The 71078-nt window shown below is 42.0% G+C and overlaps 2 protein-coding genes and 1 long non-coding RNA gene across 3 annotated transcripts in view; all 3 read left to right on the top strand.

Annotated features, from left to right (window-relative positions):
* The window catches only part of CIP2A (cellular inhibitor of PP2A), a 24618-nt gene extending 20559 nt beyond the window's left edge, over window positions 1-4059 (top strand). The window contains exons 19-21 of the mRNA XM_014253307.2: window positions 1436-1518; window positions 2019-2158; window positions 3211-4059. Of these exons, the coding sequence (XP_014108782.2) occupies window positions 1436-1518; window positions 2019-2158; window positions 3211-3381 (394 nt within the window). The 3' untranslated portion in view covers window positions 3382-4059. The remainder of the gene's footprint in view (window positions 1-1435; window positions 1519-2018; window positions 2159-3210) is intronic.
* A 6355-nt stretch (window positions 4060-10414) lies between these two features.
* On the top strand, window positions 10415-17718 carry LOC148184933 (uncharacterized). The gene is made up of 4 exons (XR_015771943.1): window positions 10415-10545; window positions 16418-16606; window positions 17233-17309; window positions 17675-17718. It is a non-coding gene; the product is annotated as an uncharacterized LOC148184933 (long non-coding RNA).
* A 6080-nt stretch (window positions 17719-23798) lies between these two features.
* MYH15 (myosin heavy chain 15) lies at window positions 23799-69464 on the top strand. The gene is made up of 43 exons (XM_088051384.1): window positions 23799-23935; window positions 26767-26915; window positions 27967-28070; window positions 28593-28736; window positions 30216-30372; window positions 31757-31784; window positions 32693-32786; window positions 34078-34095; window positions 34691-34783; window positions 35836-35899; window positions 35992-36090; window positions 37965-38068; window positions 38480-38618; window positions 39207-39325; window positions 40412-40561; window positions 40862-41032; window positions 42100-42279; window positions 43574-43706; window positions 45498-45565; window positions 46996-47083; window positions 47318-47435; window positions 47693-47816; window positions 48493-48629; window positions 48987-49242; window positions 49737-49979; window positions 50594-50770; window positions 51271-51416; window positions 52007-52097; window positions 53074-53463; window positions 54424-54550; window positions 55672-55790; window positions 56277-56473; window positions 57476-57825; window positions 58378-58502; window positions 61263-61378; window positions 63280-63472; window positions 64128-64331; window positions 65329-65454; window positions 65842-66012; window positions 66500-66604; window positions 67862-67957; window positions 68478-68615; window positions 69334-69464. Exons 2-43 carry the CDS (start codon window positions 26822-26824, stop codon window positions 69349-69351), a joined length of 5814 nt encoding a protein of 1937 aa, XP_087907510.1. The 5' UTR covers window positions 23799-23935; window positions 26767-26821; the 3' UTR covers window positions 69352-69464.
* Window positions 69465-71078: the final 1614 nt, after the last annotated feature.

Raw genomic sequence — 71078 nt, 5'->3', positions numbered from 1 at the left:
GTTTTCTCTTAATGTTGTCAAATTGGGGAAAAAAAACTCAAAACAACCAACCCTACTAACACATTTGTAAGTTATATTAGAAGTCGTGATGGATGGTATTCTGCCTGTGGTATAAAACATCTTCTTTCAACTATAAAACTAGCATTATCTATGTCTTCCTGAGGAGTAATTGTAATTTTTCCTTTTTGCTGGCTTAAAACAGAGGCCTGAAATACCTTTCACCACTGTGAAAGGGAATATAGGGCCCTGCTTTGACAGATTTAATTTAATATGTAGCTTTCCTGAAGATGTCTTCAAAATATGTTCATAAGCAGGCCTTGTATTCCATTGAGAAATAAAATGCTATTCTTGGTTTTACTTGCAAAGTTCACTTCACCCTTCCAGGCTCTTGCCTTGTCAGTAATCAGAGCAGTCCAAATCATTGCCTTTAGTTCTAATTCAGATGGAAAATTTTCATACTGATACATTAGTTTGCTACTGAATAAATTTGGCTACTTACATCTAATGGTACTATATGCAGCTCAGGGTAATTGAGGAGATATTCTGATAAAAGCTGACCATTGTTAATGCCAGTCTAGAGGAGCAGTTTGTTATATAGATACTCTTGAACTGCCACAGAAATGGAGACTGTGGAAATATACATCCCTCCCTCTTGCTAGAGGCTGCAGCTTAGAAACTGTGAGATAGGAAGTGGATAAATAAGTAAACAAAAGTGACATCAGATACTATCTGGGCAAGGCAAGCGGCAAGTAGAGTATATGCCTTAGAAATTAGTCTGGCTGGTAATGGTAAAAGTAGATTAGCTTCAGAGTGTAAAGTGCTCATGTTAGAGCTGTTCTGCTGGTAGATGCCAGTACCTTTGTATTAAATGGGTGTGGAAATTGAGCATCACCCGAACTAGTGAGAACTGAGGCAGGCCTGTACACAAGCTGTGGCACTGTCTTATGGTGTGGTCGCTTTTAAGTATTGTGTGACAATCCAGGAGACATTCAGAATGGTGTTTTTTCCTTGCAGGGATAATACCTGAAACTGGTTTTACTGATTGCATTGTCTCTTCAGGGGCATAGTAAGAGCTAAAACTTCAGCAATCTTAATCACTAATTTTTACTTGTATTGAATGACAATTTTAGCTCTGCCACAGTATTTTAAATTATTTGTGTCTGTGATCAAAGGCACTGGTTTCTGGGCTTTGTGCTGCAGGTATCAGCCTTTTCAGTAGTTCCTACCATGATCAGAGAAGGGCAGTGACTGTGTCATGGTGGCAGGAAGGAAACAAGATCTATCTCTGCTCACACTATGCACATTCATAGGTTTGATGACTTGAAGCTCTTGACAGCAATTGGAAATAATACAAAAATCATTTTAGCTTCTTAGGACAGGGAAATGGTGGCATATCTCACTTTACGCATTAAAATTTATTTCTCTGCACTTTTAGCACTGCTGCACAGTTAATCAAAAGTGAAGATCACAGAAATGAATTACAGCAACAGCTACAGGAGAGAGATGGCACAATATCAAGTAAGTCACCTACCTAAAGGTCACTAAAGCTAGACAACTAACTGTATTAACTAGACCTTGTTATTATGGGCTCTAGATAAGGTGCTGTATCTTACCAAGCAACTTGTAAACCTTAAAAGTTACCACAGGTACAGAATTTAATAATTGAATGAAACAAATACAAATTTTAATTTTTTTAGAAAGAATGCATGAAGCTGATTTCCCAGACTTCATTGAACCTTTGCATAGTGTGTCCCTTCAGGGTCTTCTTGCAACATGTTCATTAGAACTATTTTCTGTAGGAACTGCAAATTAAAAGAGCTTAATTTAACTCTTTCTGCAAATGACTGGAAGCAACCACTAAAGTTTAGCAGTAGGTGGCACTACTCAGTAATTCAATTAGCAGCCCTGTTGAGTCTAAAAAAAAAAATTAATAAAAAAAGCCCCTTGTTTCCGAGGCCAATGCAGTGTCTGTTTTCTAAGTTTGGCATCCAATCTTTTAACGTGTTCTTTTTCATAAGCCTTGCAACAGAATATAGATGTTCTGGAAGAAAAAATAAAAACTCAACAGCAAGAAAAAACAGATATGGAACAAACCATCAATATTCTTAGGAAGGAATTAAATGAAACACAGGAAGCAAGGGAAGAACTGAGTGTCAAGGTAAGGAATTACTTGCACCTGCATTCCTGAGATTGGAGTTTTAGGTATCTGTTTAAGTGACAGAGTTGGTAAATCAGTATTCTGGTGTTTAAATACCTAAAGACCCTAGAGTAGCTGATGTAGTAGTGGACAAGAACAAATTCTCTCAACTTAATTGTGTACCTCTTGAGTTTTAAGTCAGGATCAAGTTCTAATGGATAATGCCTCTGTGAAGCATAGTGTGTAAGTACATAATGTTGGGAAGGGAAAAAAACCCACCAAACCTGTGGCATAGTGTTAAATAACAGAGTGTAACAAAATCCTCTCCAGTAGTTTTGACTAATGAAAATGTAGGTCAGCTTGCTTTCCCTCCCTTTCTCACATTGAATTAAGGTACATATGTATGCACCAAAATCATCCTGGGGTTCTTTTGATCATTGAAATTCTAACAAAAAACCATTTTTATCTCCAAGAAAAAATGTCTTTTTTCAAAAGAGAGACCACTTTGGCTATACCAAGTTAACAAGATAATGTTAACAAAACAAAAAAATAATCCCATCCCCCTACCCCCCTCAAGTTTCATTGCAACATACATGTCCTTGACTGCAAGTAAGGCTCCCTCTAAAATCACAAGGCAGAGATTCATTTCACATGCAACCTGATCAGCAAATGCAAAGTGTGCAGTCTGACAAACACTTTTACCATATTTCCATTTCCTGGGAGCAAAAGCTTAATCTCTTCAGGCAATATTATCCAGTATACAGCAAATATTTTTTTTATCTCAGTAAATATTTACTGGTGTGATGCTTGAAATGAAATGGATGGTAGCACCATGATAACAAAGAGGTTGGTGCTTTCCTATGGTATCCAGCATTTTGCAGTGTGGCAGTAGCTGTAATCATTCATGTATACCAACTGTATAGCTGAGAGAGATTTCTGAAACAAGCTTGTAACTTTAAGACTGCTTTTTAATTACTTGCCTAAGTCCACCACCAGGCCACTCAGCCTTTACTATACTCTGTGTTTTTCAGTTGGTAATGGAGAAAACAATAAGATTTTGTTTGTTTCTGCAGGCATCTTCTCTGGAAGTTCAAAAATCCCAGTTGGAAGAATGCTTGGCAGAAAAAGAAGCGCTCGTAAATCTGCAGAAGGAAGAATTGGACAAACACGCCCTCATGATTGCAGTAATTCACAAACTAAGTGCTGGCAAGCTAAGTGCAGAAACAGTGAACCTCAGTTTGTAGGGCTCTTTCCTGTGCTTTATGTATTCTGTTAACTGAGCTAAATTACAGGGATGACTGCCAGCTTTGTACACAACACGTGCAGTTCTGTTGCCTTTTTGCATAATGCAGGTATTGCCTAAAAAGGTCAGCAACAAAAACGTTATCAGAGCTGCTGATGAGCTGCTGAATTAAGGGGTTTTGTTGGAGTTTTGCAAACTCAGTTGGGAAAGAACCTGTCAGGGTAATGGGTTAAAAACTTTTAGTGTCAAAATAAGTTTGCAGACTTGGTTCTTTCCCTTTAAGTCTCTTGGTCATGGGGAAGAGGTAGGTAAATGTTGGGAGGGGTTTTGTTGTTTGGGTTGTTTTCCTCCTACCAGAAAGTGCTCAAGTAAACAAATTCTAGTAGGAAATGCCAAGCACGTTAATAACTAAATTGATAAATGCCAGTTTGACTTTGTCAAATGGTGGAATGGGGGGGGAATACATCAAGTTGCTTACCCAGAGTAAGGTGGCAATAAGGTACACGTCTGCAGAAAATGGTAAATAAATCTTTAGCATTTATATGACAGAATCCAGAGTATAAAAATATTGGTTTTCTTTTTTTTTCCACTGGAAAAATATACTGTTTCAATATGCTGTTCTAAGCCAAGTGTAGCTGAACTCTGGGTTGCATAGCAAATAAATGCATGGACACATCAAGACATTTTGACAGCATTTCTGTGTTCTTTTGTGGCAGTGTTTTTCCAAATGGTAATGAATAGTGGTTAATGGAACTAGCAAATAAATTGATGTCTGCTTAAAATCTTGTTTAAAACATACATCTTCCTCTTTTTACTGTAAAAAAAACCTGGAGATTTTTGTACTTAATTAATGCAAAAAAGTACCTATGTAAGGGGTTTTGCTTTTAGGAATCTTGATATTACCAGTTCTGTAATCAAAATAGTTTTGTAATAAAGTTCCCTGTGCTGTTTCCATATTCATGTTATGTGCCATATCCACTGGGCTATTGGACTTTCTTTCCCTTTCCCCACAGGCTCTCTCAGCGCAGGGAGTAGCTGGCACCAGCACAAAAAATATCTCTGCAATAGTCGATTTTTAATTATCTGTGTCATGTCAGGTTGTCAATTGCATGTTCTACAAGCAGAGACTTTTGTGCTGTCTTACTTCTGAGCACCCTCATGTCTCAATATCGGGCACTTCAGTACTTCTTATCTGAAAGTTTTTATTCTGTATAATCTGGAGAAAATTTTTCATTTAGCATGTGGTTCTATATGGCTTTGTATGTTATTTCAGTCATGCCTAAAAATACCCTTAAATGTGTATTTCTTTTTCAGTATTATGTGTTTTCTATGCTGTCTATTTCACTTTTGGTGTGCTTATTGGGAATAATGACACAAAAACAGGGTTTGGAGTGGATGGGCTTTAATTCATCACCTGTTGTGTGTTGTCTTCATTTTAGCGCTCCTCTTTAGTCTTGATTCTGCATCCTTTGAACTTTTTCTATTTCCCTGATAGTGGTTTATTTTAGGCTTTCACTTTCCCCTTCTCCATCTCTTCACCTCTCGTTCATCACTGATTCCAATTGACAGTGCCCACCATTTGCTTTTCCCTCGTGAAATCTCTGTCTTTTACTGAAATTAGGGAGCTTTCCTTCTGTGCTGTTTGGATCTATTAGTGGAGTCTTTCCCACCTCTGGGATAAAACAGGCTCTGGAATGGTACTCTCACTTTTGAATTAAGTGCAATTGATCATCCTCACCTACATGGAAGATGGAATGGGAAGTTTTACTTGAACCAATTCCCAGCTTTCATTGTCCCCCCTCACCCCACACTTACCTCTGTTACAAAGAAGGCAGAGCTTTTTATTAGTAGTGGTAGTAGTGTGGCCAAAATACCTGTCCTGTGGTATTTGTGCTAGCATATGCAACTTAATGTAGACAAAAAACCTTTTCCTCCCAACCTTGTGAAACTTCAGCTGGAATTTTCTTAACTTCAGGGTGAAGTTAATGTCCTCCACAAACAGTAGGAATTCGGAGCTTTACAAATTGAAAGCATGGCCTTGCTCTAGGAAGTAGAAAGGATCCTAAATGTTAAGGGCTGGTAAAGGAGGCCTGTTTAAAATAAGCAATCTAATGAACAGCTGTTGTGATCTTGGACAGATTTTTCATGAAGTACTTAGTGCTCATGGTGACCAGTAGAATTTATTTTAGTGATGGTTTAAACAAAATATAAAATTCTGAATAAAGAAATCTAGAAATCACTTATGCTATGGATTCCACAGTCCCAAAAGTGTTAGCTGCTATGTTCACAGTTTTCCTGATTCAGAGGGACATGTCTAGAATTATCTTGCAGTGCACTTCTCTGGATTAAGTGCAAGCCAAAAATGGGACAGACTCCACTGAAATTGTGACACCCAGCTTTATAGGTTTGGTTCAACATTCTTGTGAAGATGTAAGAAGAGGTTCTCTGCTCCTTTTTCTTGGAGTTTATTGTTAGCAGCCAAAGATGAAGTATTTTTAGGCAAGTACTTATTTCTCAAAAAATGCTTTCAACCTTGCAAAGTTGGTTTATATATAAATAAACTCCTCCATGTGTTCCCATCTGGTTACTTTTGAAATCTTCAGATTTGTTCACTGAAGCATGCTTCCTTTCCATCTCCCTCACCAATTTCCCTTCTGCAGAGCGCTGAAATTGGGAACAGTCTGCTAGCTTTATGTCCCCAGTGACACATCCTTTTCTCTCTACCCCAGTCCAATCTAAATTGGATCCTTTCCTGGGAGTACAGAGAAATGAGGGGTAAACAGGCTGAGTGATGCCACACTGGAAGCTGGATGGCTGTCGTAAATATCCTGGGAGTCCCAGAACATGCCTGACAGTGAGGGCCAGGCACTTGCCCATGTCCTGAATGGCACTCTGGATTGTTCTGCTCAACTGTATCCAAGAGGGCATCCATTTCAGAGCAGATGTAATAAGGTAGTGTGAGCCTCATTTTCATGCCCAGCTTCTGTTTGAATCTGCTGTGCCTGAGGTTCTGATGGTTGCAATATGTTAGTTAAACCTTTCCTAAGGAACAACCTTGTGTCCCTTCTGATATGGTGCTCTTTGACCTGAGATTGCCTGATGATCTTGGCTGAAGAGCTGCTGGTTAGCTGGAAGATTTTTTCTTGCTATGAATGACTCCTATGAAGGGCAGTTACTACAAAGAGCCAGCTAGGTTATGTGTGTGTTTCATGCTCAGCATTACATTTGAACCTCTCTGTGTTTCCTCTTATGCCTGCATGACTTTGCCCACATGACTTTTTAACTGAGCTTTCAGTGCAAGTTTGAGTGCAGAAGGTGGGGTTTGGTTTGGTTTGGTTTGGGGTTTTTTTATGGCCATTAGCTTTGTGTAAAAATGGGAGCTCAGGAGTTATGGGATCCCTTATGTGATATGTTGCTACCAGTATATAGTCTGTCTTCCTGACCCATTATTTTTGGGCTGTGTTGGGTGTTGAACAAACATTGCAACCACTTGGCACTTTGCTAACAACAGATTTAATTTGGTTACAAAGGATGGCATTGCAAATGGAAATATGCAAACTCCTGGTGCTTAACTATTAAAACTTTTGTGGTGTTTGCTCCACTGTCCCATCTTTCCAGGAGAAATGTGTAAGAGCATCACTGCATGCTGCATTCCTCTACCAGTATCTTCCCTTCTGAACAGAAGGTTTGTGGAGAAACCCCTAAAAAGGGAAAGGAATGCATCAAAACTATTGGGGCTCAGCTTTATCCTTTAGCCTTATGTACTTTCAATGCTGACTGGGGAAACAAAGAACCAAAACAGATGGTGTTGGGGGTAAGGCACCTGGCTGTGAGGAAAGGTCTGTGGGTTCACCTCCCACAGAACTTCAATGTGACAGTGCAGGCTCTGGTCTAGCTTGGAAAATGAACTGCAGGGACAAAAGGGACCACAGGCTAGGCAGGAAGTCTTAATGGCAGAAGGAAGTTTTCAACCTATCAACTGTGTATCATTGTAAAACTGAATACAAAGCTGCTGGGACAATGGCTGAGCCTTTATGCAACCTGGAGGAAAGCAGGTAGTGAAACACTTTATTTCATGTATGGAGGCAGGATGGAAGACAGTCCAGAGGATCCTGAGGTATATTTGGGAGTGACCTGAAGTATCTTTTCAGCCAGGACCCAGTCTCAGTCCTGAACACAGCACACTGTGCACATGTGTGATACAAAGCTCCAAGCTTTCTCCTTAAAGAAGGAAGTCACAAGCCAAGGACATGTTACTTGGGCGTGGGCATTGTACTCTTGTTGCTTAGATGGACTTTGAAAGCACTAGTTGCTTACAGGGCATTCAAACATCTTTTCCTCCTAAATCTGTGTCAGAAATGTCAGTGTTTGAGAAATGTGATGGAGGTAGCTTGCACATTCCTCATTGCAGCATGGCAAGCCTAGGGAGACAGCACAGTTTTGTTTGTTTTTCTGAGACATTTCCGGCATTGCTTGTGCTCTGGGATAAGGAAAGAAGAGAGTACATGGAAAGGGGAGATTGTGTCACCAGATCCTAAGATAGGAGTGAAAAACTCCCAGATTTCTTTGGCTAAGCTACTGTAGTATCATAGGTGATGGTAGTTTTCTTTGAAAGCAGTTGGTTCATGTTACAGAGACTCTAGTCCAGCCTGTGACTTGTCACTGAATAGGCACTGATTAAATTCCAAAGGATCTTGTACATGTTTGAAAAGGTTATCTCTGCATGCTGAACAAGCACCTCATACTGCTGGAATCCCTCTCAAAGCAGGGATGGCCAGCCCTTAATTTACCCTTATCGAGCTAAGCCTTTACATGAGAGAACAATTACTGTACTGGTTAAATGTTTCTTCAGAGTAACTGAGATAACAATCTGGTTTAGGATTTTTACACTGTATTAAGTTATTAGAAACTAGTTTTGTAAGCAAGCAGTTCTTGTTTTGACTCAGTTTTACTTCAGAATAATCTATCTGGGTCTATTATTTGCTTATATTGATATTCAAATATTGCATTTCAGCTATGTTTTACAGCACAGCCAGGATGTCCTGTAAGGAAATATAAGGCTATTGTAATTTAAAAAGACAGAAGCTACTGATAAGCCTGATATTAAAAGGAAGAAAAATCCAGTGATGATCAGTTACAATATATTTATTTACATACATACATATATACATAAATATATATATATAATTTTTGTTTGTTTGTTTTGTTATAGTTCTCTGGAATGTGGGGACCGTCTCTGCTTGCTCATGTGTTATGATGAGTGCCTTAATTTTTCCTCTTTTTATCCTTTAAGGCTAAAGTTGAGGATAATATCTTTGGTTTATTTTTGTCATGTATCTGGTAATTGGAAGTGAATCTAGTTTTGAAAGAAGCATTTAATTTTCATGCTTATATTCAGGTTGAGGTGAAACAATGTAAATTCTTTGTTGTGGCTTTCTAAGGCAGTGGGAAATCTCAGAGTTACTGTGTTCATTTCAGTGTCAGTAGAGTGGTTTGTTTCAACACCAAAAAACTCAAAATATGCTTTAAGGCATTGTGCTATTGCTTTAGTTGTGCTCTGTGAAGACCAAGTAAATGCCTTGATGCCATTCACTATCCAGGGCAGAAGCTGTTTTTGTTGGGAGGAGTGTGTATAACTATGCTGGGGAACAGCATCCTCTCTGGTTAGTGTCTGGCCAAAGCGCTCTGTATTTTTAGGCAAAGCATGCTTAGATTGCACAGTCTCTGGGCTGGCTGATGTGTGCTACCCTCCCAGGTGACTGTTCTCCCCCAGAGAGGTTGACAGGCTGCCCTGCTCTGGAGTGCCATGACAGAGGCTGCTCCTGCCTCTGCCTGCATGCGCAGAATGGGGCTGCAGCGCGTAACTGCTCCAAGGCTGCTGCTGCTGCTGCTGCTGCTGCTGCTGCTGCTGCTGCTGCTTAGACAGTGCTCAAACACTCCCGAAGGAATGGCATGAGGCTGTGTCAGAGGAGGTTTAGTCTGGATATTAGAAAAATGTTCTTCTCCCAGAGGGTGGCTGGGCACTGAACAGGCTCCCCAGGGCAGTGGTCGCAGCACCAGCCTGACAGAGCTCAAGAAGCGTTTGACAATACTGTCGGGCACTGATGTGACTCCTGGGGTGCCCTGTGCAGGGCAGGGAGCTGGACTCAGTGATCCTTGAGGGTCCCTTCCAACTGAGCATATTCTGTGGTTATGTTTGTGTGAAGATAGGCCTGCCTGTAGCTATTAAACCCTAAAATAGAATATCTAATGCCCTTCTCATCACTCATTTCTGCGGGGAACTTACTGTTACAATATCCACATACAATTGCCTTCACAGTGCATTGGGGTAAACTGCTCATTTGGGGCTCCTTATGTGAAAAGTTGATTTCTTTTTTTGTTAGTCCATAGCACTTCACACCTGCATGCACAAGTGTGCTTTCCATCACTCCAGAGTCCTGGTGGTTTTGGCTGCAGCCCTGGCATGCCATACTTTCATGTGTTTCCATTCGGCATTTCCATGTACATCAGGGGTTTCAATCTCTAGCTACATAGGAAGTACATACAATTATAGTAGCTGTCTGTCTAAAAGCTGGTGTAAATAGCTTGCTTGCCATCACCCAGGTACTTTGTAGTGAAGCCTTCTGGCATACTAATTCAGTAAACAATTGCTTGAATCTTAAAATCATCTTTCTTTTCCCAGTTCTGACTCATACAGAAGGCAGCTTCTGCAACAGAGTGGAAAGGGACAAGCAGACAGCAGAGTCTCCTTCGCCACCTGACTCTGCCTTCCTCCCCACGCAGACCTATCTCATATGCAGAATGAGACAGAGCCCCCAGGGGAAAAATAGCATCTAATCACAGCACTGGAAGCAGAGCGCTTATGCACACAGGTGCTGGAGAGAGGTCACACAGCCTCCAATTTGTGTTCTATTTCTGAAGCCTGGAGTACTCAAATGACATTTTTCCTTCCCTCTTTCCCTCCTGCTCCCAAACCTTGTTTATTATATATCTAACTACTCAAGGCCTGATCATTCTGTCATGTTTATTCATAAGTTGGTGAGAAGAAAGGATAGAAGCTAGACTTAAGCTACAGTCAGGATTTTATTGGCTTACCAACTCTGCTTATGAAGGAGGATTGCAAGTGACCATTGCTAGAGGGTGAAAAGCCTTTGGCCAAGCCCAAGTAAGTGCAAGTCCTGAGCTGCAGTTCTCCAGGTGATAACTTTGCTGTTTGTTGGAGGGTAATACTTGTTAAGTCCCCTCTATCTTTCCTTATTATCCTGTTGAGATAAAGCTGATGTTTTGTGTAAATAAGTCTAAGAGGGCAAGTGTTTCAAAGTAAAGAATTAGCATTTAAATCCACAAGAATTTTGCCACTGTGTGTGACGGGTGTAATTTAAAAAACTATTACACTACAGCCATGGGTAGAAGGGTGTAAGAGTGAGGGTTGCCCCACAGCCTAAGAAGCATGGGGCTTCTCTTACATAAACCAAAGTGTCCCCTACACCATCACCTTACCAGAGTTCTTCCATTTCTCAGAACTTAAGGTTGAAAGTAATTGAGGAGAGATAGAAGGAATGGTCCTAATCTTTGGAAACTATTTTCCATTTGTTGAAGTATGATAACAATTTTAGATCGGGTAGCTGAAGTCTGGTATTAGTCTCTGTCTGTTGTTCAGTGATAACATTTTCCTGGGTTTCTCCCAGACTCATTAAACATCATCAGTCTCAGGAAAATCTAACAAGGACGTGAGCTTGGATGAGAACTCTGCTGGATTGAAATATTAAACGATGACTATTCATAACACTGATAGAAACTGGTAATTTTTTGTCAGATAGTTACACCCATGCCTCACAGCTCAGGGATTCCATGGGCTACTGATGCCAGCTGGGTTCTGGTAAGTTCTGGACTTGGGCATTTAGGCCCAACTTGTTTTACTGCTATCTAGAATAGTTGCTTTCCAGTGTTCATGCATATGGCCAACTTTCCTTTCATTCAGTAAAGTACTGTGTAGCGATTAAAAATATCACAACAGCTTTAGGCTTTTTCTTGGTCACTACATATTATTGCTCTATGCAAAGGTCTCTGTAATGTCTTTAGGGATTTCTGGAGATTTTTTTTTTAATAGGTCTGTAGTCTAAGCTGCCATATGAATCTTTTATTTTATATATAAACACCACTATTTACCATAAAGAGCTCAACAACTAAAGTAGTACTTGCTGCATACCCTTGAGAGGTAATCTTCGCTGCTTGGCTCAGTTCTTCAGAGTACACGTGTTCTTCCTTCTTTGCAGTGTTTTTGTGTCCATAAAGGGCAAGAAAGGATGTGTTTATTTTTACCCATTTAGAAAGGGATAAAGCTTAGATCAGATCTGGGACTTGAGTTCAGCACTTGAGTAGCAACACTTACAAAGGCAGATCGAGACAAGTGAAATTGGATTTTGTTATCTTGTGTTAAAGGCTCTGGCATGCTCATATCTTTAAAGCATTAAAAGCTAAATGTCCTCAGATTCAATATCCTTTAGGCAGGAGAAATGCTAATGTGAATGTTAGCTACAAGCCTGTTTTCCAATGAAACTACATGAACTTGTTGAAAATGTTTTTCCAACACCTTATAACTATTAATACCTTGACTAAGAAATTTGTTTGGAGATATTACTGCACATTCATGTTGCATTTTTAATAACCCTGCCGAGGAAAGACAATATTGGCTGGTTTATACAGACTCAAGTGAGTCGATAAGTGGGTAACAGATGCATGTGACATGTTGGAAAACCACTTACAGAACAATAGCCAAAGGTCACTCCTTGTCATATCTGCAGCGTGTGGCAGAACTGCAGAGCCTAAACTCCCTCTCCTGCTCTTCCAGACAGGAGAAATGTGAACTCCTCTTCACAGGGCCATGCATAAATGGATTGCCTTCAGAAGAGGAAGACTTGGTGGCAGGAGCTGGTTACTATGGCTATATGCATTGCTCACTCTAAATGGAGGAATCAAGCCAGTAATCACTGTATATATTAGCTATATTTGTATATGAGGGAAGCTCATTGCCAGCAGCTGTGTGAAGGTGTCATGATGAAAATCCAACTTGGCTCATACCAGTCAAGGCTTGGTGTCTTTCAGGCCTTTAAATGAGTGCAGACTGAAAGCAGCAAAATCTACACACAGTAGGATCAGTGCTTTGAACTCCTGAAGCCTTTGTTTTGCTCTGCAGAAAGGTTTCTTCTTTTCTGTGCCCCTAGTGATCACAGAACAGCCCGGGTAGGAAGGGACCTAGAAAGACCATCTGGTCCACACTTTCATGGGAAAGGGAGCCTAGGTGGGATTGTATACCTCCTGCTCCAATCATATCCTACAACTTTCCAGCAATGGGCTTTCTCCTCTGTCCCTGGAGAGGTTGTTCCATTGGGGTGGAAATGGCATGTCATGATGCTGGCTTGGAAATTATGGAGGTGCTAGCAAGCCTGGGCTCTGGGGTACAGAATATGACAAAAACAACTCTTAACTGTGTTGGGTTCATAATCCAGCCTGCAGCCAGCTACTGACTTGTTGGGCTGTCATCGGAGCCACTTCCCCTTCGTCAAATGACATTGGAAATCATCAGTGAAGACAAAAGTAGCTGTGGGTGGTGAGACATCTATAGCACAACCACAGCCTTATTTTTGTTGCTTACAAATTTAAAGTCCTTTGCTTTTCCTTTTTGAAGCTATCCACTGAGGATAGAGTTCTGTGAGGTACCTAACAAATTTTGTTGCAGGGTGGCTGTTGGTGGCTGTCAGAGGGGGCCATTGGTTTCCCCCTTTTTCCAAGGCTGCAGGAACAGGCAAGTATTTGATAGGTGAGGGGTTAAGCCAAGGTTGTTACCACCAAAGGCTTGCTGAAGCTCTTGTTCCTGTCTCCGGTGCCCAGATTTTCATGCATGTGGTGGGAGCAGTGTACTTGGGTATGCTCAGGAGGTGGCTCGTAAGGTACAGCCCAAGCTGATGGAGCACTTCTACTACCTGCTGTCACTTGAAATTCCACTGTTAAGGCTGAAGAGGGTTTTACACTTCAAATAGGGGCTGGATCTTTAATCCCAATGGAAAATAGAGCATATTTGCTGCAGATGTAAAAGCTCGCCTTTTAAAAATGAATTAGGTTTTTGCAGTCTACAAATATTTTAATTAGCTGGAGTTCAAATTAATTAAAAACTGTCATTTAAAGGATTAAGCACTTGCAGGTTTTACAGAGTTTTGAATGATCTTAATGGAATATAAAAACACTTGGAACTTTCCATATAATTAAAAATAATTGAAATCTTCTGCCTGCATGTATATGAATAAATCAGCTAATAATTAAGCTAAGTTATTAGCAGTGGCTGTATTTAATGTTACATCTAGAGTAGAGCCTAAAAACTTTTAACTAGTTCCACTATGGAAATAATGCAACTTACCATCAGTCTTCTGCAATGACTGGAGTGTTACTCTTATGGGGGAGACAAAGAACACACAGACTTTCACTGGTGGATTAGCTGTGTCACTTAGCTTTAGTCTTTAAAGGTTAAATGGCTTAATGGTTGAATGGCTTGCATGTTTCTGCTTGAAATGTCCCCCATACCACTGAGACCTTGCCTGCTGCTGGGAACAAGGGAGAACCACAGAGAACATCTGGTGCTGGCAGGATCCCTCCAGCATTTCTTTGTATGTGTTCTCCCTCTAGAGAAAAAAATGCCCTAACCCATAGTAGAAGCCAAACCCGTGTGGAATGGGCTGCTTTGTGAGAGGCTTTGGTCAGGCAAACCAGGTGCCAGCCTGTTTAGGGGTTGGTGACTGCTGGTTGTCTTATGCTTCTCCAGTGGCTCTGCCCTTAAAATAGCTATCTGATCCTTCAGAAGGACAGAAATCTTGTACAGGAGCCCCAGCTGGTGCCTTTCGTTCAGTCTCCACACAGACATTTTGAAACAGGAACTTCCTGAAGGGAAGAAAAAGCATGATAAAATGAATGGATGCTAGTGATTACTCATTCAGTGAATCCAGAAAGGTGGATCCAGCTCTAAAAAAACTCGTAGGAATACAAATAGATGCCTTAGTCAAAATCTGTCCTCACTATGCCACAACACGAAGACTCTTTGAAGACTGTAGCTGCATGTTTCTTACTTCAATTCAGTTGGGTTTCTCTTTATCTCATCTCTAAATTTCCTGCATTAGTGATGCTTGGTTGGAGGCTATTGGCAACATCATTGTCATATTCCTAACTGTTATTCTGTCCTTAATATTTTACTTCAAGCTGAGTACATAAATGCTGTACTGGATTTACTTAGACTGGCTGATCAAAAATACCATTGGTGTGGGAGGATGGTATATATCCTCTCTGAATTTGCATTTTTAATATTAATGATCTGCTCTTATCATCAGTTCACACAGAATTTTCAGCTTTTCTTTTATTTAGGGTCTCTAATCTTTTATGACTAGGAAGACATTCTCTTAGCAAGTGCTGGATTAGGTTTTTTTTATATTTGAGGTCTCCAAAGAAACTCTGATAAACACGGCAAGCATTGAATCTTGTGAATTATGTCTGTGGTTAATATCTCTTGTCAGGTTGCAGTAGCAACCAAGGCGAAGCGTCCACCCTGGTGTTTCAGTGAGGGGTTTATCCTTTTTTTCAGAAAAGGATATCTTTGAAGATACTGATGAATAAAAGAGGAATAAGATTGAAACAAATCTGCTAGCTATTATTTTTTGCCCATATCTGGTTGTCTTGGTTTGTAAAAGTGGAGCCACAAGCAATGAGGTCTGTTGGTGTTCTCCTTCTGCCATGTGCTTTCCCCAAGTCCAAGAAGAGGGAGGAGTGAAGGGAGATCACAGGTCACCTCCTAGACCATCTTGTCCTTGGGTGAGGGCAGGGAAAGAAAGGAAGTGACACTAAGGAAAACCAAATGCTCTGAATCTGCTCAGGTATGGCTGAATGACTGATCTGAATTCTCTTTGAATGCACCCATTCTGAGCAGCCGGCGAGGCCAGGCCCCTTGCCCCACACACGTGCTCCCTGTGCTCGGTTTGTTGCTGCTGGACTGGACACAGGGACACAGACAGGAGCCCCATCCAGTGAGGGAGCACAGTGCAAAAATACCTTTCTATTGCTAATACCTCTTCACTTCTGGTTCTGATAATGGTAGTAGGAGACATGCAAAGGAGATAACAGGATGATGGCAGGTGTTGCTGAGCCCCAGAGCTTGGCGGTTGTGAGGGCACTCAGGCTGCCCTTTTTTCCATGTCATGACTTTATCAGTGATTCAGGGTCAGGGGTGTGGAATTCATCTCAGCAAAGCCCCATGTGATGTGTCACACTTTGCTGCTGGTAACAAACAGGCAGTGGTATAGAGAGTAGGGAGAGTGTGGAAGGTTCTGTTTTATTTGTCCTTTCGGAACTTCCTTCCATAAGCTTCATACTTTTTTTGAATTCTCATTAAAACACATATTGAATCAGTAGTCTGAAAGACTGTGTCTTTTCTCGTTAAGGAAGTATTTGGGTTTGAACTTTGAACTTCATGCATATGCTATGAAAAAATGAGTAAGACCTGTCTGCATTGCATGAGTATGTGACAGAATGGTGCCTACTGTTGGACTTGGTCTAAAATATCATTTGGTTTATTATTTCTGGGGAATGGATCTATACATCTGCTTTCTGATTAGTTCTCTCACTGAAATAAATTCTGCTAGTTGGTGTCTCACTTTAATGGGCATGCTTTTTACCTGACAGGGTACAGACATCCTGTGTGGCACTAGAAAACTGTAAGTAGTTCAGGTGTATTCAGAATAGTTTTCCAATTGTTGCAAATAGCTAAAACCCACGTCTGTGTGTCCAGTGAAAATTGAGCCAAATCTTCCTTCAACATAACTGGAAGTATAATGGGCATTTTGATTGCCTTTGAATGTATCTACCTATTCTGCTGTGAACAACAGTGCCAATTAGTGCATTGCTCATTATGTGTGCAGCATCTGAAATCTGCTCCTCTCATTCTTGATTCACAATAAACTGCTCGAGTAAGAAACAACTCGCTGTTCATTTTTACACAGGTAAAATTCCAACTTTTAAATCCAAGTGAGTGTGACAAAGATGACCCATGTGGTGAGAAGCCTGTCTCCCCATGGAGAAGGGTGGGACTTGCTCCGAGGGCACCATCAAATTCTTACAGCCCTATTGCCTGGCATTTCTCCTGGTCCAACAGCATGAGCATGAACACACTGCCTGGTCCTTCTTTGAAGGTAATCAGCTTGTAACTCCACACAGAGAATGCAGTGGGAATTAAATGTCTCATTAATGATATGGATATAGCCCCGACCTTTGCCTCAGTTTCCCTTTCCTAGAAAGGTGTCAATAATTCTGGCAATTAAATAAACTCTGTTTATTTAATTTTATTTTCCTTCTGATCATGGATGCCTTGCATACCTTGAAGTATGAAGGTGTGTCAGTAATGGATAAAGGCAGGCATCCAGGCAGTGCTGGCTATCCAATGGAAATCACCTGGACTTCAGATCTGCAGTTCCTTCTCTGGGCTCCTGGTGTACATTTCGGTGATGACAAAAGGGGAGATTTTGCTGCTCTGGAAAATCCCTGTTCATCAACTGCAGTACAAGAAGAACCAGAGATTTTACCAGGACCGTATTGCTTGACAGGCAGAGGCAGAATGATCCAACTAAAAAAATACAGCTTCCCTTTTTTTCACACCCAAAAATAGCCTATATTTTTCTCAAAGTTCTGTGTTAAAATTTTTGGTTAGCCTCCTGCTGTAAATTCAGATCCTCAGAAAAACATCAGGTTGATTTTTAAAACATGATATACATTTTTTCTAAAGCTATATAAACAAAAATGTTATTTTGTTGCCTTGCAGGAGTTATTATTAAGATCTCACTCTCCTCTCTAGAAGCGAGGCACAGCCACTAGACCTGCAGAAAGGCGTCTGGAAAGGTGAGATGAAAAACAGCGTACACCCACAGAGTGGTAGACAGACTTTCAACCAAGACTGTTCCCAAATGCCCTGTTGGTGAAGAGATTTGAATAGATGAACCTGCTGGTGGGAAGTTACTGTGGGACAGGCTGCATAGATCCAAATCCAAGGTTTTCTGTTGAGTTTTGATGAAAATGAGTCACTCAGCTGGGCTGGTGGTCTTGTCAAATGAGTTCTTTAGAGTTTTCATGCTGCTGAGTGACTGGTATTTAAAGTGAACTTCAGAGGGGCCCACTGAGGCAAGTGTTCCATTCCTGTTCAGCATTTGTACAGCAATCTAGCTTTGCTGCATATGTTAATGTTTTCTATCCCTTTTCTTTCCTAGACCATCGGGTGAGACCAAAGTGCCTAAAACTACATACATAGCAGATACTTTGGCTTTATGCAAGAAGCCTCAAGTATATGATCTGATATTTTTTTGGTTCTGTCTCCATTATTTTTTTTATTTCCTGTAAAGACAAAATGTATATTTCAGTTACAAAAATAAATAAATAAACAAACAAATATTTTAAATCAACTCAATTCTGTTGCAACAGAATTGGCTGCTGCTGGGGATCTGGTATGACTCTGAAGAGAGTTGTGCCTGTAGCATCACAGGAAATCTCAGCTGCTGCTCACTGGTGTGATAAAATTGTCCTCCTCAAAGGCAATGCCTGGCTGCTCTCAGGGATGGTGTCTCCATGTGTTTTGGTCTAGGTAGGTGATGCAGCCTTTCTCCATTGGGATCCATAGGTTCCTCTGTGTGGTGCAGCACAGCCTTTTCTCACCAGCCCTCTCTCCTGTAACTCTTGTCATCTCATCACCCCTGGCTCTGCCCTCCCCAAACAGCTCACTGCTTTCCCATTTCACCCCATTACCTCTCCAGAAATTACCCTGGGGTTAGACATGAAGACTCGTCACACAAAATAGGAGAGCCCTGTGCAGAAGAGAGGCTGAGCCCAAGGCACTTCAGGGGGGTTTGCTCGGGGGCAGGATTTCAGCTCCAGCATCACGGGAGCACAGCAGGAGGGTACAGCAGCACTGGCAGGGTCAGTTCTGCAGGTCTCCAAAAGAACAGGCTGTTTTTTTCTAGTACTGAGCTGCAAGTGTGGAGCATCCCAGCTGGGAGGGGAGAGGTTAGAAAATAAATTTGTTTTCACATTTAAAAGTCTATATATATATATGTATAGATATGTTTAGACATACACACAGATGTATAAATACATATGTGTGTCTCTCCTATATATACACTTACGTGCACACACCAGCCAGTCACTCCAGAATATTGCTGTTGGAGAGAAGGATGTCATGCCCATTTTGGGAGGTGTTTAAATTCAACTGACAAAAAGTGTCAAATCATTAGGCCATGTGAGAAGCACAGACTTGTGCTTTTTCAGGCAGAACGTAATACTCCTCAAAATAGATTTTCTTTAAAAATTTGCCTTAATATTTCAAGAAGCTTTGCTGACTGAATTTTCAGCAGAGGTGACCAGCCCAGTGTATCTGTATTTGGAATGAAATAATGTTTTGTTGTTGTTTACAGAACATGAATGCTGAAAAACTTGAGCAGCCTCCTTCCTGCAGTGTTTTCCTGCTATTCAGCATCATCCCAATCACATTGGGTTTATTCCGTCAGCACTTGCAAAGTTAATAAAGTATCCCCATGACAATTGTTTCACCAATTAAACTGTCTCTGCATGTTTTAGTGTAGTTTGCAGTTGGCATAAGGTAAACAAAAGATAGCAAACAATCCTTGGCTGAAAGTCAAGTTATGACTCATAGAGTTACAGCAGCGAAAAATTGAAAAATCACAAAACCTCCTGTGTCTAAAAGGGCATGAATATTTTAGTTCTTTCCCTCTCAGCTCCTCTGAAAAATAAGCTTCCACAGCAGCAAAGCCAGGCAATCGGCAAGGGCTGTACCCACCCCTGCCCATACCTGAAGGGCAGGCTCTGAATCCTTGGAGCTGAAATATAAAAAAGGCAAAAAAAGGCAAAAAAAAGGCAAGATGTCTTGCAGGAGCTTGGCACCAGGAGCTAGAATATGTTGTGTCTGAAGACCTAGGAGTATTTTAGGGCAGTGCTGCCTATTGAAATGGAAATGTGGTTTTCAGGCTGCTTGAGCCGACAGAGTGCATCATAGTCAGCGGCTGAAGTAGGCTAATGAAGTACCCTGTCTTTGAAGTCAGATTGCGTAATACAAACCCTAGAGAGACGCTTGGAAGATTTCTTTTTTCCTTGCATTGATCAAGACTAAAATACTTCTGCTATTAGCTTCAGAGGGTTTAATGGAATTTGTGGAGGGACTACGGTAATTCCAATGACGTGCTAAGCAAACAAATGAATGTTAATGAATACTCAAAAGATTAACCTGAACTGCCTACATGCATTATTAGTGCTTTTAACCCCCTGCCTTCCCCCAGTGGTTATGGATAATGCAGAGTAGTTTAAGGGTGGGGGACCCAAAATTCACTAATGGCAATTAGGCTACGTGATAGTTGGGAAAAGGATGCACAGCACTTCTGAAAACATGCCATTAATCTCTGACCTGATGGGCAGGGCAGGATGCTCAGGGTCATTGGAGATGGAAAACTCCCCACAGAGGGCATTGCTGGAGTGGGAGATGCGGTCAAACTTGGAGAAAGAAGAGTGACGAGGAGCACGACAAAAGCCTTCTTTCCCTCCCCCGGTACATCTCCAGAGCCGAAGAACCGAGACCATTTATTTAACTAGGCTCACTTTTCATCTTATTTTTCTTATGGCTGTGAGTCAGTCTGAGATTGATTTATCAGTGCTGTTAATCTGCTCTCAAAAGGCTGTCAGTCTCACTCCCAGAAGCCAAGCTCTCCCATTAAAAACCTGACCTATTTAAACGTTCTTAAGATACCGTAATGATTGAATGTCAGCAGGGGAGAGGCAGCAGTGACAGCTCTGAAATGTTTATTGTCCCAGGCCGGGCTGGGAGGGGAGCGTGTGACTGCAGCCCGGAGCTCTGCGATGATGATGAGCCAGTGGATGAGAGGCTCAGGGATGGGCTCTGGGGAGATGGGCTACACTCCTGTGCTTTACAGGGTTAATGCTCTGCACTCCCTGCTGACCCCTCGCTGTTCAAAACGGGAATAGGTGCCACGGGTTTGCACGTTGATAGCAATAGATCACGGATTACGGATTAAAAGGCACTTAAAACATTTTTGGTGGGTTAGGAATTATTTCACCAGGCATATTTGTATGAAAGCAGATGCTTCCCATAAAGAGAGCTAAATTTCTGTTCTACTGTCGCACCACACAGTAGCTGTCAGCAAAGAATTAGTTGTAGGAAAGTATTTAAAATTATGATGCTGAGAGGAAGTTAAAGAGATGCTCCCGATACCTCTTCAGGTGTGTCCATGGCTGAGCACAGGCGCTGCAGCAGGGGGACCACAAAGGCTGGCAGAGACCTGAAAATCTCCCGTCTAATAATGGGACTCCAGCTGTCATAAACACATTTTCAATGTACTGTTCAGTACCAATTTTCTCATCCTTAAGAGATGTAGCAGAGTGCAACTATTTTTAAAACTAAGTTTCTCTCCCCCTCCAATTTCTCTTTGGGCCATCAACAGCTTGAGGAATTAAACCATGATTCTTCACAAAACAAAATACATAACTTGTACAGAATGGGTCTGGTTTTGCTCCAGGATGCAATGTTACCACCTTTCTTCTCCTGAAATTATTCCCAGGTGGATGAACTTTCTCATCCAGTTAAGTAGTTTTTGTTCTCTCCCATTTGTTTTTTAAATAGAGACTGCAACAGCAGCAGGGACCAGTGACCAAAAAAAGCCCTGAGGTAAACAATAAGTTCTCAGTCTCTTTAGACGCAGCTTGTGGAGCGATAGTGTATCTGCTTTTTTATAGAACAACCCAGAGGATCCTGACTCCAAAGATGTTTTCTCCAAGCATCTGTATCTTGAACTGGTGTCCTTCTCTCTCATTGATCTTGCTTTTCCTGAGTGCCAGGTTATTACAGTAAACATTTTATTAAGAGTAGTCTAAAGGCCAGCTTTTGTCAAAACTCAGCCAGCCGGTTGATCTTTTTGTCTAAGAAAATAAGGAGGGTTCATAACTGAGCTTTTACAAGATGTCAACTTTTCTATATTAGACCACAATATTGACACTATCTTCTGTCTAGAGCTGATAAATGTTATTGCATTCCTTTCCAATATGTAATGTTATTAAAAATAGTTTAGTCACAAGAGCTCCTTATCAAAGACCCTTGTTTCCCTAGAAACAGTGACCAGCATTAACCTTTCTAAAAGTAGCCCCTGCAAAAGACAAATGTCTTTGGTTGTCCCTGTTACAAATTTAATCTAGGGAAAATGTGCTGCAATTTCTTTTCATATTAAGAGAAAGCAAATAAACTCCAGAGAGGCAGGATTAATGTGCAGTTTCCATTTATATCAGGCTAGCAAAGAAAATAAATTGGTTGTGTTTGAACCAGTTAGCTGTGTCCCTTTCTAAGCAACACAAGCACTGAAATTGTTTTAGAATTAGCTATGGAAACAGTCGTTTGCAACCCCAAGAAAGAAAAGGGAGGCGTGGGAGCAAGATTGTAGTGTTCATGCAGGACTGATGAAAGCTGAATATTTACAGAACAGAAAAGATGTAAGTGATAACACTGTATTTATAAAAAGATGGCTTCTTCTAAGCAATGTAAGTGGTAAATGGGAATATTGCATTTAGAAGTGAAGCTCCTGGCTATGTGAGAGAGGAGCAACAGGGAGAGAGTATCAGCATTTAATATCCTCATGGGGTGAAATAATCATATTTTCAGTCTTCACAGCAGATTAACAATGTCCATAAATCTTGGTGATGCTTGTGGTTTACCTTGTTTCAAATTATGTGATCAGGAGCATCTGCTTGAGTTTACACAATCACTCACTGTTCACCTCAGCAGCCAAAATCACCACCTCTCTTTTCTTTTTTGCCAGATATAAAGCAAAAATGTGGTGATTTAGGTCCGACACTGACACTGTCCATCTGTGCTGCAGGGCACCAAACACCTCTAAAGCAGCAGGCTAGGCAGCAATTCTGGTGTGAGTGTGACTGCCAGTCACACTCTAGAACGTGACACAAGATGCTCGTGTTCAGCCTGAGTGCAGGTTACTTTCACAGATGAATCCAGACCAGGATGGAAAGCTTCATCCCTAGCTCTTATCCCTACCTCTGCTCCCAAGCAGAGCACTCTCTTCTCCAGCCTGTCTGGAGGTGAGCATGTCTCTAGCACAGCACTAGTGATTCTCTGTCTCTTGGTTGCATTCCCCAAATGCTAAAAATACCAAATTACTAAAGTGCTCAAATCCTCAGAGCTGCCACATCAGTCTCCTGTCTTTGAGCCTATCACTTCCAGAAATTCCTGTTTCTTACAAACCAGCTTTGTCTGTACAACCTGTCCATGTCCAGTCATCAGCGTAACAGCTTTAAAAATAGCAGACTCACTATGCAGACATTTTCCTTCTTGCCTGGTCATAAACCAAGCCACTTGTTCCTGTGGGTATCTAGGAATTCAATGAAGTTGTGGATAAGCTCCCTCCTTGCTTCCTTGGAGATGAGTTGTTTAGAGCACAAATATATTGTCTTCCCTTGTGGCCAACAAGCGTTATCCACAGTATTTATTTTCCTTTCTGCTTTTATATTCAGCTTATGCTAGAACCAAAGGAAACCTATATATCTACCTGTGCTGGTAAAAGCAAATCAATCTGGCAGTGTCAGTTGTTTTGTTATTTATGGGTTGCAATGAAATGAGACCTGAGTTACTCATGGTGCTTTTTTCACAGGAAAAATGAGTTTACAATAAAAAGGCCAGACATTGCCTAAATTGGGACTCATAAATTAGTTTCCTGCAGCAAAGGACTCACTAAAATTGATGCTTTCCTTGTCCTTTACCTGTAATTCACTTTCTGGGCAGAATCAATACATTCTTAGGTTTCTTGCCTGTCTTGCCTTCTTCATAAACTGGGGAACACCTGTGTGTTCCAGACCTGAGCCTATAGTCTTGGCTCTAAAACTCCTGGGGCCCAAAAAGGGATTCAAAGCCCTTGGCTGGGATGTGAGAACCCACATCCTAGCCTTGTTTTATGAAGGTAATTTGGCTCACTTAACCAAATTCCCTTAATAATCCTGGTGCAAAAAGGCTTTGATTTTTTCATGTTCCAGAGGAGTTATGTCTGAATAGTCTTAATTTACACACACACTCGCACACACTCACACACACTCACACACAAGCCCACGGTAATTAAGTTCTGAAGCACTTGGAAAGGCAACACTTGCCCCAGTGAAAACACAGAAACAGGAAAGGCTTCTTCCATGAAGTCATGGAGCAAGAATGGTGTGGTGAGGGGTGGCTGGGATGGAGAGTGCCACTCCCCACTGACATTCCTGCCCCCCTTCGTCAGGGCACAGCCACACGTGTCCCCTCCTTGGGCATTGTCTCCCCAGCTGGGATCCAGTGGACAAATATAGGCATGGGGGAAAACTGCTGATGCCTTTAACCAGTTATCAGCAGTGACCTTGAGACAGGGCCATATAAAGTCTGGACCAGGCAGAGTCGTGACACTTTCTGTGTGCTCTCCAGGGTGAGTACCAACCTCTCTCACTTTTAAGTGTGGGTGCTGTGCTCTAACACTGTACCGTGGGCTGGATATGATTAAGGTTTTCATGTGGCTTAAGGTTTTAGCAGTAGTATCAGTAAACATCTAGCCTGTGGTAGTCGCTGTAGGATGCTGCTCAAATGGTAGGATAACAAATACATGTTTCTTCTCTAACATCAGTGCACTCATTTAACCAGCTGGAATAACCACTTAGGGAAGTGTCAGGTCCCTTGTAATTATGCATCTGAGTGAAATGATTAGCTAGTGCCTGCGAGTCATCTTTTTGCCTTCTCTGTCATCTGCAAGAGATGATGGCTTATGCAATTTGGAGTTTTAAGCAGCTTGTTGGTCCGAGGCAGCCTGAGTTGTAACCCTTGGAGCATTACTGGGCTCCCTTTCCAGGCCAGGCTGCAGTTGCTGTTGCATTATCCCTGCCTGCCCTTAGTGCTCCAGTCACTTCCAACAGCCCCAGTAACGACAGGCAAGATCCCTTTTTTCCAAGTCTGGATCCATCAAACTGTTAGCCCTGGGCACGCCGCTTCCCTTTGTGTAACAATATCAGCTTTCCACAGGGAGCAGGCGTTTTCAAGGACCTCCCACAGCTGATATGCAAGGGCTGGCTCTTTTTGTTGTTAGCTACAACAGGTTGAAAGGGAACACCTTCAGCTTTAGCTTTGTCTTTCCTGATTATTCTGCATTTTAAAAATAATCTTGCACCCATAACAAAATTTCCCACTTCTTGTATCTGCTGATGGGTTTGCCTTACAGAGTTCTCTGCACCCCAAGGTGTGTGCTGCCTGGGCTCCAGGCTCTGCTGTAACTCTGAAGGCTGCTGAAGGAAAAGGGATTCTGTCCCAGCTGCCAGAACACTTTACACCATAACATACTCGCTGTAGTGGTCCACCCTGAACAAGAGGGGGAAAAGGAAGAGACGAGAGGTGATAGCTGAGGAGCTGTCCCTAGAAGGTCTGCAAATGGAGCTGGGTTGCACAGAATTTTTCAGAGCACTTTAGTGTATTCTATGACTTGTGGGAACCTGCCCTGGGTCCTAGAGATGAACTCTGGAGTGTCCCCTCTGGCATTTGCACGTTTAATGTGAAATGACACTTATGTGCTCTAACGCTGCTCTGTTTAAATGTCTGAACTGACGTAATTTCACTGCTCCACTAGAGCTGAGACACACTTAGGGGGAGAGAGAGGCTCTGCCATCAAGTTGTGTCTCCAACTGGGAATTTTGGTCAGTTCAGATGATGTTAAAATAATTGGCGATACTTGTGCTTGTGTAGGTGCTAAACCTTTAAAAAGACTAAGGTTTAAAGAAAAATCACTTAAAAATCTAGAAAAAATTAAGGCTAGTTCTGAGAAAGAGAATTTTTGCTCTACAGCAACAAGACAGAAGGTATCAAGCTTTTACTGCAGCAGTGGGAGAGGGCTGGATGTAACGCTTTGGCAACTCTGCTGTCTTAGGGCTTTGCATTCCCTAGGAGGAACATGTTGAAAAAAAAGCTGCCTTGGTTGACGAGGAGTTTTTATCTCTACCAGGATTTTGTTAGAAATAAATGGAATTAAATTTTGAAAGACTACAGTGTCTCTCTTGATAGGAGTCTTGAAAATTTACCCAGCTGTCCTGGATATTCCACAGTAAATACAATAAGGGAAGAGATTAACCCGAGGGTCACTTATACAGCTTTAAATAGCAGCCAAATGGTGTCCTGACTTAAAAAAAATACAAACCTGAAATTCTAAAATTGTGTGTGTACACCTTGTAGCAGTGGAACTGCTTTCAGGCGTTCTCTGGACAACATGCTGAGTAGTTTATGTGTGTGTAAGTATTTATGTCTGTGTCTGTAAAAAAATCCCAAAACTAAACAAAACAAAAAACACCAACATATCTGTTTGATCATTTTAGAGAGTACAAAACAAGTTAATTACTTGGCAGTACAAACGCAGCAAATTAGTCTCACTGAGACCCATATCCCCTGCCCTCTCATGAAAAAAGACTCCAAAACACTGTGCCCTTGTCATTTGAGAAGACAAGTGTAGGTATTAAGCTGGACAGATAAAGCAATATGAAAAAAATGAAGCCCTTGCTCCAATTGTGAGGAAGAATTGCAAGAATACACTTGCCCTCAGCCATGCCCTGCTGCAGGGGGATGCCCAGGCTGGTGAATTCAGAGGGAGCAGCAACCTGGGAAGCTGCAGCAGCACAGGATCTCCCAGAGCACTGCTAATCCTGTTTTTATTGGCATGCCAATTCCTGAATCAGAGAAGTCAGGGAGCAGAGCTGTTTCCAGCTCCCGTGCTGACTTTCTGCAGTGACAGCATGGGCATACATCCCTGCAGCTTTGCTCCTTGTTTCCCAGAAAACCCTGCCTGAGATGGTGCTTGAATAGGCTGAGTGGTAGAGCCCCAGGGTGACCTGTGGGAGAGCATACCTTTGCTCCAGGCGATTTTGAAAGGGGCCAGAAGAGGCCCCTGCTAAGTGGTTTTTAAAATCACAGCTTCAAGTGGTCCCTCCTGCTCTTAAGCACCATTTGCGCCACAAAAAAAAGAGACAAAATCCTCCTGTGGAGATAACTGTGACCAGTGCTGAGATTTAGAACCCTTCAAGACCTGTCTGACTTTTAATAAGCTGAGCCAAGGAAGGGTTTAACAAAAAATGCAGTTTAATCCCAAATCTGTGTTAGGCATTTGTGTTTAACATTAATCATCCCTTTGATCAGCCACCTGCCGTGTTACACTGAGCATTTTATACTGCCTGATATTGTTCACAAAATAGACAATTGTTTTGGTTTTTTCCCCCCTTTCTTTGGTAGACTGGGTGCCTTTCTTTTTCCTCTGTGAGCTGTGCCACCCTGAACCCTTGCCAAGATGATGGTCGATATGTCAGAGTTTGGGGAGGCTGCTCCCTACCTCCGAAAGAGCGAGAAGGAGCTGATGAAGGCTCAGACCGTCGCCTTCGATGGTGAGTTGCAGACTCACAGCCCTTTGTGCAGCCAGGGGCTGGTTCAGAGGGGTAAGGGTTACACACAAATGTAGTCAAAGAAATGCAGAGCAAAGCAGGATGCAAAGCCTCCATTGTCACTGCTGCTGCTGCTGGAGGTAGCTGGTTCAACCAAGCTTGTGTTCCCTTATTCTGCAAAGCTATTAAAAACTCCCAGATAGTTAAAAAATTAAAAATAATCTATGGCAAGTAAGAGTTTGTCTAGATTTAGAAGCAAGGTGTATCTGCTAACAGGGGAATCATCCCTCTGTCAGTTTTAGAAAAAAACGACAGACGTTTCTGTGGCCTCTCTAGATGTCTTATTTGCTTTGCAGCCTGTATAATAATGTGATGTTAGCTTTTAGTTTCCCATAATTTATTTTTCATTAAAAAATGGGTTTCATGGGTTTCTGTGAGCCCTGAGGTTTAGTAGTATGTGTGGATACATCAATAACTGTGGCCTCTCACTATTCACAACAGTTGCTGTAATTAAAGACCTAAAGTCTTGTGCAGCTGCTCCAATCTCTAAAAAGGCACATACTCAATGTGAGTTATTAATATTGCTGTTTTTCAATACAAATCTCAGAAGAATGTGAAGGAATAAGGTTAAATCTGATAGCTGGCAGTTAAATAATGTGGGCTGGATTCCTTGAACAGTTTGAAATTCTCCGTGTGACTTTTTAGCAAATGCCTTAGTTTGGGTTTAGATCTCAGTTCCTCCATCTGCACACTGGTGATAATGATTACAGATTTCCCAAGGAAGCTGAGGCTTAGCCAGCATTTGTGAAATATTTTGACACCTTGTGCTAGAAGGATCTAGAGGAAGCCGAGAAGTAGTTTCAAAGGAAGACAACATTTGGGAGCCCTATGCCTTCTGCTTCATCACTCAGCTTCCCAGCACTGCCAATCTGCTGCAATCCCAGAGGTTTTGTGTCGGTTCTGCAGAAAAAATAATCCAGCAATCTCACTTAGCTAGTCATGGTGCTGCTGTTTGATGCCAGGCTGTGAGCCCTCAGTCTCCTTAATTTCACAGGGAAGAAGAAATGTTGGGTTCCTGATGAAAAGAAAGCTTATGTTGAAGCTGAAATTACAGAAACCAGCGAAGGCAAAGTGACCGTGCAGACAACGGATGGAAGGGTAAAGTCTGGTTTTGTCTGACCTGTGACTAACAAGGCCAGAGCTGCAAGCTGCAGCATTGTCCTGGTCTCAGCTCAGTTGTCTGTTTCATGAAATGGGCTGTGAATGGGAAGCCTCAGTAACTGATGCCAGCTCAGGATAGGATAACATACGAAAAACCACCGAGGGAAAGCCAGCAATGCAGTGATGGGTGGGTGAGCATCAGCCAAGGCACAGCCGGGGGCGGGCTGTGACTGGAGGTTTGCAGACAGCCAGTCCTGGTTTGGTCCCCAGAGCTAAAAACCCAGGCTCCAGCCAAATTTCATGGCTTCTTTTGCAGCCATAGCATCATGCTTCTTACTTTGATCATCTCAGCCTTCCCCCATTCTTCTAATACCCGTGGAAACACAGCATTGTGCACATAGGCAGGGACTGACCTGGAGAATTCTGCATGGGGAAAGATTTGTTTTCTTCCATAAAGTGTATGAAGCAACAGAGAATCCCAGTGTCTTCCAGTGTTGCTGTATTTTTTTGTCTTTGCAGACCATGACTATAAAAGAAGATGATGTGCAGACAATGAACCCTCCCAAATTCGACATGATTGAGGACATGTCTATGCTGACCCACCTGAACGAGGCGTCGGTGTTGTACAACCTGAGGAAGCGCTACAGCAACTGGATGATCTATGTAAGGGTCCCTGCAGGGGTGGATTCAGCATTTCAAGTCCTGACCTAGAGTGTGAACATGGTGTGTTCTTCATGTTCGTTTTACAACTCTGATAAGTCATAAAAGTGACTGAGGGTTTGCTCTTCACCTCAAGAAAGATGCTGCTTGGAGCTGGATGAATACAGACACAAAACTGAAGGAGTAAAATGATGCCTGATTCCTTAGTTTTGCTTGCCTGCCCAGGAAAAGGGCAGGGGGGGAGGAAGCATTTTTCTTAAGTCAAAGTGTTAGGGAGAACCAGTTTATTTTCCGTCTTCTAATATTAATCCATGTCTATGCCAGCCATGGGGATTTTTTTGCTTTCAGTTAGCTGCATTCAATTGTGTTTTAAATCAGTCAAAAGAATCCACTGATCTTCCAGCCAATCCTTGCTCTGTTTTTTGGTATTCATCAGAAGAGCAAATCCAACATTACCCATTTAAATTCTGATCATCAGACATTTTCTGTGTTTCTCTAATAACCCCTGTATGGACATGTAGGGCCTAAAGCATAGCTTTGTTTGCAGATAAGTATAGGTAGAAAATTAAACTGGCATCTTGCCTTAATCCGTTCACTGATAGGGGTGTATTCTTTAGTTTCTAGAAAACAGGACTGAGGATTCATGCCAAGGCCATTCAGGAGCATGTCCTAGTGCTATTTTTAGGAGAAGGGACCTGGATTTCACCTCAAACTTTTAGAACTTAACTGAGCTCATTAATCCATGTGCAAAGAGCGATTGTGCTCATATGATAACTGGGTTTCTTTGAAGATATTGCCCCAAGCTGGGCTAAGTACTTGTAAAGCTACCAGCTGCCACTGATTGCCTGGGGTCACAACTCAAAACTCATTCTTCCTCAGAGTGACCAGGCCCCAGAGAACTGATGTATATAGTCCAGAGAGCAACTATAAAGAGATTTTTACCAAACTGGCGTCTCCAAAAGCTGAAAAAGGTTCCACGGCTTTGGGGTACAACACTATGAAGTGGTTTTCTCTTTGAACACCCACCAGAAATTTTCTTGAGGTTCCTGCATAAAATTAATAATGGGAGGTTGTTTCTCCTCCTGAAAATGCAGTTCAAACAGGGAAGCTGTAACTTTCCATTGCAATGTCTGTTTTCAAGAGAAAACAACACCCATGGAGCAGCAAGGCACAAAATCAGACACAAGTCTATTTGCTGCTCCTATGTTTTACTGGAGGGGATGTTTCCATTTCTGGTTGACACCTTCCAAATCACTTTTCCGTTTTTGAAACTTGTTCAGTACCTGTAGTTTCTGTATGAATTGCAATTAGGAAGTCACTTAGCAAACCAGTAGCTTCTAAAATTCAGAAAGTCTGAAATTCAAGTCAGAATTCAAACCTAAATCAACAGCTGGAGATGCCACATCCTGCTTGGTTAACCGAGACGTTTTTGCCTTACCACCTGAGTGAGTTTTTTCACTCTGGCTTTGTGTTACTCTCTAGACATATTCTGGTTTATTCTGTGTGACCATAAACCCCTACAAGTGGTTGCCAGTCTACAAATCGGAGGTTGTTGCAGCGTACAAAGGCAAGCGGCGCTCGGAGGCTCCTCCCCACATCTTCTCCATCGCTGACAACGCGTACCACGACATGCTGCGGAGTAAGTGTCACCGCCTGCCCTCCCACCAGCCTTCCCCTGACCAGGGGATGTGGCTGTGCTGGAGGGAAGTGTATGAGAGCTTTTGCAGCATGTAACAAACATCAAAATAGTCCACAAGCAACAGGGGCTTGGCAGTCCGTGATGATTTTATAGCTGCGTGCGTACCCGCGTACTGGTTTTGTTTCTGAACTGTCCTGTGGCACGTCTGGTGACCGTCTGTCTGGGGCACAAATTTACCTGTCTGCTCTGAGCCAACCATCAGTTCACAGCAGAAATGGGGCCTGGTCCCAAAGGCCTGTAAGTGCTTTCCCAAACTCAAAAATGGATCTCCAGTCAGTTTAGGCCCCACATCGTGGTGCTGATAAGACACGCGCATGTTCCAAGGCTGGCGAAGGCGAGGCCCGTGCGGGGCTGGGAGCAAACTGCTGCCACAAACCTCACCCGTGGAGGGTCACAGTGGCTGCTGATCCAGGCACCCACCCTGTGGCAGAGACCTCCAGATTTCCCTGGGAAATTTCCTCGCCCTGACCCTCCTGTTACTGGGAAAAAAAAAGGAGTTTATCAGCAGAGGGCAGCAGCGATGTGCTCCCACCAGGTCCTGCGAGGCAGCAGGATAAATCCAAAAGAGACTTGACCAGAACACATCGTGCTGAGATTTGGTTTTAACAAAATGAAAAAGTGCCTTAGCTAGGAGGGGATGCGTTTGTGGCTGCAAAGAGATGCTCTTTTATCTGATAAGGCTGCTCGATATGTAGGCTGGCATGATGACTGGAATTATAAAAAGAAAAGAGGAATTTAGGCTCAATGACTTGGGAAGCAGCCATGATTTAGCATTTGTTGAACTTGATTAATAATATATTAGGGTTGCAGTGTGTTCTAATAAATGCTTGTTTCTGATCAGGCAATTAGGCTTGGACAATAGGCTGCTTAGTTCCAGCAGCATGGCCAGCTGAAGAGGAATACACATGCATTTTACAGAACAGACTGTGAAAAAAGAACAAAATTACTTGGGTTGGTCTAGTAGTGAAGGAGCAGAAAGGTCATGACATGAGCAAAGACACACTCAGGAATAAGGGAAGAAATGTTTTCAGAACAGGAAATTACTTTCTTTATTATAGTTTCCCAGACACAGATGAATGTGTACAACCGACAGGTATTTAATATCAATTTGAGCAAAACACAAGAGAAGGATTCAGGGCAGGGCTGGAACTTGTACTTCTGGAAATCATTGTAAATTATACCAGTTTTTATCTTTCTGTCTTTGCTTCATGTGATTCTCTCCTATCCTCGCATGACTGATTCTGGTACTCATTTGCAATTATAATAAGTGATTTGTACACCCTCCTAAGTTTCTCTCTCTTTTTCCTTTTTTTCCCCTCCACAGATCGGGAGAATCAGTCTATGCTGATCACGTAAGTTCTTCTTTTTTGACTGATTTGAGACTTGGTTGCTGTGAAAAACTTTGAAGAAAAAAACCCTGATAAAATACAAGTTAACTCTTAAAATCTCAGCTAAATTGCCTGGAACTGAGTAACTGTCAATTTGGCCATCTGATGGTTAACTTGACCTCCATGAGAAAGGAGCAGGTAAAGGTTTGATGGAGCCTGGCCCATTTCTGATCCCCATATGGTGAACATTCCATGTAGGCATGAAAACAACTTGGCAGGCAATTAAAACTGCTCCTTGCAGGATGAGCCTGTCTGTGGCTGTCCTCTTTGGACACAGAGGACCCCTTCTGTTCAGTGTGGGGTGGTTACTTCAAGAGTGCTTACTCTTGCTGAAAGTTATGTTTCAGAGTGTTGTGCAGATGAATCAAGGGAAGGGGAGATGACCAAGGTAGAAAAGAGGAGGTGTGGCATTTACTGGCAAGCATAAAAGGATGGAGACTTGGGTGTCTCTACAAAGTTACATGTGCTCTTGGGTAATGCTGGCAAATTACTGCAGCTTTTCTCTACTCTTTCTAGCTCATTAAATATATATATATATATATATATATATATATATATATATATATATACCCCAGAGAGTAAGTCAGGGTGTTTGTAATTAAACTTCATGCCCCTAAAAGAAGGTCAGTGTCGTGTGGGTTTGTACAGGATTTCTCAGCTGTATGGAGAGCAGTTACTGCTGTCATAGGACTGCACCTCTTGGCTCAGTCAGCTTGATGTATTTCCACAGAAATGTCTGAGCAACAGGCTGCAGATACCAGAGTCAGTGAGTCTGAGAACAACCTTGAGGGAAGGTGTTGGCTAGACAGGGTTTAAGAGGATGAGTTGCAGGTGTTGGAGCAATGTTTTTGCTTTCTTCCCCCTTCCTCTAGCGGAGAATCCGGCGCTGGCAAGACTGTCAACACAAAACGAGTCATCCAGTACTTTGCCACAGTGGCTGCCCTGGGTGAAACTGGTAAAAAAAATGTAAGTCTGCTGGTTGTTGATTCATTTCAGACTCCTAAGGTTCCTCTCTTGTGCACAAGTAACCTCACGAGCCTGCACTACTGAGAGCATGCTGTTCTGAAGGGAGAAAGGCACACCTGAACCTACCACGCTCCAGATGGAGCAGAAACACCACCTCTGGTTCTGGACAGATGCTTGTTGCTGCCACCTCTCTTTCTTTTTTCCCCAGGAGTTTCAGTTTTGTGTGTGTATGCTAAATATCCTTCTGATTGTGTTAAAACTGGTCAAAAGTTGGGGAGACTGTAAAGAATGAGAAATTTTATTTTTTTCAAATTGAAAATAGTCTTCAAAAGACTAGGATTATAACTTCTCATCAAAATGTCTGTTTCACTGAAAGCCCTTTTGTCCACAAAAAAAATAGGATTGTTCTGACAAAAGATATTTTTTCAATCAGCTTTTCTGAATTTCTGTTTGGATAAGTGCTTATAAGTGCTGTCTAAGGTTACAGTTAATACTGTGTTCATGATGATTTTTATCTTGTGTTGCTATGAGCTTATTTGTTATGAGCTTCATTGCACTTGAAGGGTTCAGTGCTCTTTTGTGGTGAATTAACTGATTCCTATGAACTGTATTTATAAGACCAAAATTTCAGCCATGCTTCAAGTCTGTGTGCAGAATTCACGTCATCAAACTCTCATATACGTTCTCCTGAGGCCTGCAAGGCTTTCTTAACAAATGGTTGAGCTGCCCAGAGCCAGCTTCCTGCATGCAATGAGGCTGGTGCTCATCGTGGTGTCTAAAACCTGCTGTGCTCATGCAACAGTGGTGCTCCTACCCTGAGCTTGTTGTTTGAACTTCTGCTGCAAAAATCTACCTGGCTTTGCTCTGGAGATGTCCTATGATGGACCAAAACACCAACTAAATGAAAAGAGACTGCTGCTAGGTGGCAAGAATAAAAGAGCAGAAATGCAAACAGACAAGTTCTAGACAATAAGATGATGCAGCATTTCAAATTTTGGATAATTTTGCGGGGAAAAAATGGTGATGATAATGAAAAGGAAATGCAGCCTGGCCTGATAAACTACATGAAACATCTTCCAGCTGCAATATCTCTTTTTGCACTATTGTGATGTATGGTGAATGCAAATTAACAGCCACACATGCTTTTTGAAGGCTTCAAGAAGCACTGCTGGTGTGTTGGTGCCCACAAGACAGCTAACCTTGCTAATTGTTATATTTTCTATTGTTCTCTGTGTTAGTATTCACATCCTCTCTCTTTTTTCTCTCCATTGTGTTCCTATTTTGTCAACAGCCAGCTACCAAAACTGGGGTAAGTCATCAGCTTTGCTGTTTTATTTTTGCCTCGCAGAATTGGCGTTGGGCTCTGTCGGATGTGCCACGAGCCTCAGCATTTCACTTTGTGTGGTTCCCGGGTGAATGATGAATGATCCCAGGAGCCCCGGCAGGAAAAGTCATTCGCTTCCCAAACTGAATGGTTAAAGCTTTTCTCATCTCCAAAAATCCCAGATGTTGCAAGCTCCCGAGTGCTTTTAAATCAAATGCATTCTAGTGCTTGTCACTGTCTTCAGTAGCTCCTCTCCTACACACGTTGCTCATTCCTCGGATGTCCCCACATGCTCCCAAGTACACTGGGTGACTTCTTTCTCATGCAGATGGCACAAGACATAAATCTACAGAGCCAGACAGTAGGGAGCAGCAGAATGTTCGAGGCCTTTTAAGCGCTCATAATTGACTGATGGTCTCGCTGTTCTGCTGTTCACACTGTGCCGCCCCTGGGGTGAAGCTAAATAAATCACTTTGCTACCGAGGCTCCACTCCGTAAGCGAATGCATGGCTGAGCTAGAGCTGACAGCTGAGTCTGTGGCCTGTAGGTTTCTCATCAGTATTTCAACCTTGGTTTCCAGGGAACCTTGGAGGATCAAATCATTCAAGCAAACCCAGCCCTAGAAGCTTTCGGAAATGCCAAAACCCTGAGAAATGACAATTCCTCACGTTTTGTAAGTCTGCAGCATAATCTAGTGATTGTTTTATTCAACAATGGCCAGTTAATAACACCTTTGTCATAATCCCTTCATAGATAGCATTTTGCCCAATAAAATTACTGGATTTCCACAGAGTGGAAAGATAACATAGTAGGATGCAACAAAAACCTGAAGAGACAAAGAAAGATCAAGCTTGAATAATTGTTTGAACATTTTAAATTGTTTAAAATGAACAGAAGACAAGCAAAGCCCAGTAAGCTGTCCCTGCTTATCCCTCCATGCTGCCATCACCTTGGGGCTCTCCTCCTCCCTGTTAGGTTTGCAGGAGAGCAATCCTCCTGGGAGCTCTGCCTCTGCTGCACTTGGCTGACATCTTCTGAGAGATCCAAAAGGAATGGCATGAGGATGACAAGCCTGAGCTTGGAGCCCATGCTTCCCTAACAAATCCTGCTAAAAATTAAATTGGAAGGGGTGAAGACCAGAGGTTGTAAGCATCTGTAAATCTACACAGTTGTATAAGGAGCTTGTCAGCTGGAATGGAAATTATTTTTAAAAATTTGTGTGTTTGAATATGAGAAACTAAATGAAAACTACAAATTTTTTATGAATTCAGAGAGATGGATATGTAAATTTAATGGGTAAAGCTGTGTAAAATCACAGCACTCTTCTGACATAAGTAGGTGCATGGAAGTTAGGACTGCAAATGAGGAGAAGCCAAAAAAGGAGCCTGTGTATCTTAAGCCCAGGCTTAATGCTCTGAGTCCTGCATTACAGTAAACCTGCATCAAGCAACTGGAAGCCATGTGCTTTGCCATATCTTAGCCCAGCAGATAAGTACACTGTTATCCTTTCTCCACAAGCAGATTACATAGCTCTATGTACAGATTTGGGCTTGGAAGACAGTAATATCATTGTTTGATATTCTTCATTGAAAATATGCCTGTGCAAAGCCAAGGAGTTTGCATAAATTGATTCTTTGGGCCAAATGATTGCCTTCAAGCTGCATTCTTTGTTTCCCTCTGTGTATACTATATGCACTAATTAGAATATTCTTCTGTGTGAATTAGGGTAAATTTATCCGAATCCATTTTGGAACTACAGGCAAGCTGTCATCTGCTGATATTGAGATTTGTAAGCAGCAAACTCCCTCCTTTTAAAAAATACAATTGTTCATCTGAAAGCTGTGAGACCCTTTCTCACTGAATTTTCCTTTGTGTGACTAGATTTATTAGAGAAATCCCGAGTGATTTTCCAGCAACCTGGTGAAAGAGACTATCACATCTTCTACCAAATCCTGTCAGGAAAGAAACCAGAGTTACTAGGTAAGCATTATGTGGATCCACAGCTTTTAAGAACCTAAAACTCAATAGACAGTGGATAAGGGTTTAAGAGGCAAACCCACGTGCAGAATGGCCCTTATGCTTCCCCTTGATGAAACTGAACTTCCACTGTCAAATACAATCTTTTGTACAAATACAATGCTGTTCCAGTGGCAGCAGCAGAGACCATTTTTTTCTCATATGACAGATTAGTCTAATGGGAGTAAGACTCAGGCAGGACTTTAAAAACATAGCACTGTAAAGGCAAAAAGTGTCACGCTGAATTTGTGTAATCCAAGGTCTCAAAACATCTGGAAAATGCTATGCCTTCAAAGCATTTGTGGCAATAAAACTTTAATTATCCAGATTTTCACATATGAGAAGAATTGCTTATGGGTCCACAAAGAAAAGCTAGTTTCCTCTTTCTGCCCCAAGTGACTAAACTGACATCCCAGCATGTTGTGTAGCAGGAGAGAATATTCAAAGCTGCCAGCTGCTGATTGTGTGGAGATTACCCCTTTCAAGCTTCCCCTGGCTCAGTGTGGTCCCACAGAATCGCTGGAGAAGGGCAGAGAGGGGCTGGGATGCTTTGAATAAAACCTTCACTAGTTATTTAAGCAATGTGGTTTGCTGACTTCAATTTGTGCTCTGAAATAAGATATGTTGGAGAGTCACTCTATTGCTCTGCTAAACTCCCACTAAGCCATAGCAATCATAATCTCTTTTGAAGTCTTATTATCCTGACAGTGCGTGGTCAAGTCCTTAACACTCTAAGCTTTACGTGGCCTAATTAATGACAATTAGGGGAAAGATTTAAAGGAAGCTTTGCACTGAGATTCCTGTGAGAATCCCTGTGCTGGGAGAATGCTCTGTTTCTCATAACCTCTGTGTGTTCCACAACAGCACACACCTTTCTGGCCAGCAGGAACATGTCTGCAAACTCTTGAAGAGGCTGAAACTGACAGGGATTTGTGTTTTGTAGACAAGAAATGTGTGTGCTTGTATATAAACACATCCATATCTAAATATGGATAAGTATAAATATCAATAAGTATGGATGAATGTATCTATAGATAAAGTAATATATGCCAGAGTGACTACATAGCAAAGACAGGCTTATAGAGAATAAGATTTCATATAAATACATGTAAATATATGTTTCATATAAACATATATTGATAGCCATATATATATCCATATAATATTCATACATATTTAGATATGTAGGGATATGTGCCTGCATACAAAAGATTGAAATCTAGTCCAAAGCTTGGTCTGGTGAATGTGGGTGAAACTTAGGGAAGCAGGACTCTGCCTGTACTTTTAGAGCCAGCTAGCTTTGTAGAAAATAACTCTGCATTTTTGGGTTTTGATATGAAGGAATGAAAATGGAGCAAGCCATATTCTGACTTCTGTTTATCAAAAGCCAAGTGTCTTCTGCAAAGGGTATTGGAAGTCACTATTCTCTGAGTCTGTTATAAAAAAGAGGAGCCATGCCTGTACTCCCTGTCTTGGGTCATACTCAAAACTTTTTCTCATCTCTATTTAGATGGGATTTTTACCCCTAAAAGCATGTGAGGCAGAAAGTAGGACTATACAGGAAATTATTAACTGCAATACATGCTCAATAGATGTGTATCCACAGTAAATGTTAACATGCAGTATTTCTGTATTCTTTTTATTCACACTTTCTCTCCATCTTCAGACTAACACAGTAGAATAAGAGAGCTGGTTTCTGCCCTGCAGCTATTAAAACAAAAACAACAAAACAAGTCAGTAGTGCAGAGACAAATGTAGGTTGCAGCTGAGTTTTCCAGCTCTGTTTTTGAGGATAACCTGAATGGATGGCAGTTTTGACCTTGGCAGTTCTTTTACAGACATGCTACTGATCTCTACCAACCCCTATGACTACCACTTCTGCTCACAAGGAGTAGTTACAGTGGACAACTTGGATGATGGAGAAGAATTGTTGGCAACAGATGTAAGTCTGTATGGATTTGACTTTGGGTTTCCTAGATCAAGGGAGGAAGACTGCTGGGAGGAGCCTAACTTCTGTCCCTGAAACTATTTGACTAAAGCAAAAGCAGGATTGGGTCTTAACTGCATTCAGACTGCGAAGCAGAAGGCCTGGTAAACTGTTATGCTTTTGAATCTGGCCTTGCTCTACCTGTAATGTCAATCTTTTATAATTTTTATATATAAAATGCTAGATGAAGAGAGCTCTCCCCTGGCTGCCCTGCCACTGCTGTGTCTTCAGGGTGTTCCAGTGGCTGCTTTGGGTGATAACACCCCTCGGCAGGATAGTAATCTCTGACATGCAAAGGTAGATTGTGGAGCTGCAATTTGCTTTTGAGCAGGGAAGTGGCAACATATCTGTGTTTCCTTTTCACAGCAAGCCATGGACATCTTGGGATTTGTGCCTGATGAGAAGGCTGGTTCCTACAAGCTCACAGGTGCCATCATGCACTTTGGGAATATGAAATTCAAGCAAAGACCCCGAGAAGAGCAGGCAGAGGCTGACGGCACTGAAAGTAAGAATAACACCTAAAATTACCCCTCAGCTTCAAAAGTCTGGCATGTACCAGGCACTGTGCTGGGGAAGCAGCAGCCTGTTTGCTTTGTTCTTGCACACCATAGCCCCTGATCAGCCAAGAGTGCTGTATTTGTAACAGGCTTATTCAGTGGTGGGTAACCTTACTCAGCAGGAGATGAACAGACACAGTCAGACTAACCGGATCAAATTCCAGTTTTGAGACCATTTGGACAAAATCGTTGTGAAATCCTGCTGCCTTAACTTTCTCTTTCATGACTTCAGGTCCTGCTTCTTTATTTTCTCTTGCACCTGAAACTGTCTATTACCAGTGTGGAGATATGATCTTTTCCCTAAACCTGCAGAGTTTCATAAGTGAGATTCTTGCAGCAACTGGGGTATAGAGCAGTCAGATGACCTAGTATAAGAAGAGTAGAGGCATACCTAACACAAATCATAAAGACACCAAGGTCTTTAATCAATTTGTCTTTTGAAGTGAATTTTTGAAGGTGTTTTTTTTTTTTTTTAAGCTGGGCATGTTTCCATGTAGGAGTTTAAAGCAAATTGAAACCTTGTTTCTCCTGACCAGGTGCTGACAAAGCTGCCTACCTGATGGGAATCAACTCATCCGATTTGATTAAGGGTTTGTTGCACCCTAGAGTGAAAGTTGGCAACGAGTATGTGACCAAAGGTCAAAGTGTTGAACAGGTAAGAAGGCACTTTCAGGATATTGCAGTACATGTCCTGCAAGCCTTGAGGATTTGCCTGTAACATCTGAGAGAGACAGATAGCTGCTAGAAATATTAACATGTGCCTCTAGTGCCTGTTCTCATGTTATAGCCCCAGACTTGGGGAAATTGTGAAATTGAGGGAAACAGGGGGAGAGACTGATAAAGGAATATTGGCCAGCACTACTTTTAATAGAATTGTTTTTCTGATGTGTTAGTAGCAGCCACTGCAGAAAACCAGGTGCAGTAAAACCACATGGGGATTGATAGCTAATTCTGGATGAGAACAGTTACCTGGAAGATTTGAGCCATGGATTATTTATTCACTCATCATTCATTCATTTTTCATGTAATTTTAATCTTTGTGTGACCTCAATCAGCTAAAGGCAGTATCCACTTTAACTCCTAATTTAAGGGTAAAATAGTCCTTGGGTTGCTATGCTGCAGCTGTAGCAATATTGTAGAAGATGCTGCAGCATTTTGGTTACAATAGAAGTTGCTGTTTGAAGACAGCCTGTGGTACAAGCTCAGAAAGTAGAAGACTGCTACAGAGAAGTGTATCCTAATGGTGCAGATGTGCACAGGCTAAAGAAGAGACTTTAGACAGACTTTTCCTATTGCCTGCTCATGCCATAGCAGCCCTCAAAGATTAGAAGCAAATGTCAATGAACAACTTGAGCATAAACCTCCACCCTAATCTGGCAGTAGCTCTGGACATCATAGCTGGCATCTGGCCTGTGAGTCTCTGCTACCTTAATTCCACAGAAATATAATGGATTAAAACATTTGCAACTTGCTGTCCAGCTGTTTCCCAAGATGTACTTCATGATCACTTTACATACATGTTAGTAGACATCCACATATTTAGCAGTAATTCAAAGGAAATTCAGCAGAGATAATAGAAGAAACTGTGTGTTGTATTAACTATGCCTTGGTGAGTATACAAACCATGGGGAAATTTCATTTAAACTGCAGACAGACATTGAAATAATCTACTGCACCAAAAGCTTTGTGTTCCACAGTGAGTTTAGTTTCACACTGCAGTATTCTAAAACATGTGTTTTAGGTTCTGTATGCTGTTGGGGCCTTATCTAAGGCAGTGTACGATCGAATGTTCAAGTGGCTGGTGGTCCGCATCAACAAGACCTTGGACACTAAGCTGCCCAGACAGTTCTTCATTGGAGTCCTGGATATTGCTGGGTTTGAAATCTTTGATGTGAGTATTAATGTGTGAGGACTGGGTGGAAGGACATAAACAATGCCAAGAGATAGTTCTTGGTTGGGTGTTTCTAAATGAACAGAAGGCAAAGTGCTGAGAAACCCATAAGGCAGATAATGTGAATGATTTTACATGGGTTTTTTTCCCCATGAACAGATATAAAAACCACTTGGCTGGGACATGCCAATAGTTCCTGGGAACAACATCTCATATGCTTTGAGCTGCAAACATTTTTGTTCTTGCTGTTCCACCAAGTTAACTGCAATGCAAATGCTTCTTTTTCATCTCTTTCTGCAGTTTAACAGCTTTGAGCAGCTGTGCATCAATTACACTAATGAGAAACTGCAACAGTTTTTCAATCATCACATGTTTGTCCTGGAGCAAGAAGAGTATAAGAAGGAAGGCATTGAATGGGTATTTATTGACTTTGGCATGGACCTGCAGGCCTGCATTGATCTAATTGAGAAGGTATGTACATGCCAAGGAGCATTCACTGAATTGGTTTTATTCGTGATGCTCCCTTGGGTGTGTCCTCATGGCCCAGTGATGACAGGTTTCCTGCCTTTCTACCTGCAACACAGAACCAAAAGAAAATCAGTATTTGTGGCTACTCAGCTTTATATTTGGAATTGTGCCTTACAGAGCCAACAGCAGCCAACAAGCTGTAACTGGTAATTTGTATGGCTGTATCATCCTTCCTGGTTTGCACTTTTATCTTTCTCTGTCCCTGCTGTTCCTCCATTTAGTCTGTACCACATATGCTTAACATCAAACTCTTCAGCTTTTCAGGGCAAATGCAATGTTTCGGTCTCGTGCCCTGGATGTCTCCCGTGAGGCTCCTCTTTCTCACATTACCTGCTGATGTGCAAAGTCCTTTGTGCTCTTTCTACCCTGAAAAGGAAAGAAACCTCTCACCACTTCCCCAGCATGGGATATGCATTTCCTTTTCCCTTCTTTGGGAGTATAATGTGGTCCTGGTGGGGACAGCTGTCCCCTGCTGTATAACCTCTCTTTGTATCTCTCTTTCTGCCGTGTTTTACGGCACAGCATCTAACTCTGCTGATCTGTGAGGAAAAACGAAACCTTGCATCTTGCATTAGCAGGAAATTCATAACAGCAGAAGTAGAAAGTCTGATTATTAAGTGGTCTTTTATTTGACCACTTTCTTGTCCAAGGGCAGGATATCTGTGCATGATCCTAATCCCTCAAAACCAATCTGCCCAGTGCTACGAGGTTTGTTCATCTCTTCCTGAGACATGAGTGACAAAATGCTAGTTGGTCCAGCTTCCCTGAAAGCTGGATCAAAAAATCAAACTCTTTCTGGAAGCCAAAATAAGGCCTCCTAAGGCAGAGGTGACATAATGAATAGTGAATGGGGTGGTTACTATTTTAACAGAATAGTCAAAGACTTCCTCCTCAGGTTGAGAAGAAATTCTGAAGGCTTAAAATTCCATCAGATAAAACTTACAGGCTGCATAGCCACTGAAAGCAGGTAGCCTAAACATTTCCCAACAAAGATGCTCTTAAATCCACAGCCACTGGGAATCCTGTCTATCCTTGAAGAGGAGTGCATGTTCCCAAAAGCTACAGATATGACATTCAAATCCAAACTCTACGACAACCATCTTGGCAAGTCACCCAACTTACAGAAGCCCAGGCCTGATAAGAAAAGGAAATATGAAGCTCACTTTGAACTCCTTCATTATGCTGGTGCAGTAAGTTCCTCTGCTGGCAGGTAGACTTTGTATCAGAGATCTTCCAGGTGGGGTTTGGCTGTAGCACACAACAAGGCGGGGGGTGGGAAAGATGAAGAGGGGAAGAAAGGAATGGTGAGGAGTTAAAGCAAATATCTACTTTCTCTGCACAGGTGTTGCAGCAGAGTTAAATGCCACCAAACTCCAGAACATCTGCTTCCTAGATCCACTAATAGAATGAAATAAATTGAGGAGGGCTAATAGTTCTTCTGCAGGAAGTATGCCTTGCTTTGCCTTTATCACTTTTCCTCCAATCCAAGGAAGACTAGTAATAAACATCAGCAGTATCTAACTTTTCAGCTCAGTTTCTTTGAAAAATTAACTAATTCCTGCTTTAACTCAAGGGATGGCTATTAAAAAAAAAAAACAACAGTCACTTTTTACTAATTTTAGGACCAATATGTCAAAATAGAAAAAGGAAGTGTGGTTAGTTCTGATGTGGTGATTCAGTTTACAGGTTCACTGTTGATGAGGTGAACAAGAACATAATCCAGTACTGTGACACCTGAGCCAAAACTTGTCCAGTTTTGAAGTTCTGTTTTCAGATCAGATAGGCAGAAAGGATTGGAGAGGGTCACAGGAATTTTTAATCAAACTATAATTGATAAGAAGCCTCAGCATAGCAGAGCAGGAATTTACCTGATGCTGTTAATTTCAAATTATAATTGAACGTTAAGCTAATTTTGTAATTATTAAAAGAAATAATGCTGATCTTGGTACTTATCTGTAGTTGTTAATGCATTCAGAAAAGAAAATTAGAATTTTTTTTTCCCTTGTGGTACCGATAATGGAACATATTTTCCCACTAAACAGATCTGTGGCAAAGTCCTGGAGTTAGTTTGTAATCATTAAGACTCTATTAGAAAACCTTAATTATTCCAGTGTAGTATGCTATTTTGAAGTTAAATTATTACTTGTGTGATTCAAACTTCAGCACTTTTTAACAGGGTTCCTGGGACATCAGTGCCACATGGTATCTCCACAGATAACCTCATGGAGTCCATGAGAAGATGTAGGGACCAGATAGTTTGGAAGGGGTGTGTGGGATTCACATGCTAATTATTAGGAAGAGAGGTTTGGGAATTAGGAAGCAGAGAACTGGAGGGGAAGTGATGAACACCAGGGCAGCTGCTACTGCTCTGAGCACAGCTCTTCACATAAAGTCATTGGCTTCAAGCCAAACTGCAAAGAACTCCTGGCTGCTCTGAAGGGGAACATTTGCAACCTCTGGCTTGTTTTCAATGCCTTGCTGTAGGTTCCCTACAACATCATTGGGTGGCTTGAGAAGAACAAGGACCCGCTTAATGAAACAGTGGTAGGCATTTTCCAGAAATCATCCAACAAACTCCTGGCAAGCTTGTTTGAAAGCTACATTGGTGCTGACAGTGGTAAGCAGAACCAGCCCACATGGGCTTGCTTTGGGTTTTGGGATGTGTGCTTTGGAATGAATGGATTTCAGAAACTAAGCAATTCTCTTGACTGCGATTGCCTCAATGCTAGATGAGGCAGTGACTAATCATTTAGATGTGCACAGCAGCTGTAGGAGTTTTCCAGTTATAGGAAGGAGACCATTAACTCAGCTAGGTTGAATGTACAGTACCTCTGAGCAGCTGTGGCAAGGAAAGCTGTGCTGTGAACAACCCTGTGGGAGTTTGAGCATGCAAGTGTTCAGATATGCAGCCAAGTGTTGCACAAAAGATTGTGTACATAAATGCCAACAAAAAAGAACAGTTCTTGTTTCTCATGCTGTAGTACTTCTTGCCAGCCCCAGAAATAAATAAGAAATACTAACTTTAAGAGAGAGTTTTGGAATATTTTATTGGATTCATGGCAAGTACACACTGAAGGTACTGTAACACCATCCCACATTGGCCACAGTAGAGGGCTTTGCCAATATGTCTTCCTTTTTGTTGCTGATTTTTTTTATTTAACAATGTATATGTACATAGTAATGTATATCTGAGGACATATTTAATCACTACCCTTTAAGCAGAACTCTTTTATTTGTGGGAAGACAAGTAGTAAACATTCAGAAAACTGATCTTAAGTAAATAACTGGTATTCATTACAAAGATGTAGCTCTTATGTCCTGAAGTTGCAATCACTTACAGCCTGTTTATTAGAAACCTCATTTCAAGAGATGCTCTTGTCATGAATCACATGACACTTTCCTAGGAAACAAGCAGGCTGAAGACTTCAAAATGGGAATAAGATGAAGCTGAATGTAAATAACATTTGCTCGTCCTGCCACGAGCAAATCCTTTCAAGTCACTAACTGCCTATTTGCCTGTGGATGTTCCTGTCTGTCTGAATACTACCTTGCTTTTCTTTGGTGTCAGGAGAAAGGAACAGCCTGTCCAAATTAGCCTTTTCCAGTCTCACCAGCAGTGTCACCTTCTGAAGGGGGATAGGCTGTGGATAATTGCATCAAGCACATTGCACTCTTCTCCTTTTATGCTGACGGGTGACACGATGACAGATCTCCTGGGAATGATCTAATGGCCCATTGCTTAGAAAGCTGCAGCAACTGCTGTACATTTTTGGGTCTTGTCAGGAACTTGTGAAACTTTGTAAAGGTCTTGTCAGAATCTAGCATTCCTTGGGAGCATCTGAGTGATTTTGACTCCAAAGCTTTAAGCAAAATTCAAGGGATGCAAGATAACTGCATCTAAAACTACAAATATTTATTTCCCTTTATTCTAGACAAATCTCACTTGCACAAGTTCAGTGCCTGCATAGCAGAGAATCAGTTTCTATACAGTACAATGTGCAGTACAAATATTCTGTAAGCATTATTTTTCTTTAAGTTTTTCTTTTTCTACATCATCTCACTCTATGGAGCTTTTAACAAACTACAAATTACTTTTGTTAAAATATATTTTTCTGCCATATTCATATTTATGGGCTTTTCTGCATAAGAAGCGATGCAGTATAGATCTGAAATGCAAATGCAATCCAGAAAGTTTACAGTGGTCTTTGATAAAATTCCTAACTATGGACAGAGAGCTGCAAATGGGTGATGTATCACACATGATTTTCAGAATGCCTTGGATAAAATTTGAGTAGTCAGAGCCTTTTAGTCAAATAGAGCAGCACTATTAAAATGGGCTGTTTTCCACACTCTGCCTGCACCCCTTACTGAGATAAAGATTGGTTTAAGCTTCTTTTTACCTCCTTAGGTGACCAGGGTGGAGAAAAGAAACGCAAGAAAGGTGCATCTTTTCAAACTGTGTCCTCATTGCACAAGGTTTGTTACCTCTCCACACCTGATGGCTTGAGTTAAGACAATGCATTGAAGAAGAATGTTAAAGATTGTACTGGACAGGAAAAAATTGAAATCCAACATTGAAATTTGACTTGTGGACAGGGTTATTGACATTGGCTAATGTAATACACTGCTATTAAAACTGCATGCCAGGGGCTGCTCCATTTCATCATCTTGGTCAGGAAACTGTTCTTTTTACTGTGTTTTAGAAAGTATCACAAAATGCTGCCAACAACCTATATCACTTATTTTGTTGCTTGCAGCTTCATGCTTGTCTTTGGAACAGGAACTGATTACAAGTAATTTGCTAGTCCCTATCTGATCACTGCTTGTAATTGGATCCTAGGGTTAGAGCAGTCATGGAAAACAAAAGCTGTTGAATGAAGCGGCATAAAGCCTCTTGTTTCCTCTTCTGTTATTCCCTTCTTCTGGGACTGGCATGTGCTCCTGGTGGAAGCTGTCACTAAGATTGTGCCTGAGGAAAAATGAGGCTATTTATCTTTTTTTTTTTACCATTATTACCATTTCTATGGGTAACATTGAGGAAGCTGTAATGTCAGTAAACCTCAGTTTGGGAAGGATGTGGTTACCTGTAGTCTTGTCATATGCCATGACATGTAGTCATGTCATTTTATCTTGTTTGGAGATACTCCCCATGAAGGGAAATCACAGGAAATGGAGACCTGCATCTTACCAGCTGAGGAGGTAAAGCGGTGGCTGAAGGAGCACTCAGACAATAATTAATAAGCCACAGATAGAAGCCCCCTTTCCAGCACACAAGCAGCAGTTAGCTCAGGTTGTTTGTTGTCCTGACTGGTGTATGAGAAATCTGCAGTTTGCACAGTTGTCCTGATGGCATTGCATTCCTTCTCCCATGGGCTCCATTTTCTACTTACCAGACAAAACACTTTCCCCAGAGCCTGGTGATCTTGGTTGGCTTCTGAGCTAGCTTGGTGTCTGCCTGGGACATGTCTGATTAAGACCAATAAAGGGAATATATTTGGTCAGGAGATAAAACCTCAGCCTTTATGAGGAACAGGTGGGAAAGGTGAGCTCTCCCCACTGAGTGGGGAAGTGACTAGGCAAAGATGCAGCTGGCTTTACAGAAATCCTCCACCAGATGATGCTGAGTCTTGCTTGCTGTTCATATGGGGCTCTGAGTTTCTGGGGTTGTAAGTAAAACACATACCTTCTTTGCTAAAACTGATGTGGAATCCTATAATAACGTTAAATATTACTTTGGTTTATTTGAACACATTTCTCTCTAATAATTTTGGTAAGCTTATAATTTTGTTGGAGAATTTTTAGAAAAATGAGCTTCTTAAAATAACAAACCAGCGAACCAAAGAAATAGTGATTGGAATTCCACTAAACTGCTAAAGCTAATCATGTTTTTAATGTGTCTGTTCTAGGAAAATTTAAATAAGCTGATGACTAACCTAAAATCTACAGCCCCTCACTTTGTACGATGCATTATCCCCAATGAATCAAAAACTCCAGGTATGAAAAAGACAATAGTCTTAAGATTTTAGAGTATTTAGCTCTGTCATTCTATTACTTACTTCTGAGTCACCAGATTGTACTTTATTTTAAATACTGTCTGTGCTTTTTACCTTATCCAATCATGTTGCTCTCTCAGGAGATGTCATCTCACATTTTCCAGTTTCCTTGGGGAAATGAAGATGAAGCCCTGTGGAGAAACTCCTTTTAATTTAGCCTTGTTTTCCCCTGCAGGAGAAATGGATGCATTCCTTGTCTTGCATCAGCTCCGCTGTAATGGTGTCCTGGAAGGCATCCGCATTTGCCGGAAGGGCTTCCCAAACAGGGTGCTTTATGCTGACTTCAAACAAAGGTAATGCAGAGCTGTGACTGTCTCCTGATCCATTCAAGTTTCATTTCATCCATTTATCTTCCATTCAGTTTGCCTGACATGGAATGCAGAATTCTGCTCCTCCTTCTGTCTGTCAAGATACAAAGCAGATTGATTGAAGACCCTGGGTGTTTTGGTTTGGGTTTTTTTTTATTTTTTAAGTTTTTGGGGGAAGAGGTAAAAAAAGCCTAAAGCAGAATCTAAGCCAATTTTACACATTTCTCATTTGTTTTTAATAGGTACCGCATCCTGAACCCAGGAGCAATCCCAGAGGACAAGTTTGTGGATAGCAGAAAAGCTGCTGAAAAACTGATGGCATCTTTAGATGTTGACCATAGCCAATATCGTTTTGGACACACCAAGGTAACTGGAAGAGACTATCATTGCTTATGTAAAGAGAAAAGTGATAGATCTGGTATTTAATTTGCAGAGTATGACACTGCCATTTCTGGTGGTGGTGTTTAATGGAGATTTAATAATACTAGCAAAATGGCAGCAAAATTGAAGCAAAGTGATATTAGGTTCTAAGCTGTGCTAGAGGAAATTTAACTGTCTAGCTCAAAGCTTTTATTGGAGCAACTCTACAAGCAGACACCGCAGCAGCTGATGCTCCATGCACCCCAGTAAAACAATAGCTTATTTAATATTATATAGGTACATTCAAACATAGATGGGCCACAAGATCAGCTGCCTCTTTTGAAATGAGGCCATGTGCAATTCTCACATGATCCCATTAGCAGGGATTTCTGGGAGTCAGGAGTTGTGGTTCAGCTGACCTACTTGGAACCCTGCCACAGCTGATAGGTATTGTGGCCATAAAACTGTTCAGCCTATTCAAAACTGGGGAGATAAAACCCAGTTTTAAAACAACTCTGGAACTGTACAGTGAAGTCCCTTATGCAAGTAGTATTTGGCCCTCTATACTCTCCTAGTTTCTGATGTGTCAATAAGAATATCAGTGTGAACCATTTCAACAAGGTCATTGTAACTCTGATATAAACCCTTCTTTGTGGTGAACTGACATCTGTGCATGTACCAGGTGTTCTTCAAGGCTGGTCTCTTGGGCCATCTAGAAGAAATGAGGGATGAAAGACTTGCAAAAATCTTAACAATGATCCAGGCAAGAGCACGTGGCAGATTGATGCGGATTGAGTTTCAGAAGATAGTGGAGCGCAGGTATGAAGGCATCCCCTTAAATCTTAGCAGATAATAGTAATTACCATTTAATTATAAGCTGAATAGAGCCATTAATTAATGTCCCTAAGGCAACAGATAACCCTAAATTAAAAGCTTTAAGTGTATGTGTGATAAAAATAATAGCAACTTTGCCTGCAGCTTTGGTGAAAATGAGATTTAGAAATTTTTTGTGTCTCCAAAAATAAAGAGATCTGGAGGAAGTTTCTTGTATCTCTTGGAAATTAGTACAGTTTCCTAATATTGCTCAGAAGAGAACTATGAAACAGACTGAGAATGAAAACTCACTTTTTCAATTCAGGCTAAGATTTGGGGAATCTTTATTTTCTCTTAAACCAGGGACGCCCTTCTTGTAATTCAGTGGAACATCCGCGCTTTTATGGCTGTCAAGAACTGGCCTTGGATGAAGCTTTTCTTTAAGATCAAGCCTCTCCTGAAGAGTGCAGAAACCGAAAAGGAGATGGCCAATATGAAGGAAGAATTCTTGAAGCTGAAGGAGGCCCTGGAAAAATCCGAAGCCCGAAGAAAGGAACTTGAGGAAAAACAAGTCTCTTTAGTTCAGGAAAAAAATGATTTGCTTCTCCAGCTGCAAGCTGTGAGTAGACACATAGATTTATATACTTATTAGACATTCTTTGAAACTCAAAGGTTTGCAGACTAGAGTGTTAGTGGAATTTAATAAAAATAAGTTGCTGATCATGTCAAAGCCTTGCCAAAATTCAGAGTGGATAGAAGTTCTCATGTTTTAGCATATATAACTATATATATGCATATATATAGTTATATATATATGCATATATAACCAGCATATAACCAGGTGGGCTAACAATGCAAATCTTAACAGATTCTGTTCAAGGCAATGTCCACAGTAGTAACACATGCAAGTAGTCTCATATGTGACTAGTCAAGCTCACCCCTATTTTATCCTGCTCTGTTAATTACTTGTCTTCTGAAATCAAGAGTAGGAAATTTTCCTTACTCTGCTTTCTTGCTTTGTATCAGGCTCCCTGACCAGTTACAGGCTAGGGGACAAGTGAGGGAGAAAAGTGCCAGGGAGTCATTGTTGTCCTCTTCCTTGTGCCACACCAGGAGCAAGACACTCTGGCAGATGCTGAGGAACGTTGCGACTTGCTGATTAAATCCAAGATTCAGCTGGAAGCCAAAGTCAAAGAGCTGACAGAGAGGGTTGAGGACGAGGAAGAGATGAATTCTGAGCTGACTTCTAAGAAGAGAAAATTGGAAGATGAGTGCTCTGAGCTTAAGAAGGATATTGATGATCTTGAAATAACACTTGCAAAAGTAGAGAAAGAGAAACATGCTACTGAAAACAAGGTACATTCAGAACTTCATGTGTTCAGGAGAGGATGGGCACCTTTATGACAAGTGCTAGAGGTCTTCTGATGGTTTTACACTGTCACACATGCCACACTGAAGGAAGGGTCTGTAGGTACAGTAATTTGACTTTATGAGGCAAAAATTGTTACCTCTGAGCCTAAGTTTCCTTTTTTTTTTTTGAAGTAAGTCTTACTGCACTTCAGCTAAAGAATAAAACTATTTGGGGCATTTTAAGATAAACAATCTTCTGCTGTAACCATAATTCCTTCAGCTCTCCTCCTTAAAGCATGTAAAAATGCTTTAAATGTAAAAATCTCCTCTCCTACTCCTCCCAGAGAGAATCAGAAGCTGGAATACACCACAATGGGAGTGACTCTGAAAATAATTTAGTATGTTTGAAAAAATGTACTATGCCCACATCAAAAACTGGCAGACATTAACTGCCTTGATGACAATTTAACTCAAAAAGCCATGAGGTGCTGGGAGGGGAGAGATCCCTTTCTTTCTCTTGTTTTCCTGCTTACAAGTTCAGATCAGATAGTAATTTGAGACATGTTATGATAATCCCTTCCTTCAAAGTCTTACATACATATCTTCCTTTTTTCACACAGGTGAAAAATCTGACAGAAGAAATGGCAACACTCGATGAGAATATCAGCAAACTTACCAAGGAGAAAAAGTCCTTGCAGGAATCTCATCAGCAAGTTCTGGATGACCTACAAGCAGAAGAGGACAAGGTCAACACACTGAGCAAAGCTAAAGTGAAGCTGGAACAGCAAGTGGATGATGTAAGCAGGTTCTTCCTTTATGTTTCACAAGGCTCATTTGATCACCACTTAGAGTGGACCTTTCGTGAGACTGAAAGCTTGCAAAACTTTGAAATATTCCTCTCCTTTTAGAAATGTACTCCTTGTACTGTCTGTAAAAGGTATAATTACAGGAATACCACAAAAATTGATCTGTGTTCAGCCTCTCAAAGGACTGCAATAACAAGGGAAAATCCTCTCAACTTGCACTCGCAGTGTAACTGGCATGAAGTCAAACAGACCTTTGTCACTAAGAGAACTGTAATGCTTGCACAAATGTAAAGCATGGACTAACCCTTTTGTTCTATTTCTGTAGCCCTTATTCCCACTGGCTGCTAGAAAACAAACCCTGCTAGGATGCTTAAGTGCTTCTGCTTCACAGCTCACTAGAACTCAGCAGAGACCTGTAGGGCACAGCCTACATCTGAGTGTTGTAAACCATCTGTGTTCAATATATTCATTAAGTGACTTTGCTCCTAAAGCTCGAGGGATCACTTGAACAAGAGAAGAAAGTCAGGATGGACCTAGAAAGGGCAAAACGCAAACTGGAAGGGGATTTGAAGCTGACCCAAGAGAGTGTCATGGACTTGGAGAATGACAAGCTGCAGATGGAAGAAAAGCTGAAAAAGTAAGAAGTTGATTCTGTTGTACCAAATAAAGCAGCACAGTTACAGTGTCATTTAAGAGCCTTCAGGTGTGTCATCCTGCTCTGATGGTGGCTGAAAGAAAATTCCATTATGAAAATGTGTAGCCAAGGAGGGAGACAAAATTACTCTTTTGTATACAATACCCAAAACACTAGAATTCATTAAAATTTCCTACATTAAAAAAAAGCAACCCAGAAACTTACTAATGTTTTTCATTGCTCAGAGGAGAAATCTGACTAAATTCTCTAAGGTTGTTCATCCTAACTAGCTGTGGCAGTATTGTTGGGAGACCTGACTCTGTTAAATATGTTTGTCCATTGAGTCTGAAAATAGCATTATTTTTGTATGACACAAAGAACCAGAAATATAATTGCACAAATGCATGAAGAGGCTTGACTTGGAAACTGCTGTTCAGAGGAAAATGTGTTCTCATGCAAATTGTAATACATGAGAATTGTTTTCATTTTTAGATGCGTTACAAGTTTTATTGAACAACTCTTTAAAAATTTCAAAATCCTAACTTCAAGCTTCAAGGCAAATTGTCACAGTAGGATTTTCCTTTCTGTGCTAGGAAAGAATTTGAAATGAGCCAGCTGAATTCCAAGATAGAAGATGAACAAGCTATAGTGATGCAGCTGCAGAAGAAGATCAAGGAGCTTCAGGTCAGCTTGCTTTTTTATCGTATATCTTAGGACAAGTTTCTCTTTGTGCCTCACTGAAAGACCTTGCAGAAACTTTTCACAGCTAGCTGCAGCTCCTCTTTGAGACACAAAGTGGTACATGTCCATAGCTTCCCAGACAGATCCCTTTTTTTCCCTCAGGATGGTCGTTCTGCAGTGTGTCCTCCCAGTAGCAGGACAGATGACCACAGAATGGCAGTGGTTTCAGGCAAGGCAGAAAGGCTCTGGTGGTTTGTTTTGGGCACATAACATTGTTCCAAACCATAGAGTTGAGGGTAGTTCCTGGAGAGGAGTTCAGCAGTGATAAGCATGGATTTGAAATTTAGAGAAAAGTTTAAAAGACACAAGAAGTTTTCAACAGAAATTAAAAGGCCAAGGAAATTCAGCACAGTCCAAACACAATGTCTGGACTAAAAAATAACAGCTCTACCTTTTTTTGTTAAAAAAGAATATTTGTATAACTTGGATGTAAAGTGAAGATTGGTGAAAATAATAATTTAATAAAAAGAACTGCTTCCAATAAATATTTGTTATCCAGGCAGTTCTACACACTGCTGTATTGACACTGTCTTAAGACTCCTAGAGATAAATTACTCCAGTTGTGGATGTCTCAAAATGAGAATTTGTTGCAGTTACCCCTACTAGCACCTAAGTCCTCACATGTACTTCCACTGAATGTCAAACACATGAAAACATAAGGTCAATGCACTGGACCTATGTGTCTTGAACTAGAACTTGCAGAACAATCTACTGCAAGCGAGATGTGACTCATCATCATATCACATAGCTCAGGATCTGATTTACTGACACAAATGGGCAAGTCCTTTAACTGCTGAGTTTCTGCCAGTTAGGTAAAATATGGGCTGGCAGAGGGTTTAGCAGTTTGTAAGGTGCCTCATGGTCTTCTGATGGGAATCATCATAAAACTGACCCCAAAGTGTTCATGTTGCTCTGGCAGGCTCGTATAGAAGAGCTAGAAGAGGAGTTGGAAGCAGAAAGAGCTGCTCGAGCCAAGGTGGAAAAGCAGAGATCAGATTTGGCCCGAGAGCTGGAGGAACTGAGTGAGCGTCTTGAGGAGGCTGGGGGAGCCACAGCTGCCCAGCTGGAGATGAACAAGAAGCGCGAGGCAGAGTTCCTGAAGCTGCGGCGGGACCTGGAGGAGGCCACGCTGCACTACGAGGCCACGGCTGCCACGCTGAGGAAGAAGCACGCGGACAGTGTGGCCGAGATGGGGGAGCAGCTGGACAACCTGCAGAGGGTCAAGCAGAAACTGGAGAAGGAGAAAAGCGAGCTGAAGATGGAAGTGGATGATCTCTCATCCAACATGGAGCAGATGGTCAAGGGAAAAGTAAGGGTCCTGAGGCTTTCCAAAGCCCCGAAAAATCACGGGTAGCAAAGGCTAGTCTGAAGGTTTCCCAGGACACCTGGTATGGCTGAAGTGTTTTAGAAGGTGGTGTCTTGCACCATGTCTCCCTTACCCAGCAGGTGATACAACCCTTCTTCCCTAGAGATGGGACAGTAATTAAGATGGCCTGTCTGAAATACGCAGTGCATCCTCAGTCCCAGGCATGTTTTTTATTCATGTATCTCAGGGCACAAAAACATGTCAAGTAAATTAGGCTTCTCCAAGCTGGTGACAACTGGAGTGATGCCATCCAAGTCAGGATATCTCTCACCCTTTTCAGATCCTACCCTTGGTTCACAGGTTTGATCCATGTTATCACAGAGTGCAAAGCAAAGGCTTGCATGATCACACTGTATATTTTCACTTCCTACAGCTGAATTGTGGATTTTGTTTCCTGAGTACATAATCTCAGTAGCTTTCAGAGCACTTGAAATAGATTTATTTCAGTGCAAGTGAGGAAAAGAAATGTCAGTATTCTCAGAGTTAGAAAGCTGTCATCAAACCCAATTTATGATAAATGGCAATTAAAGCAGAATCAGTAGAGCAATTTTCATTGGAGGTGATTTTCCCATCTAGCAATTATGAGGCGGCTATGCCTGAACTTCATAGGCACGTGATTGCTGCTGAAGTTCTTGCAGGGACTTTTTACACTGATGCTTACATTCAGAATACAGCTCAGGAAAACAAATGGTGAAGGTGGTCTGATGGGGAATCCCATGGCCTGGGATCACAGATGTGGGGCTGCTCTTTCCTGCTCTACTCCTGTGATATTTGTGTCTTTGCTATCTGCCATTCCTCTGAAAGAAAAACACACAGAAAAAAGGACACATTTTGAAGACTACAGCTTCCAAATGTTTGCCTGGAGGCTACAACTTTCTTTGTCTTTCTCCTGATTCCCACTAGGCTAATGCAGAGAAGCTTTGTCGCACTTATGAGGACCATCTGAATGAGACAAAAACAAAACTGGAGGAAATGACTCGCCTCATGAACGACCTCACTACTCAGAAGACTAAACTCCAGAGTGAGAACGGTATGTGCATGTTCAGCCCAGCTAGACTGTTTCCCAGGAATTTATCAGGGGCATCTCTACACTGCTTCAGTGAGATGTGTTCTGCAATGGCATCTGCTCTGAAGGTGGCAGGGTTGGGATTGCTGAATGGAGCAGTAGCTTTGTGTCTTTTGGCATTTCTATCTTCAATAGTCTTATAACGTTGATGGGGAAACCTTGCCTTGGACTGGCTTTTGAAACAAACCTTTACCCACATTTATCAGCATACAGTGATAACATCTCATCAGCCAAAATGGATGTGCCAGCTCAGAACCCAGGATGTGTCAGACTGCCTAGGTACCTATTGTTTCAGGAACAAGGGTATATGCATCTAGAAATCCTAGAGGGAAAAAGGAGTTGGGGCTGTGTGAATTCCATCTTCCTCAGCTTGACCTTGAGCATTGCTCCCTCGAAGATGTTCACATATCCTCTAAATACCACATATCCTCTAACTTCTTGCTACCTTTCTGGCCAAATCAGTATTACTTAATTTCTGCATCCTAATCAGATATCACTGTTCTGTGTATTTTCAAAGACATATTTTTCATTTCTTGTTAGTTGTAACTTCTGTGTCTCCTGTAAGATTGTGGTTTTCACCCTGCAGTGATACACTTCCTGTTCCCAGTGAAGTTTTCCTTATGTATTCATCTGTTCTGTATGTTGGTTGTTGTGAGGTCCTCAGGGTGCTTTGCAGCCCTCTGAAAAGAAGTCTGTGGAAAAGCAATATAAAATAGTGAAAAAAGTAAAACCAGCTACAACTGCCCATGAAAGTAAGCATCAATCTAGTCTGATCCACAAACTGAAGTAAAATTAATGAATCAAGCTATTGGCAATACAAAAAAGACCCTACTGACCAAACAAGAAAACTTAAGTCACTAAACCACTGAAAAAAGAAAAAAAAAAATCTGCAAAAAACTATCCTGGTGGAGTATCTGATGGTTACAACTTTGGAAGAAGCTTCACAACAGGTCAATCACAATCACTGTGAGTTCTTTTCCTCAGCAGAATTGGACAGGTGGGACTATGATTTTTTGACAGAAGCTTTGTCATTTCATCATCTTGCTCCTTTTTTTTTTTTGTTTATTTGTCAAATCTTGTGGCAGGTGAGTTTACTAGACAACTCGAAGAGAAGGAGTCACTGATAAGTCAGCTGTCCCGGGGAAAAACATCCTTTACACAACAGATTGAAGAGCTTAAGAGACAGCTAGAAGAGGAAACCAAGGTAATGCTTTAACTGTGTCCCATTCCTTGAAATGGAATGGCAAAAAGTGTTCATGTTCAGTTGTAGCCTAGATAAAAGCTGGAATGAGACACAGGAGTGATGATGATTCCTACTACTTGTACTGGTGTAAGTTCTTGCCACTGACTGAGGCAAGTCACAAGAGTGACTTGAGAGTTTGGGAAAATCATCGGCATACATAAATGCTAAATAAAACTTACTTAGTAGGACAGCAAAAATCTCAGATCTAACATCTTAAAAGCTTGGGTTGTTTCTCCAAAGTTGTTAAATAATCCTCAGTCTTGATAGCTTCTTCCTCTTGTCACCAGTTAGGGATGACTGCAAACAATTTTCACCTCACTTGACCTGAACTGTCAAAGCCAGAGGCAAAAAAGAAGAAAGAAGCTTAAGCCTCCATTTCAGTTTCTAGTTCTATTTTGGTTTTGCTGTAGGTGACCTTGCAATGTTGTGACCTTTCCATTCCCACAGTCCAAAAATGCCCTGGCACATGCCCTGCAAGCGGCCAGGCACGACTGTGATCTGTTGCGGGAGCAGTATGAGGAGGAGCAGGAAGCCAAGGCAGAGCTGCAGCGGGCTCTCTCCAAGGGAAATGCAGAAGTGGCACAGTGGAGAACGAAGTATGAGACTGATGCCATTCAGAGAACTGAGGAGCTGGAAGATGCCAAGTGAGTTACATGGGCTTCAGCGTGCCTTTGACTGGCAGGACTGTGCTCACCAGGTCTTGCTGTGTGCTAAGGAAATAGGGTTGGAAACTTTCCTGGCTGGAAATTCCCTCTCACTCAAAACTCAGGGCTGTAATTTGGGCCTGTTCTTCATATTGCTTGGGGAGGTCAATGTTTCTCTTGAGGGCTTGTCTCTGGAGTAGTGGCTGTGGATACTGGGGTTTATTAGAGAACTAACAAAATTAGATAGTCCTACTTAGTTATGTCACACTCTTTTACTTTGCCCAGGCCCAGTACTATATTTCCTTGGTCTTGGCTTCCCTTTCCCACTGGGAGATGATGGCTGCCCTGGGAAAGTAGGGCAGAAAATCATGTTGGCTCACACTGTACAGCTGCTCCCAGTCTCTGAAATCTCCAATTTCTGCCTCTGCACATCTCCTATCTGCAGGATCTCACATTTTCAGTATATTTTCTTCATCTAGTATCTCCACAATCCTCTTTCTAGGCTGTCCTTTCTTTCCAGCACCTCTTCTTGCCAGGACTCCCTGTTTTCCCAGTCTAAATAGTTTATGAACAAAAGCCCACTGCATGACAGCCTCCTAACTGTTGGGTATCTCATATCTCTTGATTGGAAGAAAATGACACTGTCATTTAGAGGAGGTCTTATAAAAAATTTACAACCAGCCATACTGATTACAGCTTGTAAGTAGCTAGCTGGTGCCTGAGAGTTCAGAAGTTCAATTTCAAATATTCACAGACACACAAAAAATGTTTTGACACGTACCAGTATTCATAATTTAAGCTGTTTTTTTCCATCATAGCCCCTTCTATCTAGAGGCTCAGTCCCTCTCTGTTCCTCTTCCCCTTGCCCCATCCTCATCCTCACCCCCTCCCCATTTTCCCTTTCAGAACTGATTTACTGAGTTATTGCTTTGGGGTCAGTTTTTCTGGATAACATGGCAGCAGTGACACTTGGTCATTTCACTGTGTCTTCCCACCTGGTAGGAAGAAGCTTGCTGCTCGCCTGCAAGAAGCTGAGGAAGCAATTGAGGCAGCCAATGCCAAATGCTCTTCTCTGGAAAAAACGAAGCACAGGCTGCAGAATGAGCTGGAAGACATGATGATTGACTTGGAGAAGGCCAACTCAGCGGCTGCCTCGCTGGACAAGAAGCAGCGTGGTTTTGACAAGATCATCAATGACTGGAAGCAGAAGTATGAGGAGTCACAGGCAGAGCTGGAGGCTTCCCAGAAGGAGGCCCGTGGCCTCAGCACTGAGCTCTTCAAGCTGAAGAATGCCTATGAGGAGACCCTGGACCACCTGGAGACTTTGAAAAGGGAAAACAAGAACCTCCAAGGTAGGCTTCATTCAGGTCCTGCAGCCAGTGCAAGAGCCTTATCAGCAGATGGCTGGAGGGATGCAGGTGCCCTGCAGCAGCTGTGGGGAAAGGTATTTATCTCATCCTGAGATGAGCTTTCCGATGTCATTTGAGACACTGCCAGTGAATGTTTTGAACACGGAGACTGGTATGGCCACAGCAGAGAAGGCTTCCCTTTGCCCCTCGTCAATGAAACTCACTGGCAGAGGAGGCAGTCTCCAGGGAGGAACAAGAAAGATGATAGAGGTGCAGTAGATGAAGCCTAAACAGCAGAGCATGGTGTTCTAGCCTGAAGATCACAGACAAAAACTAAATCACTATAGCTGCTTCAAAAAGCATTCACAAGAAAAGCTGTACCTTCAAGTTGTTCAGGTAAAAAATCTCACTGTAAGTGAAAGGAAGGCAGGGTTCTCATACAGAAGAGCCCTTGAGGTAGTAGTTTGAGGCATGGGTCCTCTATTCACTCTCCATGAATTGCAGGATGTTCCAAACTCTCTGTTTGCTAAATCCATCTATCCTCTTTTGTTTCAGAGGAGATTTCTGATCTGACCAATCAGATTAGTGAAGGAAACAAGAGCCTCCATGAAATAGAAAAAATCAAGAAGCAGGTTGAGCAAGAGAAGTCAGAAGTTCAGCTGGCTCTGGAAGAAGCAGAGGTGAGGAAAGAAAGCTCCAGGGAAAAGGAAGAGGGTGTCTTTATCAGGATTTTCCATCCCCTTCATCTTTTTGGGAAAACAGCCAATGCGTTGATTTCTAGCATGCGCAAACTCTCTGCACCCAGCTCCTCCAGCCTTGCTAGCCAGTGTCTTCAAGACTGACTAGTGACTTTTGAAGATGTCAGCCCTATGATCATCAGTGGAGGACTTGTGCAAGGAGGTGCCTTGCAGCCTTTGGGTTTTTGTTAGAATAGTGGAATCATCTAGGTTGGAAGAGATCTTTGAGATCATCCAGTCCAACCATCCACCCCACACTACCCCTGAAACCCCTAAACCACTAAACCACATTGCCCAGCACCAGAGCCACTTGTTCCTTTATGCCTCAAGGTATGGGGACTATGCCACCTCCTTGCACAGCCTATTCCAAGGCCCAAACAGTGGAATACAGTGACTTTTTTTTTCTTTAATATCAAATCTGCATCTCCCCTATCTCAGCTTTATGCCATTTCCTCTAGTCCTCTTGCTGTAGGCAGAAGAGACCAACTCCCACCTCACTACAACCTCCTTCCAGGGAGTTGTAGAGAGTGATGAGGTGCCCCCTGAATCTTCTCCTGTGACTAAAAAACCCAAGTCCCTCAGCTGTTCTTTAAAAGACACATTTTCTAGACCCTGCACTACTAGCCTTGTTTCCCTCCTCTGCTTGATAGGTTTGGTGTTTGTGTTGCTTTTCATTTTCCGGAAGCTCAGAAATCTTCTGCCCACTGCCTCAAAATTCAGTCCTTGATCACTTTGATGTAGAACATTTCAGTCTTTCAGAAAACAGAAATGTTGAAAATTGTGGTCTTACACTCTTTTATCAGATATTTCTACCATCTAGTTTCCAGCAGCAAATTCACCATTTCCTGCTTATGAGAATGAGAAAACAAGCCTCCTGATGACTATCTCTTTTATAAGGTCTCAGATATTGTGTTGGATACTGCAGCCTGCTTTAGAAAATGCAGCAGTCTCAGAAGACAAATGAAAATAGTCTTGTAGGAATTCACTAAAGACATTTGGCCTCACTGCTTTAATTTCTACAGTGCCAAGTAGGCACATACCCAAGAGGGTTGCCTCATCCCAATCTCCATAAACAAACCACTACAGAACAAACTAACTGGAAATCCTTGTTATTCACTTCAAGAGCTCAGCAGACAGATTTTATCAGAAGTGAGGTGCATTACAAGGCTAAGAAGGGGTGTGCATGGTGCTGGCAGAAGCATCCCAGCAAATAGCAAGGGATTTTTAGTGAAGGCTGTGTTTACTTTGAAATGCATCTAAATAATATCTGCTAAACCAAAGGTCACCCAGTGACAGGAATCTGTTAATAATTTCAATGCTGTGCCATTTCTTTTGTCTGTTCTAGGATGCTTTATATATTGCAGGAATTTCACAGCCAGACAAATAGGTATCATAATCAGAGCAGAGGAAAGAGCATGTCTTCCTTCCACAGCTCTGAGACGCTGAGAATGATTATGTACCCTGTCAAAAAACTTCCCTTACTAGGAAGAGTACATTAGTCCTTCAGGGATCTAAGGGGCACAGTTTACTTTCCCGGACTGTGTGGGATGGCTTTCTAAAACCCAGTGGTAGTAGGAACTAACAAAAGTAAAGTGATTATGTATCTTACCCTAAATGTGAAAGAAATGGGTTAATGCAGATTTTCTCCCTTTCTTGTGAATTTGGGCCTCTGGCAGTCACTGCTGATGACAAAGATTTTCCATGTGCTGTTCCTATGAATTCCTCCTATTAATGCTGCTCCTGTTGTGGCTCCTGGTCATGATGCATGTAGTTAACTGACCTGCTGCATGTTGGCTGGAGATCAGCAGGGATTTTGTGCAGCTTTGTTTTCTCAATCCTCATTCTGTTTCCTCATTGGTGGAAGCATAGCTAAGCTTGTGCAGTTCCACCCTTCAGAGAACACCTCCCAAAATATGATGTTCAGTTCTGTGCTTTTGCTCCTGTTCAGTGAGAGCAGCAGGGGGACAGAATGACACTGAGCCTGGCTTATGCAAGACGTGAAAGTCAGAGGCCTTGTTATTTCTTTATGGGCTGTTGTCTGCTTAGTTCTTCACTTCTATATATGAGAAAAATGTAGAAATAAAGACATAGGCACAAATCACCCCTGTTTCACAGACTTCATATTAATTGGAAAGAAAAGACAGAGAGTTTTTGCATTTTGTCATACAGAGCTGATGTCTATTATTTCTTTCCTTGAAGTCATCTTGCCTAATAAGATTATGTAATTGGGAAGTTTCTAACACTTTGTGATTTGGAGAGATTTTTGTGAGTGGGATGGATGTGTGGACCCCTTCACACTCCCAACAACAATCTTGTTTTAGCTTATCCCTGTCCCTTACATGCCTGTGAATTTCTGGAGGGTGTCTGTACAGAGGTGTGGAGCAGGGAACATCTGTTGATGTCAAAACCATGCAGGCAGGACTGAAGGTGTTGGTGTGTTGTTTGGATGTTTTTTGTGAGCTGTTGACTATTTGAAAATTTGTCCTCTGAGGAGCTTGCTGCTAGGTTTTCCAGCTGTCAGGTTGCATTAGAAGGCAAGTAAATGCGTTGTAAATGTAAGCTGCTTGTGTCCTTGCCTAGAGAGAGAGACGGAAGGAGGAAACAGGAAGAGAAGTGTGAAGGGATCATGTTTGTGCAGCTGTTTGTAGTTTGGGAAAAAAAATCAATTCCTGGTTTGCAAGCTCTTGGTGTTTTCTATTTCAGGGAGCTTTGGAGCATGAAGAAAGTAAGACACTTCGTTTTCAGCTTGAACTTTCTCAGGTTAAAGCAGAGTTTGAAAGGAAGCTGACAGAAAAGGAGGAAGAAATGGACAATATAAGGTACTGTGCAGGAGGTAGCATGCTTCTTAAGTGAAAAGTCTGAAAAGCCTGGAACTATTCTCAAGACCCAAGCCAGTTAAATGCAGCGCAGGTAGTTATGCCAGCATAGGCAGGTACTGTCTGTACCAGAAACCGAGCCAGCTCTGACTATTTACCACATTTCCCTTGCTCAGTTCAAATATTCCTGTCACATCAGTCTCTGACAGTGTACAATTAAACCCATCATGAATAACAAACTGCAGCTGTAAAAAAAACTCTCTGGCATAATCAATTCACAGCAGACCAGGGCCACTAACTCTATATGTTGACAGTATGGAGGCAAGTAGGTCTAGAGAGCTGCCATCTCCTAATCCTGTGTGGGATGGCTGCCTCCCAAGTGGCCCCCCGGCAAAATCAGCAGTACTTGTCTCAGTGGTGCTCAAACCTATGTTATCTGAAGGCATTTAGTTAATTTATGCAATTACAGCTACACTGAGTGTGGGAGGATGTGAGGAGCTTGCTGTTATGTGTACACCATTTGGGTAAGCAGTGAGAATTGCAGACGTGCAGAAAGTGTGAATGGAACAGGAGAGGAACTCGCAGGTAAGATGGATAAATAGGGAAGAAATGGAAAGCAATTCGGTGACAGGAGGATGGTGTCTTTTGTCTCTCCCCTGCCAGCCAGCAGAAAAGCAAGTCTGAAGAGTTATACCCTTAAGAGGAGGTCATGTTAGCCTATGTGCCTGTGTAATTATTCAAAAAACTTTGGCCTTGAATTAGTCAGTGTTGTAATGTTATTAATTTGAGAATCATGACATTAGTCCAAGACCCACTGTGGCCAGCATACCCAGAGGGATTGATATTTTAACTGCTTCAAAACTAAGAATATTTTGGCCTTTTCACCTTCTGGTGTCCTGAGATGTCTGGATTGTAGAGATCTCAGGACAAGCTGTGCTAATCAGTGCTTTCTGTTTCAGCTTCACAATGAGTGCTCAGCAGACTCTCTGTGCTGTTTTCTGGGAGTCTAGGGCACAGTTCAGTATCTTGCTGAAGCAATAAAGCCCTCAGGTTTTTTCTTGTTGACTTAGTGATTTCCCAGAACTCCTACACTTTCAGCTGAAATTGGCCAGCAGTGAAATAAATGTTTCCATGTGTGCCATATTCTGGGCTTTGAGTTACTTTTTGGTTGTAAGAGAGCAAAACTTTCATTGTAGGACTTCTCTGTTACAGAATCAAGAAAATTGTTTGGTTGTTTGTAGCTGTTTTTTTCTTTAAATTGACATTAAGCTGCCTTTCCCAGAGGGACAGGCTGTCAACTGGGTGGGTTTAATCACTTCTAAATTTAGATGTCCGTAACACAGATTTGTATTGATGAATCATTCCGTTTATAATTAGCACAAGAAAAGTTTTTTCAACATCTATTTTAAGACATAATGAATTCTAGCTTACACATGCCATTTACTATAAAGAGCACCTAGAGCTTAGAACGTAGCAACCTACCTTCAATTTGATAAAACCCCTCCACTAATGCCTTCAGCAAAAGGCTGAGATGTAAATCATTCCAGGATATTCTTCAGTAAATACTTTATTTAGTGACTGTTAGGCTGGAAATGCTTCTTGTGGGGTTCAAATCCATACTTGCTTGTGTTTACAAGAGCTCTGAGAGCACACCTTGCTCCAATACTCCCAAAGGAAACACAGAAGAAGGTTGCTAGAGGTGCTTACAGACCAGGAGTTAGCTGGGGGTGTGAAGTACACCAGGCAGTTCAGTGAGGCACTGGAAACTGTGTGCTATGTATGTGTGCTACCTATGTCAGCCAGAAATACACTATTTCTGGAAGGGAGACACTTCTGCTGCAAGTACTTCTATGTCTCTGCACAGAGAGGAAAATCATTCCATCCATCTTTCATGTCCTTCCCAGGAGAAACCAGCAACGTGCCATAGATTCACTGCAGTCCACCCTGGATTCTGAAGCCCGCAGCAGAAATGAGGCCATCCGGCTTAAGAAGAAGATGGAAGGGGACCTCAATGAGATGGAAATCCAGCTCAGCCACGCTAACAGGCATGCTGCAGAAGCAACCAAGTCAGCACGTGGTTTGCAGACACAAATAAAGGTACTGGTGCCCCCCAAGAACCCGGTGGTACTTGCAGGCTGGGTTTTCTTAGCACAGGCCAAACCAGCAGTGGTAATGGTAAGAGGAAAGCTACTCCCAACAATGTAAAGGGAAAGCCTTGGTGATCATGTCTGGCATAAGAGAATACTGAAATGTGGATTTCTTCTCAGACTTGCATACAAGCTGGACGAGATGCAGTCATAAAACCCTTGCTGGCTGCAGCCTCTTGCAGGGGCAGCAAGCTACAGCACGAGGAACTGAAAACCTGTGATTTTCTTTTGAGCTTGCAAGGCTTTTAAAAGAAGTGAAGAGCAAGTGGATTGTCTGGAGTACAGGGAGTGTGTGTATATTCAGCTTTGTTGTTTGCGTCAACATTTGTAATAGCTTAAAAAAAAAAAAAGAAGTGTTTCTTGCCAAGGCACCTCTTCTGTTGTCTCCTCTCCCAGACCTACCAGCCCTGAGAGATTTGAGCACACAGATTTTTTTTCCTCCATTGCACCACATACCACAAAAGCTATTCAGCTTACAGTTTGGAAATAAAAGTATAATAAAAGGCACTGAAATTCTTGAGATTGGTCCCAGGTAGCCACTGCAATCTGGATTTCTGTGATATAAGGACAGAGGCTTGAAATGGAGTTGTGCTGCTTTATTTTAGGAGCTTCAGGTGCAGCTGGATGACGCAGGACACATGAATGAAGATCTGAAGGAGCAGCTGGCAGTGTCTGACAGAAGGAACAATCTTCTCCAGTCAGAGCTGGATGAGCTGAGGGCTTTGCTGGACCAGACTGAACGGGCAAGAAAGCTGGCAGAGCACGAACTGCTAGAAGCCACTGAACGTGTGAACCTGCTTCACAGTCAGGTTGGCTTTTTCTGTGCCCTCTCCCTCACTGGTTAACCTGAGCCCTCTCTGTTGATCACTGACACTGTTGATCCATGGCCATCACAAGTCAGACACACGCTGGCATCCCTCCAGAGGGAAAATGGGGCAGAGGAGTTACTCTGGAGATGTTCCAGCTGACTCCAAGTTAGCTGGGACTGATGATTCATCCAACTGCTTTAAACAGCTTCCAGAAAAAACACCAATGGAAAATAAAAAGAATGAATTTGATTTCTTTCATTCTTCCCTGCTGTAAAATCAGTTTCCTGCTTTAGTTAAGCCATGTCCTTGACAGTGAGGCATTTCTCTGGAGAACAATGCAGGCACTGCTTTTGTGGTGTTAGTCAGCAGTGTAAGCCACAGGGCTGGGCTCTCATGATAGGGAGATGATGTAGGACCACAGGACTCACCTGCAGCAAAGTGCTCTCTGTGCCTGCAGGTCTCCATTGAGATCAGCCTTGGGGTGTTGTCCAGGTGGACACTATTTCTAGGGTGCCATGGAGGGGCTTGTCCTGACATGGCAGCATTTTTACTAAAACCCAAACCTCCTCTTCACCAAATAATAATCACAAAGAAATGAAAATGTGCTACAGGTTGGCAATGTTTTGCAGTATTTTCTACAGTCCATTGGTAATGTCATTTTAATCACCTCACTGGCTAATTAAGGATCATTAATTTACCAAAATGAACAGCTTCATTTATTCTGTTTTGGCCTACTTCTTATTACTTCATCTGAATCAAAATCTGAATATTTACAGCTTTGAGAGTATTTTTAATATTTCTTCAGTCTGAAGCTACCTATGCTAGTCAAGGCAGCCCTCACCACATACCTGGATCTCCATTCCCAAATATTGCTCTGAATAATCCAGAAGTGGCAAAAATCAGGAAGCCTTGGTGTGCTATGGTATTTAAAGGAATTGTCTCTGATCATCACTTTTCCTCCTTTTCCACTATTCATTTGGGGAAAACTTAATAAAAGAACACAAGCCTGATCAATCAAAAGAAGAAGCTGGAGGGTGACATTTCCCAGATGCAGAATGAAGTGGAAGAATCACTCCAGGAGTGCCGGAATGCAGAAGAAAAAGCCAAGAAAGCAATCACAGATGTAAGTAGGCTGGCTCCTTGTTCACTTCTTTTCATACCAGCATCTAAGGACACTGTAGTGTAGCAAATGTCACAGGCTTACTTGTAGGCACTGTAAATGAGAACCCTAGTGGTATAGGACAGGTATAAAAAAATAAAGAAAAAAGGAGAGGTGGAATCTGAAATAAAAGCATTAGAACAGAGAGGGGGAAAAAAAGGCCTCCAAGGTTTTTCTGTCCTTCTATTTTCTCTGTCTGGGTGAGATATGCACACAGAAGGAATTCTGTGGACCTTTGGCTACAGTGAATTATCCAGATAAGGGATAGTTCAGGACTGATCTTCCACCATTTATTCCGAAACATAATCCAAAAGCATATGGGACTTCCCGTAAAATGTGTCTGTTTTTCAGGCAGCAATGATGGCTGAAGAGCTCAAAAAGGAGCAGGATACTAGTGCTCATTTAGAGAGAATGAAGAAGAATATGGAGCAAACCATTAAAGACCTCCAGAAACGACTGGATGAAGCAGAACAAATAGCTCTGAAAGGTGGCAAGAAGCAGATCCAAAAACTGGAATCCAGGGTAAGTTTGTGATCCAACTTCAGACCACTGCCTTCTGCTTACAGAATTGGCACCTGATCGGTAGCCCAGTGCTGCCTGATAAGTTCACAGAGGCCAAGAAGGGGTAGTATGGACACTTTCCTCTGTTTCAAAAATGCAGGTGAGAAGTTCTTGGAGGCATGCTTCCCCTTCAGTATCCAGTTACTGACCAGCAGATGAATAAAGCCCTTGATTAAAAAAGAATTAAAAGCCCCAGCACCTAAAATCAGCAAAAGCCTCTCCCAATGCTTACTTTCTTAAACGTTTTTGGCCTTTGCACATGTCTGCACTTATGACTGATGGTGCAGCTGGAATACTTCTGTGAAAAAAGAATGGAAAGGTGACATTTTGATCTCTTCCTGAAATTTGACTCTATGGAGATACCTAGCAAGTCAGTGTTTCTTGAACTATGAACCAAATTATCTGCTGCTTTACATATATATAGCATAATGGTGTTCCTTTTTTGCAGGTTCGTGAGCTGGAGAATGAACTTGAGACTGAACTCCGTCGCAATTCGGATGCCCAAAAGGGAGCCCGCAAGTTTGAGAGACGCATAAAGGAGCTGACTTACCAGGTATGCAGTAACCACCAGGTCACTGTCAAGAAATGTCATGAACAGCCTCAGTTATGGATGAAGAGTGGCCTTAGTCAGAGCTTTCTGATTGCAGGAAGCTTTAGGCACAGGAGGAACATCTCCCTAGGGCTTCCATCACAGAATGCTTTGGGTTGGAAAGGACCTTGGAGATCATCTCATTCCAACACCCCTGCCATGGGCAGGGACACCTTCCACTAGACTAGGCTGCTCAGAGCCCCATCCAACCTGGCCTTGAACACTTCAAGGGATACAGCATCCGCAGCTTCTCTGGGCAATCTGTGCCAGTGATCATCATCCTCTTGCCTGATTTGATGTAACTAATGTTAGAAAGCCTCTGTTGCTGGGATTTGGACAGTTTTAGCATAGTATTAATATGGAACAGGCTCCAATGACTATTTACAATGCAGGGGAAGAAAGAGCCCAGCTCTCTCTCTCTCAGCTGTGCTGCTGTTGCTAAAAGGAGCCAGAAGGACTCAGGTGACTCTAATGCCCTGCTCAGTGTAGGGTTGCTGAGTCCCAGGGCTCTGTTTTTGAGCAGCAGGGTCTAGTCTTGAGCCTCCTGCAGGTTTGCTAACAGCTGCTCATGCTGCTTGCCCTTCAAAAAAGGCCTGCAGCATGGAGCACTTATCCTTTTGCTTTGAACAGCATTAAGGAGATAAATCCATCCATCTGCCTTAGGAGATTATTTAGCCTCCTACCTGTTGTTTTACTTTGAATTTTGTATGTAGAAACGGAAGGTTGTTTTATTTGAATACAGTGTGCGGGCAGAATTAGCTGGTCCCTTTGCTTATGGAGTGTGACAGCTTAAAACTAGGCTTTTTTTACCAGGAATGCCTGCGAATCAAACTTCAAATTATGCAAATTACATAGTTCTAGGCTCAGCCATATCTGCTTCAATATATAATGACACGCTTTATAATGACAAGCGTGCTCCTCACCCCTGAGCAAGGAACTCTGCCTGTATCTGCACACCTCTGAAAGTGTGTGCACATATATATCTTTATTTATATACATTTATATTTACACATCTATACATGAGAAGGGTACTCTCAGTCTTCACCCTCCACACATCTTCAGTGATGACATAGAAATTTTTCTCATGTGTACACAGAACATGGCTAACTTGTGCCTTGAGCTGTAAGTTTCTAAAATATGTATGGCATCCATAATTATTGGATTGTGGGAGATGCTTTAAGCCTTTTTACTCTATCAACTCAATTAATGGTTTTGATACAGTCAGAAGAAGATAAGAAGAACCTTGCCAGGATGCAGGATCTGATTGACAAGCTACAGTTAAAAGTGAAGAGTTACAAGCACCAAGCAGAGGAAGCTGTAAGTAACGATTTGGGCCTTTTTACCTTTGAGAGATGCACTGTTCTAAACCCACAATGTTTTATCCATAGAAACTTCTAGTACAAATACACATTTTGTGTCCATAAATATTTATTTTCATATCTGCGTAAGCCCTCCTTATAAAACTGTATTTATATTATATATAAATTAAAATATATAGCATATGTGTTTGACTATATTTAAGAAAAAGTACTCCATTTTATCCTAAGACTGCAGTACAATTTGCAAGAGAAGGGGAGGAAAGGAAAGAATAGGAAGGAGTTTTTTTCCTCCTAGCCCCTCAGAAGACATGTTGAGAGCCTCTCAGTTCACTTAACGTGGAAAATGCCGTTAGAAATATCAGCTCTGTAAAACAACAACAATCTCAGTTCTGCAGGAGGCAAGTGGTGCCCATACAGCTGTTACCTACTCATGCTGAGCACTTTCCATCCCACTTGAAATTAAAAGCTTTGTTTCATGTGGACAGGAGGAAATCAGCTACATTCTTTTTTCTCACCAGGAAGCTCAAGCCAATCTGTACCTCTCAAAGTACAGAAAACAGCAACATGATCTGGATGATGCTGAAGAAAGGGCTGAAATAGCTGAATCTCAAGTTAATAAGCTGAGGAGCAAGTCAAGAGATATTGGAATGAAAAAGGTATGGTCATACGGCATGGGGTAGATGTGTTTAACACACAGTAGTGGATGTTCTGTATCTGTTACATCTCTGAAAGTAGTGTAGACTAGGATAAATTCTTGGGTTTCTACATTTTTTTTGTTTCACTCTGCCCTTGATTTTACTGGTCAGATGCTATTTGCTAACACTGATTGCAGCTCTGGAAATGTAGCAGGGTGTTGCACTGCCAAAAGATGAGCTCAGTGGTACATGCAGAAGTGGCAGCTCCACAAGAAGGGTTTTGTGGCAGTGACAGCAGAAGCTGGCAGGAAACACATTTAGGTGGAGACTGCTGTCCCAAAAATCATGACTTCTCCTCTGGGGAGAGAAGGACACTTTAGAGATCACTTTGATCCTGTAGTATTAGAAATACCTTGTCTACTGCTACCAGTACCCATTTCCTGGATACTCTGGGGACTGTCATTCAGAGCACCACCATCTATTGAGAAAGGGTTGTAGAAGTCCTCTGCCTTCAAAAGGATCTATATAATCTAGAATGAGGACAGAATACCTGCACTGTTAGCTGGAATAAGATGGCAAATGTTGGCTAGATTGCTGCTAGTCTATTTCAGATACAAACTACTAATACCAGGGAACAAGAAGCATTAGTGAAGCTTTGGTCACTTATTTGTGAACTTACACTAAAACCCCTCCACACTTCTATTTTTAACAGTTGAATACTATCTCAATTGCATTTCAGGTTCATGAAGAGGAATAAAAAAGTCCAAGCTGACAGATATGAGAAAATACTTGACATAATCAGGCACAACTGAAAGCAGATGTATGAAAAAATAAGCACTTACAGAAATAAACATCAAGTGAAAATCCAAATAGACTGTACAGCATATTTCATTCATTTATTTGTGTTTCTATTTTGCCAAGCCTCAGGGACCAATAGAAGATTACATCTCACCAACAGCCAACTTCATTATGTTGGAAAAAATCCTAATTGGCAGATCCCTGACAAAATCAAAACTAAGGGCAAATCCAGTCATGCTTCACAGCCTCACGTATTTCATATGCAGATTGTTAAAGCTGCTGTCCTGGTTTATGAACAGTACTTCTCAGTTCAGTCTCTCAAACCACACTGCCACTCTCCTGCTCTCCCTCCCTTCTGCCTTCCCACTCCTGGAATGGAGTTGGGAGTTGAAAGCACAAAAGGTAAAAGATCACAGCCTAAGAACAATTTCCAGGAACCAGCAATGAGATAAGAAAATGAATACTAATAGCAACAATATTAATAAAATAAGTGTACAAAAGAGAGGGGGATGCACATACAGAAATGCTCACCGTGGACCCCTCCTTGAAGGAACTCCTTTTACCCCAAAAAGAGTCCCTCTCCCCACCCCAACCCCCCAGTGAAGTAAGGTGGTATCAAATAACATTAGGGTTCTGGTCATGCCCCCTCATGGCTATTGCAAAAAAATAACCCTGCCCTGGCTGGAACCAGGACAGCAGCATAGGTTAAACCTGTGGAAGGGGACAGCCCTTGAAGCTGGGATAACCCAGCTTGCATTTGTCCTGCCCGTAAAGCCCCGAGTTTTGGAGGAGAAGGGAAAGTAAATATGAACAGTCAATTTATAAGCTTCCACTACCATTGAGTCAAGTCTCTTTGTCAACTACAGGACAGGCACAGGAGATTGCGTCAATGCACACCTCCCTGTGGCTCAGAAACAGAGAAGATACAGATACACTCCTAGATCTTTTCTGCCTTTAAATAGGGAACTGGTCCATGGTGGTTTAACACCACCCAGAAAATTAAACTCCAAATAAGCCACTCCTAAACTTAAACTCCAACTTAGCTGCTCCCCTTTCCCCCACCCCTTTCTGGTAAGAGAGAGAGAAAAGCAGAGACCGTGGGTTGAGATAATTTGCTGAAAGCAAAAAGCAACAATATTAATAACAAAAATATACAAAAAGAGAAGATGTTTTACCCACAAAGAGGTGTTCACCATCTCAACTGAGTTCCAGGTGGCAGCTCTGACAAAGACAAGGTGGTGGACACTCCCTGTAGGTCATGTCCATGTGGTTCTCTGGGACAAGGACAAGATGGCAACTGTTCCAGTGCTGCCAGCTCCACAAGTTTTTCCAGACAAAGACAAGGTGGCAACCATTCCCACACACCATGTGCCCCCCAGGACTAAAGCAAGATGGTGGGGGAGGCTCCCACAGCTAACACTTCCTATCCCTGAGCCCAAGACAATGGAAAACAATGATAGACAAACCCCAGAAAGCTGGATCATCCATGTTACAGCACCCATTTTCCAGACTGCTGCACTAGGCTGTGCTTGGCAGCATTCAGCTCCTCACACCTCAGTTTGCCAGTTTTGCTCCCCACAGCTGTTCCCACTCTGACATTTCTCTGCTCCCCCCGCCACTGCCAGCCCAGCACACTGCTGGGCTCGGACTCACTGCTGTGGATAGCAGACGTGGTCTTTGCTTTAA

This window comes from Pseudopodoces humilis, chromosome 2, assembly GCF_049639895.1.
Source record: "Pseudopodoces humilis isolate 2021_Gansu_Grassland_sample_001 chromosome 2, ASM4963989v1, whole genome shotgun sequence".
Classification (NCBI taxonomy): domain Eukaryota; kingdom Metazoa; phylum Chordata; class Aves; order Passeriformes; family Paridae; genus Pseudopodoces; species Pseudopodoces humilis.
The sequence above is the reverse complement of the archived record's forward strand: the minus strand, read 5'-3'. Positions and strand labels throughout refer to the sequence as shown.

Bases quoted from the DNA above. Each gene is read 5' to 3' on its own strand.
- MYH15 (XM_088051384.1), top strand. From the start codon at position 26,822: ATGATGGTCGATATGTCAGAGTTTGGGGAGGCTGCTCCCTACCTCCGA. The intron at 30,373-31,756 runs GTAAGTGTCACC...TCCCCTCCACAG, and splicing joins GTACCACGACATGCTGCGGA to ATCGGGAGAATCAGTCTATG. The intron at 31,785-32,692 runs GTAAGTTCTTCT...CCCTTCCTCTAG, and splicing joins AATCAGTCTATGCTGATCAC to CGGAGAATCCGGCGCTGGCA.